General features: G+C 36.5%; 11 protein-coding genes, 1 non-coding gene and 1 pseudogene across 12 annotated transcripts; 6 read left to right on the top strand and 7 right to left on the bottom strand.

The window, feature by feature from the left end:
- The first annotated feature begins 7,371 nt into the window (after positions 1-7,371).
- On the top strand, positions 7,372-11,103 carry LOC130739529 (glycosyltransferase BC10-like). The gene is made up of 2 exons (XM_057591850.1): positions 7,372-8,750; positions 10,229-11,103. Exons 1-2 carry the CDS (start codon positions 8,187-8,189, stop codon positions 10,868-10,870), a joined length of 1,206 nt encoding a protein of 401 aa, XP_057447833.1. The 5' UTR covers positions 7,372-8,186; the 3' UTR covers positions 10,871-11,103.
- A 501-nt stretch (positions 11,104-11,604) lies between these two features.
- Positions 11,605-15,245, bottom strand: LOC130739528 (probable leucine-rich repeat receptor-like protein kinase At1g68400). The gene is made up of 2 exons (XM_057591849.1): positions 13,724-15,245; positions 11,605-12,359 (listed from the first exon to the last, which is right to left on the bottom strand). Exons 1-2 carry the CDS (start codon positions 15,045-15,047, stop codon positions 11,698-11,700), a joined length of 1,986 nt encoding a protein of 661 aa, XP_057447832.1. The 5' UTR covers positions 15,048-15,245; the 3' UTR covers positions 11,605-11,697.
- Positions 15,246-17,355: 2,110 nt separating this feature from the next.
- LOC130737031 (putative receptor-like protein kinase At5g39000) lies at positions 17,356-18,479 on the bottom strand. The gene has a single exon (XM_057588800.1). The coding sequence runs from the start codon at positions 18,253-18,255 to the stop codon at positions 17,356-17,358; it is 900 nt and encodes a 299-aa protein (XP_057444783.1). The 5' UTR covers positions 18,256-18,479.
- Positions 18,480-21,175: 2,696 nt separating this feature from the next.
- On the bottom strand, positions 21,176-24,787 carry LOC130737030 (PR5-like receptor kinase; annotated as a pseudogene).
- LOC130739527 (uncharacterized) lies at positions 24,600-26,165 on the top strand. The gene has a single exon (XM_057591848.1). The coding sequence runs from the start codon at positions 25,180-25,182 to the stop codon at positions 26,101-26,103; it is 924 nt and encodes a 307-aa protein (XP_057447831.1). The 5' UTR covers positions 24,600-25,179; the 3' UTR covers positions 26,104-26,165.
- On the top strand, positions 24,799-25,164 carry LOC130737029 (uncharacterized). Its single transcript, XM_057588799.1, has one exon. It carries the CDS (start codon positions 24,799-24,801, stop codon positions 25,162-25,164), a length of 366 nt encoding a protein of 121 aa, XP_057444782.1.
- Positions 26,166-30,281: 4,116 nt separating the features above from the next.
- TRNAI-UAU (transfer RNA isoleucine (anticodon UAU)) lies at positions 30,282-30,355 on the top strand. The gene has a single exon. It is a non-coding gene; the product is annotated as a tRNA-Ile (tRNA).
- Positions 30,356-31,310: 955 nt separating this feature from the next.
- LOC130739525 (nicotinamide adenine dinucleotide transporter 1, chloroplastic-like) lies at positions 31,311-35,958 on the top strand. The gene is made up of 9 exons (XM_057591847.1): positions 31,311-31,911; positions 32,083-32,166; positions 32,513-32,619; positions 33,573-33,621; positions 33,796-33,905; positions 34,342-34,436; positions 34,934-35,022; positions 35,132-35,226; positions 35,348-35,958. Exons 1-9 carry the CDS (start codon positions 31,830-31,832, stop codon positions 35,690-35,692), a joined length of 1,056 nt encoding a protein of 351 aa, XP_057447830.1. The 5' UTR covers positions 31,311-31,829; the 3' UTR covers positions 35,693-35,958.
- A 1,611-nt stretch (positions 35,959-37,569) lies between these two features.
- On the bottom strand, positions 37,570-37,986 carry LOC130737028 (uncharacterized). The gene has a single exon (XM_057588798.1). The coding sequence runs from the start codon at positions 37,984-37,986 to the stop codon at positions 37,570-37,572; it is 417 nt and encodes a 138-aa protein (XP_057444781.1).
- A 1,379-nt stretch (positions 37,987-39,365) lies between these two features.
- On the bottom strand, positions 39,366-41,737 carry LOC130737026 (LEAF RUST 10 DISEASE-RESISTANCE LOCUS RECEPTOR-LIKE PROTEIN KINASE-like 1.2). Its single transcript, XM_057588797.1, has 3 exons — positions 41,645-41,737; positions 40,840-41,086; positions 39,366-40,616 (listed from the first exon to the last, which is right to left on the bottom strand). Exons 1-3 carry the CDS (start codon positions 41,735-41,737, stop codon positions 39,715-39,717), a joined length of 1,242 nt encoding a protein of 413 aa, XP_057444780.1. The 3' UTR covers positions 39,366-39,714.
- Positions 41,738-45,117: 3,380 nt separating this feature from the next.
- LOC130739524 (LEAF RUST 10 DISEASE-RESISTANCE LOCUS RECEPTOR-LIKE PROTEIN KINASE-like 1.2) lies at positions 45,118-47,969 on the bottom strand. Its single transcript, XM_057591846.1, has 3 exons — positions 46,848-47,969; positions 46,436-46,702; positions 45,118-46,216 (listed from the first exon to the last, which is right to left on the bottom strand). The coding sequence occupies exons 1-3, from the start codon at positions 47,539-47,541 to the stop codon at positions 45,315-45,317; spliced, it is 1,863 nt and encodes a 620-aa protein (XP_057447829.1). The 5' UTR covers positions 47,542-47,969; the 3' UTR covers positions 45,118-45,314.
- Positions 47,970-50,279: 2,310 nt separating this feature from the next.
- Positions 50,280-55,635, bottom strand: LOC130739523 (LEAF RUST 10 DISEASE-RESISTANCE LOCUS RECEPTOR-LIKE PROTEIN KINASE-like 1.2). Its single transcript, XM_057591845.1, has 4 exons — positions 54,816-55,635; positions 52,352-52,390; positions 51,765-52,016; positions 50,280-51,679 (listed from the first exon to the last, which is right to left on the bottom strand). The coding sequence occupies exons 1-4, from the start codon at positions 55,591-55,593 to the stop codon at positions 50,694-50,696; spliced, it is 2,055 nt and encodes a 684-aa protein (XP_057447828.1). The 5' UTR covers positions 55,594-55,635; the 3' UTR covers positions 50,280-50,693.
- A 3,111-nt stretch (positions 55,636-58,746) lies between these two features.
- Positions 58,747-62,192, top strand: LOC130739522 (F-box protein At3g56470-like). Its single transcript, XM_057591844.1, has 2 exons — positions 58,747-58,852; positions 60,565-62,192. Exon 2 carries the CDS (start codon positions 60,566-60,568, stop codon positions 61,967-61,969), a length of 1,404 nt encoding a protein of 467 aa, XP_057447827.1. The 5' UTR covers positions 58,747-58,852; position 60,565; the 3' UTR covers positions 61,970-62,192.
- The last annotated feature ends 5,246 nt before the right edge of the window (positions 62,193-67,438 follow it).

The raw sequence follows: 67,438 nt of genomic DNA, 5'->3' as shown, positions 1-67,438 counted from the left end.
AAATACTTCTATTTTTTATGAGAAAGTATTAAATAAGAAATAATGTAGTTTTTTTTTTGACGAGCAGAAATAATGTAGTAAATACCCCATTGAATATCTTAAAAATATGAAAAACATTGAAAATGTTGGTTATTTAGTAAGTAGAAGATTATTAAGAGTTTTTTTTGAACAAATCAAAAAGAAAAGAAAAGAAAAAAAAAAAGAGAGAAAAAGTGTAAACAAACACAATACCTGCGGCATCTGCTTTCAGACTTGCTGCTAAATCAAAAGGAGGATCTTGATGCTCAACTCTTTATCATGCTGAGCATCAAATTTAGCCAAAATTTTAATTTCCCACAAACATAGTCTTCCTGCAAAATGAATGATTACAAGAGTTTAAAATGAAATTATAATTAAATTTGGATAATATAGAATGATATTGGGTTCGCACTGGGAAAATTTATTTTGGTCACGTATCTGATCCCAAAGTTCAAGCTAAGTGACAAAGTGTGTCAACCATGCACACAAAAGTGGGAGAACAAGGGTCAAACACTAGCTGGCACGTGATAATCTCATGCTTCATCATCCTTGTCAATTGTTAGCTAGCTAGAGAACTCAGATGATCCCATTTCTTTATATTCATTCATGGGTCCAATGATTTCTCTTTGTCAAGTGTAAATGTTTCACTCATCAGATACAGCAATCAAGTTAAATTGGATCACTTAAGTTTCAGTTCATCGATACAGCAATATTCAAATCTTGAGATCCAAACCAAATTTCATAACATTATTGTATGAAAATAGTGGGCAAGTGTGCTACAATACTGAATAGCAATAGTTTAAGTTGGAGTGCGCATTTCTTATGCCTGGCACACTCACACCCATTAAAATATAGGTGGCGGTTTATAAATAAATCCAACTTCCCAAAGCAGTCACCACTAACTTGTACTAAAGGTTCCCAGCCTCCTTTCCCTTTCACTATCCACCTTTCGTTTATAGATTTGCTTTGGAACAAATCCACTAGTTAATTAAGTTTGTTTAAACTTTAAACAAATCATTTTTGTAAAGTAGATATCACTTAGGTATACCTTATTGTTTTTTAGAAAGTAAAGTACAAACCAAATTTCTACTTTAAACAAAACATTTCTACAAAGTAAGGATTTACATTCAACATCCCTTTAATTGGTAAAACAAGGTTGATTTGTCAACAAGAGAAAAATGTTGAGATTAGGATTATATATATATATATATATATCAAGAACAGTGTCATCAGTCCCAAATCGCCCGACTTTTCGTGTTTGAGCGGGGTCACTCCCCATGAAACACAAATTACTTTGAAGTAGAATTTTCTTGATTATAATTTCATGTATTGGGGGGTGGGGGGTTAAGGCTGTTTGTTACTTTTCCGGTGTATTTTTAGTTCTTCTTCCAATTTTCGCTATGTACGTGTTTTTTGTGCTTGTATAGGATTCAAGCATCCCTTGTACTTGGTTTAATTTATTTTGCATGTAAAAAAAATAAAAATTATCGTCTTTCTCTAGCGCGCCTTGACTTTTCCTAACCACAAGGTTGACTCGACAAAAAATTGTCTTTTTCAATCTCAAAATTTTCTTTTTCTAAATGTCACTTTTGTTGAAAATTCAAGTGAGTTGGAGTCTCATATTAGTTAAATATAAGTGAGGTGAAAACTTTATAAAAGATATGATCCATAAACTCAACACCTTAAGATTTTGGGTTAAGATGTGATATCAGGTACCCTTGGTGTCTTGTTTCATTTGCCCATGCACTCCCAACAATTGTTTTTACAAAACTTCTAGAACGATCTGAAAGTTTTTTCTAACTGTATGAACTCACCCGCCAAAACTGTTGCTCGTTGAAATCGTGCCGAAACCGACATCTTCATCGTACAGGGATGTCCTAGTTGTGTGATGATTCAACCGTTCAAAACCAACACTCTTAGTGCAAACCCGTCCACATTCATCTGATGGGCAACTCTAATTGAGATACCCAACTCACACCACTTAATAGCGGATTGAAATACCATAAATAAATGTAAACAAAAAAAATTATAGGCTCACTCTGTATTAGATTTTGAATAGGTTCACTGTTGGCTCAATGAGTTAGTGGGGATTGGACTGGACAGGTTGGTGTGTTTGGTTAGCTAACTCGCCCTACCCTATTTGATGAGTAAAGTGTGTTGATTCATCGGGGTTGAACCTATTTTGTCATTCCTAAATGAAATCACTAATTTTTTCATAAAATTTAGCTTCTCTTAAAACTACCTCTCCCCTAAACATAAAACCTATCAGATTACCATACAAATGCAGAATATGGAATGGGAAAAGCAATGCGTCATTGGTTCCCATTCGTTTTGAAAAGGGTCCTATGATCAGTATTCTCCAAACCTTATATAGTTTAATTATATTGAGAATATTTTCTTTCATTGATGTCTATTTTGATAATCAACATTATATTGGTATAATGGCCACACATGACTAAATTGTTTTCAAGAGTGTTGCAAGGAAATGGTTAATTAAGCAAAGTAATTTTAGTCTCAACTTGCAAGATTCGAATGATTATAATACAAGCTCTTTTGTTGGTGTCCACGTACAAATAGAGCGTAGTATATACAGCGGTGCTTTGTCGAGCTGGTGTCCAGATTCCTTTTCACAACGCATTACACACTAGTGTGATAGTATAAATGATTTTTCTTTTCTATGTTTGGAAAAATTAAATTAGATGAACTTTAAGTTTATTATTGAATATGACTCGCTCAGGAGGTCTGACTTGCTCGAGGTTGTTCAGCTTCTAACGTCTCCCAACCTTGAAGCTCACCCGTATAAGAAAATTCTTCATTCGATGACCAGGTTGAGGGAAAGAGCACAGAGCCATGGTTTTTCAGCATACTTACAGGGAAGTAAATGTCTTCGCGAATTATTTGGCTCAGTTGGGTTTTACGTTTGGGACTCATTAGTTTGACTTTCCATTTGGACAGTGTCATAGCTTGATTTCTAGAGATTGTTCGGAGTTTGCATCCTCTTCTTTTATTCCCGCACCAGTGTAGCATGTTCGGGGCCTAGGCCCTCCCTGTAACAAAAAATGAAATTTAAGTTTATAAAATTAATTTTAATAAAATTGAATTTGAGAGAATGTATTTGAGAACAATAATACTTTAAAAGTAAAGTGCAATCACATATAAACATAAAATAAAAATAGACATTGTCCCTGCCGGCCCAAGTGGCTACAAAACTCAATAGTTTTAACCGGTTCAAAGGTCTTGCAATCAATCAAGTATCATGATGGCAGTCAAAATGACTTAACTAAGGAACATCATGCCCTAGAGTAGGCCATGTTCCAACTCATTAAATAAGACAGCAAGACAACTAAAAAATTACCATAATCTCATAAGACCTTCTTAAAGAATACGACGGTCACTGAGCTTATAAATACAGGTTTAGTCATTTATTTACTTAAGCATTACTCATTAATTATACAAACTTTGAGTTCTTCTTAAACCTCAAGACTCTCTCACTAACTCGAGCATTAGAGTGTATTTTGCAGGTACATACATCAATTCTCTGATGTGTCAATACAATTCTATCTAGAGAAGCCTTCCAAGCCACACGACCACCATCGGAGATGAGGAAGCACCACAAATCTCAATATAAAAGAGTATTAATTTGGTATTGCTTGTGAGAAATTCAAGAAATAATGAAAATAGCCACAATACAAAAAAGCTGAACCAACGAGTTTTAAGGCAATATTTTATTCTCCGTATTTGTGAAAGTTGGAAGAAGCCACTTACGCACCACGAAGAATTTATCGAGCTTTGAACCAGCCATTAAACTTACTTGACTAAATTGACATAGATTCATTTTTTGGAAAAGATAAGTCCAACATAACAATGAAGTACTGACAATATCAAAAAAAAAACAATGAAGTACTGAATTTCAAAAAAAATAAAAAAAGATAAGTCCAACATAACACGTGAATGCCTTCATCAGGCTCATGGAAGCTATGGGAATCATGGACATTGACGACACAAATGTGTTAGCATGTAGAGCATTTTTGCCTACTTTAAAGGGAAATTCAAGTTCTTATGTTGTTTCAATTCTTTCCCAACTTTTCCGTTGTTCCAAAAAAAAAAAAATTCTTTCCCAACTTCTTCTATCAAGGATTGGGAGGAGTTCTCGCAACTTATCATACGAGAATTTTCTAAGCGAAACTCGTTTGAGTTTCCCGTGCGAAAAAGATCATTTGGAGAAATGTATCTTGATGAAATCCTGAACCAACCAAAAGACAAGTCACTTCGATTAGTGACAACATCTCCTTAAAATTATGTCACTAATCCCATTTTTTACTCGATTTTTGAGACGAACTATGATATTTCGTCGCAAAAGTTGAAAGGAAGTGGGGTGAAGTGTAGTGTCATTTTAACAGTTTTTAGGAAATATTATGACAAAAATGAGATGAAATATCATTTTAATAAATCTTTAGAGAAACGTGTATTTTACTCAAACATAATACTCAACCAGTCCCCGAATGATGTATTAAGTGGTAAGAGCGGGAGCATTTGAGTTGGGCGGATGAGGTCCAAGAAGATCAATCTATGAAAGATGCAATTTATCTTTCAATTTACCAAAAAATTATAGAAATAAACCTAATTAAATAAGTGTCTATAATTTTTTGTGGTTAAAAGATTGAAAGGGTCAAAATTCGATAGCCTAAATAAGCGTGTAGTCCATCTTTAGAAAACTTTTCTCTCGTTCTTACTTCTTTTTCCTTCTAGAAATGACATGAAACAGAGTGAACTGGGCTATCGTGTTTCTGTGTTCAGCTAGGATCCTCCCACCTTCATCTGAGACATCTCTACAACTGTATCGCTGACGCTGCCCCACCGTGGCAGACTTCTAGGTGATTCTTCTCTTAATTCTCTCGTCTTTCATTCGTTTGATTTTAGATATTTCATCACAATGTATGTCGCGTTAAAAACAGTATGGTTCATAAAAATAACATTCAGGTGTTGTTTTGATAATATTAATAACTGACCTATAATCACATCTCATCAGATCCAAATCATAGAATCGTCGTATATATCCCAGCGGGTTTGGATCCTCTCCATCCATGTTCCCTCCATCCTCTCTCCATCCAAATCTGAGCCATTGATTTTGAAATTTAAAGGCTTGAATCAATTTAAGAAGAGAGAGAAAACATGAATTAATCCTCACCTTTAAAATTTAAAATCGATGGCTTAGATTTTGGATGGAGAAGGGATGGAGAGAAGTTGGATGGAGAGGATCCAAATCCATATCCGAGCATGGTGGTTCATCAGATGATTATGAGCACGTTCAATTTTAATCCGTGTTTGGAAGTAATATATATACATTCGTTTTTAGAATTTTAATATATATATATATATATATATAATACCATATGGTTTAATTTGTTAACGACATTTACGATATTTTAATTAATTAATTCTAGAAGCCTGCATGCAGACAGATTCTTGTGATGTGTGAATGGATGTGTGAGCAAAGCTGTCTTAAGAAGCTTTTGGAGGTGATGGTGAAGGGCATTGAGAGTAGTGGGACTCATAAATTGGACTCATTATATTGGTCTCTACGAACCACCAAGTGGAAAGTATGTGCTGTTGTTACAAACTGCCTGCAGGTTTGTTTCATGACCTTCAATTCTTCAAGTTCCATGGAGTATAGGGATGGCAATAATGGTAGGCTTTTTTTCTTTCTTTGTCCTGTCCCGGGCTATTTAGGTTGGGTCAGCCCATATCTTACAACTCACAAGTTCAATTGAGAACGGGTTCGACTCCATTTTCATGTTGCATTTTATACTTTTTAATTAAGATTTTGGGTTAAGTATGTTTTCTACCATTTAAATATATAGCGAGTTTTGATTTTGGTTCCTCGTCGAAACAAAATTGAACAAAATTATATCTTGATAAATGCCATTAGAGAAATGTTTGATTGTAATCCTTACCTAATACTGAGCTCATCGAGATGTCTTCAAGTTTTCTGAGTGCTTTATGAGTAACTTTGTACACGTCATTTAACAAATTTAAATGAGAAGTGTATAACTAATCATGAGGGTTAGGTTTTTGATTTTGAGTTTTGGTGAAAATGATGGAAGAAGGTGGGAAGGGAGATCAAGGTGATGGAAGAAGAGAATATTGTTAAGCAAATTAGGATTAGAATTCAACATATCAAAAAATGTATAGGATTTTAGTTTTTTGTATAAGTTTTAATTTTTAATTATGTATTGTGTCATTTAAATTTTAATTGAAAATACATGTGTGCCTGCCTGCCTCGTAAACTTATCAAGGCTATGTAACAAAAAAAAACTTAAAAACTTATCAAGGCTACATAAAGCACACATTGGGCATGAAAGCATCTCACAGAAGCTCAATTTCGATCATGAATTAAAATCAAACATTTCTCTTTTCGGAAAAACCATATTGCAACATTATTCTGATGATAGACTAAAATCAATTTCGCTATAGATATGTTTACCCTTACCAAATTATATTTTACCCTATTAAAAAATGTAAGTAAAAGAAGATGAGATATTTCATAGTTGGCTTTATTTTTTAATTAAAGATTAAAGTGGATGAGAATGAGTTTAAAATTTGTGTCTTCTTTTAACTTGTATGTTGGCCTGTTTTAAGTGCCTGTTTTTAGTGTAACCAAGTGGGTTGGTGTAGTGGTTCAGCACTTCATCCTTTAAGCGAGTGGTTGGGGGTTCGAATCCCAACTCTTGCGAATAGAAAAAACTCATTGACCAGCCCCCTACCACTTAGTGCGCTGACCGTGGGGCGAGGGATTAGTCTCATGACTGTCGGCTGTGGGAATACCTTGGTTAAGACAAAAAGATAAGTGCATGTTTTTACTTTTTACCATGGGATTGTAAAATGAGTTTCTTCTACAAATAATATATTTAGTAAATAGATCATTGTCCTATTTTTTTTTAACATTTTATTAAGGTCTCCGATCAAATAATGATATATAAATAATTTGTTGAAAATTCAACAACATTTCTTTACTAAATATCATTTATTATTAGAAAAAATATCAATTGGGGTTGAGTGGAGAACGACGTTTTATTTATCTTGCTCCAAATCATGTTAGCCTTATATTCGGAAAAAGACAATTCTGAATCAAATTATCAAGATGACTCCTTCTAATTCCATCAATTACAACATGACACAACATGCTTAAAATCGTTTTCAATTCGCTGGCTTTGATAACTAGAATCTCAACTCTCAGAAAAGTCCTCAACATGCTCCCAACTATAACTGACTCTAAATTTCTTCTATAAAAAATCCCACTATCAATCATTTTCCTCCATGGAAAAAAAGTGAGTTTCTCTGGCTTCTCAGAAATTCATAGTTTGAAAATTGCTTTAACCAATAAAGCTATACCACAAAGTAATGGTCAAGAAAATATCACAGTTATGGCGGCCACGTAACTTGGTCTTCATCGACATCGTGAATTCGTGATCCTAATTTTCCTATCACAGACTTACCAGATGCTAGTGACTGCATAATCTGTATTGTCTTCAATATTAACATTTTCTTTTTGGCTCTATTTAATGTAACATTCTTTTTAATGTAACATTTGCCACTTCCAATTAGGTGTTTCCCTATGTATATTATGCTATACAAAATATGATTTCTTTTTTAACATAAAGTTAATTAATCCTCACCTACTACAGGTTTCCAAAACAAACAAATAACAGTTAAGCGTTGGAAGCTGTTTTTATTAAGGTGGGCACTCACTGAAGACAGAAAAAGAGAAAGCTTAACCAGTCTTCAAAGGGTTCCTAAATTTATTTATCTCTATAACATTCAAGAACTTTCTTCATATTTCGGATTAATTACTCTTTTTCTGATCCTTTCCTTTATTTCTTTAAAATTGATTTGATTTTAATCGTTTTTATTGTGATTTATGATGATTTATACGTTTCCTATATTGTTTTCATGACTTAACTTTCAAGCATTAAACCGGTTCCATTAGCCATAGATCTATACCAAACGTATTCCTGTAATCATTCTTCTTTATGAATGAATATCCGTTACCCTTGGTTCACAAGAAAACTAAGCTTTTTTTTAGATTCTTATTCTACATACCCAGATAATTTTCTCATGAGTTAGGAGATTTTCTATCTTTTTTTCTTCCTTCTTCTTAGCCTTGAAAAATGAAGAGCTCAAGTAATCAATATCCATCAAATTATGCTTCCAAGCATTTGAGTTCTCATTTCCAGCTTCTTCGTTACCTCGGTTTTCTCCTCCTTTTGGCCTTTGGTGTCACCATTGGAATGATCATCAGCTTCTATTACAAAAGCTGCACAATTAGTCTTCAGTTCTCTCAATTCTCCCTCTCTGCATCACAGAAACCGCCACCGGTATCACCACCACCGCCACCAATACTGCAACCAATTAAAAGACCAAAAGTATCCCATGTCAGTCATATTGCAGGATTAAAAGAGTTCCTTCAGCCTTCTCATGTCATTCATGATATGAGTGATGAAGAACTGCTGTGGAGGGCTTCCATGACTCCTAAGATTCATGACTACCCGTTTCGCCGAGTTCCCAAGGTGGCCTTCTTGTTCTTGGTGAGGTCCAATGTGCCTTTGGCTCCTTTGTGGGAGGTGTTCTTCAGAGGACATGAAGGGTACTTCTCTATTTACGTGCATTCCCATCCATCTTACAATGGATCAGACAAGAGTCCTTTGTTTCGTGGCAGGAGAATTCCCAGTAAGGTCAGTTGTTCTATTCTTTAATCTTCAGTTACTTCAGCAACAATATGTAGCTAGTTTTTATTTTACATCAGCAACATAGAGTAATTCACTAATTCTCCAGTGGATACAATCAATGTCTATATGCGCAACCAAGATAATATTTAAATGATTGATTGTGCTTATACACAAGGCTCACACAAGAATCACTAGAATTTATGGAGGTTTGGTATTCAATGATGGAAAAACTATTCATGTAATATTATTTGATATGAGAACTAGATGACAATGGTATGAGAAATTCAAATCAAATTCTTTGCAAAAGTAAATTCAATCAGGAGGAAAAGGGGGAGAATGAAACAGAACAGAACACAGTGAAACATATAATTGCTTCATGTTACTTGCCAAAGGGTGTAAAACTTTTCTGTCTCATTATCCACAGTAATAGCTGCAAGTCTGTTAGCTCTTCTAAGGATTAGAGTTGTTCAAGCAAGAAAGCTCAGCTAGAGTGGCATTTTCAATTGAAACAAATCATCTGATTATTTTCTAAAATTAGTTACTTTAGGTTCAAATAGGTTGAAATCATCAGATTATTACAGCATTCACTTTCTATAAGCAGGTCCTGATATGAACACCCTAGGCCCCTATTAGCCATCTTCAATTGAACAATGGTTTCCATATTCTTGCCAAAATGACAAAAATAAAAAAGATTGATCACTAGTTACAAACTACCCCTGGTGAATTGCCATTTGCCAGCCTCATGTAGCATTTAAATAGTTAGGTTACAAGGTCCCAATTTAAGTCACCCCATTACTGGAAATAGATAGCTCTCAACCGTTTTGATGAAGACATTCCCATATTCAGTATCACCGCCAACAAGTCATCAATGCAAATTGTACCCCATCTCAATTCCTGTACACTTATTGATCAAGTTCCTCTATTGAGTGTCCATCATCATGTGCATTGCCGAATAGTAGGGACCAATGCCTAGACTTAAATGGTTGTTTGGAAAAAAATAAAAAGTTAAAAGAAGTAGCATGAAAACATTGTGTAAAAACTAGATCATTTTCTTTGATAAAATGTTTCACAAAAACAGGGCTGTAGTTTTGATTTGTTGTATTGTAATTTTGCATCTTGCTTCGAGTGAAAAATGAACAAAGTCACAAAGATAAGATAATGCAGGGGAAAGTCCGAGGAACTTAATGCTAGTTCTGTTCATTAGTAAATTGGTTTTCTTATGGTTGATTGTATTAGCGGTTTCAAATTTGGATTTTAAAAAATGGTTCATAGATGTCTATTCTTAATACATGTTTGAAAACCCTTCTATAATTGATTCTGAATCAATTCTGAGGAGAAGATACTTACGTGTCTATTCTTGGTTACATAATAGATTCTGATGATAGAGAAGTCGATACAAATATGTTATCCATCAATTTGTTTCAAATTTGGGAAGATATAGTGATCAAAATTTAATACCCTTCATCTGATTTCACATGATGCAGATAGTGGAATGGGGCAGAGTGAACATGATGGAAGCCGAGCGTCGCTTGCTGGCCAATGCGCTTCTTGATTTCTCAAACCAGCGATTTGTTCTCATATCAGAATCCTGCATACCTCTCTTCAACTTCTCAACAATCTACTCTTACTTAATGAACTCCACCCAAAACTATGTCATGGCAGTCGACGAGCCTAGCGCAGCGGGGCGCGGCCGGTACAAAATCCAAATGTCCCCTGAGATCACCCTCAGACAATGGAGGAAAGGTTCTCAGTGGTTTGAAATGGACAGAGAGCTTGCCCTGGAAGTGGTATCAGACAGAAAATACTTCCCAGTTTTTCAAAAGTACTGCAACAGTGGCTCATCATGCTGTGCAGATGAACACTACTTGCAAACATTTGTTAGCATCAAGTTCTGGAAGAGGAATGCAAATAGGAGCTTGACTTGGGTTGATTGGTCGAAGGGTGGGCCACACCCTGCTAAATTTGTGAGACCAGAGGTCACTGTTGAGTTCCTAGAGAGTTTGAGGAATCAGACATGTAAGTATAATGGAAATAGCAAAAATGTTTGTTATCTGTTTGCTAGGAAATTCTTGCATACTTCACTGACAAGGCTCATGAGGTTTGCTCCACAGGTCATGCACTTATAAAATAATAAATAAACAAAGAAGCATAGTTAGCAGTAGCACTAGACCAGTTGTTAAATTCATTCTACTCAACTTGTGTTTTCATTTTCTTGTATAGCTTCTTCCTCTGATCATCATATAGTCAACTTGTTGCATATATCTCTGTTAATAAGTTTTTGATTAAGTTCCATATCTCTTGTAACAATTTAAGATTCAAAGAATATCAGATGTATTAATAAACAGCTTCATTATTAGTATCAGGAAGCTAAAGTTACACAAATTAGACCAAAAGAAGTTGGCAGGCAAAAATAAAGCAAATTGCATCTGGAGCCCCTCCATGGTCAAAAAAGCATCTCATCATGCTTTTCTTTAGAACCCCATTTCACATCACAATAAAGACTTGGTAGCTTCTATAATAGCATGTTTTGAAATCATTCTATAATTAATTCCAAAGCAAAAATCAATTTTCATGAGAAACATATATGAGTAAGCTAATTCAAAATTTCAAACATGATATGATTCTTCATTCAACCATTTATAAACATTCTGGTCAGTGGTCAATAAAGCTTTGACAAAAGAGCACAGTAAGACTATATTTGAATAGTTAGCACTCACAATCCGTTATGTATGCTTAACTGATATCCAAACAAACACAAATTCTATGAACATGTAACATCACATTGTTTTAATTAGCATATTTCTTTAACACAATTTAATTAACTTTCAGGAAAAAAAGGTAAACGATTGGATCAAAGATGAGATAAAAATAAATGACAGATAATAATTTGATCAAGCTAGTAACAAATTGATTTACAAGCGGAGCACAAATCATTTCCCAGTTTACTCACTGACTAGTTAGTTCCACCTCCACATGCATCTTCAGACAGGGATGGTGACTCAGACACCGAGTCCACCGTGTCATGACACGGCGATACCTGGACCCCACGCAACTCCTCGATCATCTTCACCACGTGGCTCATCCTAGGCCGTTGATCAGGTACAGCTGCAGTACACGCCACGGCAATCTGCAGCAGCGCCACCATCTCCTCCTCAATATCTTTATACCTCATCAGCTCAAGATCAAACACCTCCGCCGTCCATTCCTCCCTCACCACCGACTGCACCCACCGGGGCAGGTCCACCGCCTCTCCGCCACCGTCCAGGGCGGAGGGGCACTTCCCAGTCAGCATCTCCATGAGCAAAACGCCGAAGGAGTACACGTCAGACTTCCAGGACTGTTTCCGGCCATCCGAGGCCTCCGGTGCGCGGTAACCGTTGAATCTCCCAGTAGATGACGGGGCCGCGAAGATGGAGAGTCCAAAATCCGCCACGCGTGGATTTCCCGCCCTGTCAACTAGGACGTTGGTGGATTTGATGTTACCGTGGGTGAGGCTATTGTTTTTACTGTTGAGGTGGTTATGGCTGTGAATGAAGGCTACGCCTCGAGCCGCTCCGGCTGCTATCTTCAGCCTTGTGGTCCAGTCCAATGGGGTTCGCCCGGGTCCTCGGTTACCTGTGCAATAAGAAGAATTCAATCAAAGTTTGTTCATAGAAGAAGGAAATACTCTATCGGTAAGACGGTAACTTATATGATTACATGGACTAACTTGCTCATATTTACCGACATTTTACATAATCAAGAACGGATGAGGATCTTCTTATCAAATTTACCGGGCTAATTTGATCCTTTACTCAATCATTCTTATTAACAACCCAAAACCTTAAGGCATTAGGTTTATGGGTCACATCTCTTATAAAGTCTTCTCCTCACCCACACTTAACCAATGTGGGACTCCAACTCCGCACTTGAATTCTCAAACATTATCATGGTCCCCTCCGCGGAAGCTTATCCACTCTTGCACCGCCGTTCGCTTCACCGCGTTAAAGGAACCCGCCGCCTAGCAACACCGCTAGGAAAACTTTCGACACAAGGAGCCGTAATCATGACTACACCAACCATCGGCTCTGATACCACTTGTTGGGGGAGACAGGGGAGCTCATGGGCCGAGGAGCAAGACACCAAGAGATCTCGACGCCACATCTTAACCCAAAACCTTAAGGCATTAGGTTTATGGGTCACATCTCTTATAAAGTCTTCTCCTCACCCACACTTAACCAATATGGGACTCCAACTCCGCACTTAAATTCTCAACAGTATCACTTACATTTCCATTTTTGTTCATATTCTTCGAGTTTCATGAGTACATATTAAAGCTAAAAAACAAAGGTTGTTCTGCAAAAGAACAAAGAGCAAAAGAGGACGCAATAAAGAAAAGACACTACAGTACTCTAATACTTGTACTCTTTATCTTTTGATTCTTTTCTTTGATCAAAGAAAATAACCAAACACATTTGGAGAGTCTGTGAAAATAGCACAGTAGTCTCTATTCCTTGTCATGGTCATGACTCTGCAGCTTCTCTGCCTAATTTAACAGTTTAAATTAAATCAGTAATTGGTTGAATTGAAGAACCAATTGATCATGTGCTGTGAACAAAACATGCATGATCAAATGGTCCAACTTCAAAGTATCCAAATAGACCCCTAAAAAAACAGCTGTTGGATCTAGTTACCCTACATGCATGGGGTGGTCCTGTTCTCTCCCCTCCACCATTATCAAAGAAGAATTAGGTGACTAACTCTCACTGAGTTGGTTGGAAATTTAGTAGTAATTTACTGTTTTGTTTACACTCGTTTGGCTGTTAGGAAAATGTTAGAGAAAATGTATTTTTTAAAGTAGATAAACCTGTCAACAATCATTGACTTAAACCCACCATCAAAATTCACCTCTGGAAGCAACAAAAAACAAAATTCTGGAGCAGCAGAAAGTTAATGGAAATCAATGAATTGAAAGTTGAAATTTGAAACCAATGACGTACCATGAAGAAGCCAGAACAAGCTACCATTGGCCATGTAATCAGAAACAAGCAATTTCTCATCTCTGGCAAAATAGTAAGCTCTTAAATAAACAACATTGGGGTGTCTCAACTTTCCCAGAACCTCCATTCTCTGCTCAAACTCTCTCTTCCCTCCAATCTGAACCTCCTTCAGCCTCTTCACTGCAAGAACACTTCCATCATCAAGAACAGCTTTATAGGCAGTACCGAACCCACCTTTCCCCAGCATCTCCGCCGAGGCACGAAGAAGATCCTCCAGCTCAAACCTCCTCACTCCTTCGAAGAACACCATTCTACCCTTCTCAAACACGTTCTGCCCCGCCGCGTAAACCACCTTCTCACCACGACCACCACCACCACCACCCTCCACGCGCTTCGGAGTACTACTCGATACTGTTGACTCTTTCCCTTCCCTGACCTCGCCGGAGTTGTGTCGCCGCCAGAAGTAGCAGTAGAGAAGGAGAGAAACCACGGCGAGGACCAGAGCGTCGCCGAGGATAATTACGATTAGAAGCATCGGTCCCATTCTCGTAGCTCCGGTTCTCCGGTTCTCGTTTTCCGGCGTGGAGCTCCGGGAAGATGGAACCAGCGGTGAAGCGAGGGCAGGGATGTCTTTGCATTTCTGCAGCGGCGCGCCGCAGAGGGACGGGTTTTGAGCGAAAGCGGAACCGGGGAGACCCGAGAGAGAAACGGGTATTCGACCTGAGAGATTGTTACCGGAGACGTTGAAGTCTTGGAGGTTGGGGAAGTTCATGTTCGGAATGCGGCCGTGGAGTTGGTTACCATCAAGGCGGAGTGTGAGGAGCCGCGTGAAGTTGTTTACGGCGGCCGGAATCTCGCCGGAGAGGCTGTTGTGGGAGAGGTCAAGGCGGTAGAGGCGGGTGAGGGAGGTGAGCGTGACGGGGAAGTCACCGGAGAAGTTGTTGTGGGAGAGGAAGAGGAGTCTCATGCCGGTGAGGTTGGAGAGGTTTGGTATGGGGCCGTGGAAGCGGTTGTTTTTGAGGCTGAGGACACGGAGCTGAGTGAGGGAGGTTAAGGGGTGGAGGGAGCCGTGGAGGTCGAGATTTTCGAGGACGAGGCGGGAGACGCGGTTTCGGAGGCAGGTGACGCCGTGCCAGGTGCAGAGGTGGGTGGTGGAGTTCCATGTGGTGAGTTTGTTGGAGGTGTCGGAAGTGGCTTTGAAGGAGATTAGTGGGTGGAAATCTGGGTTGGTGGGAGTGGAGGCTTGTGGAGTGAGGAGGAGGGAGAGGAAGGTGAGTGAGAAAATGAAGAGTGATGAGAGAAGAGGTGGTGGTGGTGGTGGCATTGTTGCAGAACAAAGGAGAAGAGTGTGAGTGAGGAAGAAGAAGAAAAAGAAGAAGAAGAGCGTTGAGTTTGTAATTCCGAGGTAGACAAGAGCCAGAGAAATTAATGCTCTCACGTGTTTATGTGTATCTCAGTGGATTTTTTATAAAAGAATTAATAAAACTAAATTTAAACTTTATTTCCAAAAAAATTGTCAGAATTATTTTGGTTTTTGTTAAAAAAAACTATGCTCAAGATTGGCTAAATAGTCTGCTAACGAGTTAGAGTCTTTGAGAAGATGTTGATGCTCTTCTAACAAATGGGTTGAAGCAAATTAGCAAACAAGTGGGAATCATTCGGAGAGGATAGAATAGTCTGAAACACCTCAAGAGAGTTGCTCTCAATGATTATCTGAGGGAGTTCGAGATGAAACAATCTCTTGTTCAATCAGGAGTTCAAGATGAAACAATATCTTGTTTAATCCTACAAGGAAGAAATTGTGCAAAAAGAAAAGATTTCCACTCCGAACCCGCCTCATAAAAGTGCTCAAGGGAAAAATTTACAAAATAGGGAGGAATATCTTGCACAACCACATCCTCCAAAACATGTCCAGACAAAAGGGTTCTAGATTCATTCCTGATATCACCCTTAGTATTAGGTCTCTCCATATTTCATCGTTTCCCCATTAATATAATCGTTTGATTCTCTTTGTGTCCTTAATTGTAATTAAAGGAGACCTCTAATATATAACGAGATCCATCTTCGCTAAGAATGGTCTAGGGATGTTGTTGACTAGCAAGGTCTATGATGTTGTCCCGGATTTTAGTTCTGTCCCGTTACTTTTTGACGCTTGTAACACCCTCTATGTTAGGGGTGAGGTTCCCTAGCTTTGGGCTTTAGCCCCGTAATGAATAAAAAAAATGTAATGATCACTTTTCACATTAAGCATGTGAAAGATTCATTGTGTTAGTTGAGATAGCAATGCTGATTAAATTTAATAATTATGCATAAATAAATAAAATTACTTGAAATTTAAAATTGAATGGAAGTGTGAAATTATTTACCGTGCATATTAATTAAATTTATATTACTCAACAGGGACCAGTTGCCGTCATAATTAAATATTTAAATTTCTAGGGTTGAGAGTTAAATTTTTAAGGGGCATTAGTTTTTATTTTTACAAATGGAAAATTAAAGGGGCATTTTTAAGAAGACATTTGACAATTAACACATTTGAGATGAAATTGCGAAAATGATATATCATTAAAAAAATATTGATTTAGTAAAATGATGACCTGTTGCAATTATAACTGCCGACACGTGATGCGTCCTCTCTGGCTCCCCTGAATCTGAATGAACTGTCCATTAATAAACTTCAGTCAGATTAAAAGACAAAAGATGCATAAAATGATTAAAAGACAAAATAAACTTCAGTCAATTATAATCACCGACATGTGATGAGTCCTCTATGGTTTTCGTCCCTAAACTAGAGTGAGAATTTAATTTCCGTGTCTAAACTAAAATTTCTTAGTTTTTCATCCATTAACTTCTTGGTGTGTGCTTTTCATCCTTTGACCGATTTGACTGTTGATAAATTTTTTAGTTTTTAGGATTAGATGGTTGAAGATGGAAGAAAATTGAGGGTGAAGATGATGAGAGAAGATTAAAGTTAATTTTTATTTTATTTTAGTCCGTATGATATTCCCCGCAAGCATTAAAAAAACAGTTCCAAATAAGTAAAAATCTACCCTTTGGCATTCAACATCATCCCTCAAATTGATCAAAGGACGAATACCAAACGGTTTATCAAGTTGAGAGAGGTAAAACTAAGAAATTTTAGTATAGGGAAAAAAACCAAAAACTCGTTATAGTAGGCTCGGAAAGAAAATAATTTGTGGGCTTTGGTTACCCGAAACCCGTGTTGAGTTGTCTCGTTTTCTTACCCGTGCTCGGAAGTTGTGCGTTGGGCTGAGCTTGAAGCGGGTCTGGATTGGGTCCAGCTAGGTTCTTGGAGGCTACGTTGCTGATCTTGAAAATTTCAAGCCCGCTCAAGTTAGGTTCCCCGTTTGATGTATAAGGATGCATCTGGAGCGAGAGATTTACCTTCATGTGATTATTACTACCATTCTTTGGAATAATCACAGCATAATTTCTATGAACAGCAACCCCTTTTTGATTGTTGGCCCATTTCATAACATCAGCATGATCATCGACAATCTTACCCGCCACGTAGATGACGAACACCCTGTCGCCCCAAACGTAGGACTCGAGCTCGTAGAAGTGGAGCCTTAGCATGTAGGTGAAGCCAGCATCAACTGGGAATTCCCAAGTCAGGTTTGCCATTTCACCGTCGAATCCGATGTAACGTCCTCCGGTGCCGCATAATCAGGGCTCACGGTGATGTTCATCGCACCCGTCGAGTCAGCTTCTTCAGAACCCAGTGCGCTCGGTGTTCTTAAATACAAGTCATCGTTGCCTTCCCAGTTTCTGAACAAACCCGTGTCTTTACTGGGTGAGATTGTTTGCCCCCCAACTTTGATTCTGTAACTTGTCTCCAGTGCTGTGTTGTTTGCAACGCTGTACAGGGTGTTATCTCTACCCACGAGCTTGAATCCTGGGTCGGTGGAAGGTGTGTAGTAGAGGTCACTAGGCATGGATACAACCTCAATTCCATTGATGAAAGCATAGGAAGAGCTTGTGGTTGGAGTGAAGTATAAGTCAAGGTTTTGACCGTGGTTGACGTTGATGATGTATTCTCTGAAGATGGTGTCAAGTCCTTCAGCATCGGCGGTGAGTGAAGCGTTGATGTCTTTGAGGAGGGTGAATCCGTTGGATTTCACGGTGAAGGAGGCGTCTCCGCGGTTGAAGCCGCCTGAGTATGAAGCAGGGTAGAAGAAGAGGCGGAGGAACTTGGGGCCTGCGGTGTTGACTGGGAAGGAGAAGTTGAATTGGGAGCGGGACAATCGAGCTGTGCCGTAGGGGATTTGGTTGATGAAAGGGGCTAGCGTGTTTGCTGAAGCATTGTCACTTTCACCTGTGAGGATGAGTTCACCAGTGTAATAACGGTCAACATGCCATGTCCTTCCGTCGTTGTCCTGCTCCTGGAGGTAGAAGCCGCTGGAGCCGCAATCGATGGTGAATAGATCAACTGGGTCATAAGCTTCGAGATAGGTGGAGTGTATAACAAGGGACAGTGAAAAGTAGAGGAGGGTTGGTGTTATTAACCTCATGTTTGAGTGATGCAGAAAAAGTGAGAGGTCAGGAATGAATGGAGTTGTGAAGAGTCCTGATGAGGATGAGGATAGTGATCACCTGCTTGTAGTTACTGAGAAGTCAGGGAGTGGAAAGAGGAAATTTCCTCAGTCTATTCCAAAAGATTTGAGGTCAATTTTCCAATTACCTGATGTTCACTTCAGGGCTATTTGACTTGTTCAAGTCCAACTTTGGTAGGAAGACAAAGGGGTTGCTACGGTACTTCTGTTATTAGGACTATTTTGGAACTATTCTAGTTTGACATCTTCTTCTTTTGCGGCACTTTCTCTCTTAAAAACTCCATGAAAAAAGAGACAGGGAGAAGCGTTGACGGGGTGCTACTGCCGGTATGCTGACAACGGAGAAGCTCCGCGATGGCAAGGCAGAGAACTGGGTGGTGAACGACAACGTGATGGAGGCGCGGCTGTACGATGCAAATAAGGCGGGGAACAATGTTTTGGGTGTGATATTGCTGTGAAGTTATCATTGCTTGTTCTTATAGGAAAGCCTCAACTCAATGCGTCATGACTTGTGGTCTAAGACTCTAAGGCATTGTTTTATGCTTACATTGCCGCCGGGTAATGGGATTGGGTGCTTGTTTTACTTACTCAAAGCTTATTTGAGAATGCATTCAAGGTGTTTGATAAAAAGTCTAATTTACATTTTCTCTTTGCTGGAATGTCTAACTAACGACTTTGTAATTTGATTCTATGAATCCAATGGTCATATGACGGAGAGTGATGCTCCTTTACTCAGTTACTATGTATTTAACATAAAATTTATATTGTGTGCTTTTGGTAATCAGTTAACTCCAAAATTTTGATCTGGGTACATGTTTCTCAAGTAGGATAACCAATCTGAGCATTATTAAATTTCAATGAAATTCTAAATTCCTTTCTAATTGCAATTAATTCTACATGCTTATAACATAGTAATGAGTTCCTGTTCTCGCTCATATTTCTTTGCCCAAAGGTAATTGAGACTCTTAATCTGTATTTGATTTCTCAAGCAATGGTTGAAACATGTGCATATCCCAAGTCCATGGTAGAGGTATATATTTTCATTCCTGATTTTGTTTTGTCTTTATTCGCTACTTTAGTGAGTTAAATGGCAGTTTGGTTTGCTTTGGACTCAGGGTATCTAATTTTGTGTCTTTCATCCAATTCCAGCAACAAAGCCAATGTGTTCTATTTGGTGCCCTGAGTTCATGGTCGATTATATATTTTAACTTTCTAAGTTTTCCCTTGTTCAGTGGAAATTCCTTCACAAATATATATATTTGGAGGGTGAGTTTGAAGACCTGCAGATTGAGGTTTTCTACTGTGCCTCTTTAATTCCTTGCTCTTCTTCCCTGGCTGAAGTATCTGAGCTTTTCTCCTTGACATTGCTGATAACATTAGGTCTCATAGGGTCAGACATAGTTGACTTGCTGGGCTGGTTTTTTGGGCTCTTTCGGCTTGTTTCACGGGCCCTTTATCTATGCAGATTTTGTTTGTTTAGTAGTCGACTTTGGTTTTTCTTCTTCACTTACATTATGTCTGGTAGGGTAGATAGAGATAGAGAAGAGAGAGTAAAGAAAGAAAAATTGAGTAGAGAGAAATAGGTGAGAAATAGAGTGGATTTAAGAGGTTGTTTGGTATGATAGAGATAAATGGGAGAGAGATGAGAAATAATGATGTGGATAATGAATATTAGTAAAAGAAAAAATAATTATTTTATCAATTGATAATTTTGTCCATTAAAGTAAATACTGGCAACTCAAATTGTAAGGATAAAATAGTTAAAACAGGGAAAAAGTGCAGCAGCTCTCCATTTCTTCGCTATTTGAGGAGAGGAAAAAAAGCATGTGGAGCCCACGTAAAAAAACTCTCTCCGCGCTACAGTAATATCTGCCAAACAGAGATAGTTGTTTTAACTCTTCACAATCTCTGTCTTCCATATATCTCTCTTGTCAAAGTCACCTACACCAAACAAAGTGTAAGGGTTCCTTTATTTGTTTGATGGCTAGCTTTTTGCGGCGCTGACCATCCTTTCCCCTTTGTATTCTTCTATGCTTTGCTCGCTAGGCCTATATATATCACTTAAAAAAAATAGTGATTTAAAATGTTTTTTAGGAGACGAGAAGGGATGACGCCTGATATCCATACCTAATATTATCTTTCTATCTATGTCTTACTGTTACTGTTGGTAAAATTGAGGTGTAAACCTAATTTTTCCCACTAATAAACTATAGGTAAAATCAAATCAACTTTTGATACATACATACTTATTTTTTCTTCTATCTGAATTTCATTTCTTGTTTTCCAATTTTCTTTTTTTTCTCATCACATATATCGTATCTCATATTTGATATTTCGCTTTCATTTCTCTTATTCGAACTCTTAGTGTGGGTGTATACAAAACGTGAATATAACATTATTGAAAATCAAATTGGATTAAATTTATTTTTAACCCAAGTAAAATAGTATCGAATGTGTTTTGGTTCCTAAAATTATTCATTATTTTTAACCCATATATTTTATTAACTCTGAGGACTAGGGATGGCAATGGGTAGGGTTTGGGTAGGGTACTATAGTACCCATCCCCATACCCGCGTTTTAAAAACTTACCCGTACCCGTCCCCATACCCGCGTGGGTAACAACTTCAGTGCCCATCCTCGTACCCTATGGGTACATATATGCCCGTACCCGTACCCATACCCAATACCCGCAATTTGCTTAAATAAAATATAATTTTCCGTATTTGCATTTTCAATGAAAAAAATATATGATTGCTATTATAAAATGGAAACACATTAATTAAAAATATATAACATCATCCAAATACATTAAGTATAAATTCAACACCTTAGACTCAAAATATAACTTAATAAAACACTAAAGAGTCTTCAAATAGATTTAACTTGTATGGACTGTGCTGCTGCTCTCCAAAACCTGTTAAAAATAATAAATTAAGTCAAATTAGTTTTATATTGCAAAGTCAATATACATGAACAAATTTAAAAAAAAAATTATAACAAAAATTATATCATATTTACCTCATCATCAGAATCAGATTCCCCAAAAAATTGCAGTCGCTTATCTTTAAAATCTAAATATTGCTTTGGTCCAGTAATACCAATAGAAACTGCAACATAAGAAAAAGATAAAAATTGTAGTTTTTTTAAGAATCATTTTGAGAATCAAAGAGGATATATTATTATATATTAAAGAGGTCCCAACATAAAACAGATACAGTACTAACGAGAAAAAGAACATAAGTTTATTAAGTTTTCTAGTTTTGCCAAGTAAAACAATATAAAGAAACAGGGTAGTCATACAAAAGAGTGTCCAAGCTCTATTTTAGAAAGTGAAGTGGTGATAAAGAGAGAAAAAATAGAAGAAAATAAATAAGAGAGGGAATATTTCTAGCAAGGCAGTATGCGTAAGAAGCATGATACAAAATTAACTATAAAAATATACTAATGCAATATTTCTTACCTTCATTATCATGTTTTAGCCAGCTTTGTACACACATAAGTGCCTCCAAAATATCTTCATGAAGTCTAGAACGATGAGGACTCAACAATCTTCCTCCTGTGCTAAAAGCAGATTCTGAAGCAACTGTGGAAATTGGAATGGCTAATATATCCTTTGCAATTTTTAACAAATTTTCAGTTTCAAATAATTTATCTCTTTATAATAAATTTTGAAATGTCAACACTCAACAAATTTTAAAAAAATTTAAAGGTATTGTTTTAATTTAAAGAGAAAATTTTACGGTATACATGTTTTTTTTTTTTTACAGTTACGGCATATAGGTTTTATATATATATATATATATTATATGTATATATATATATTATATGTATATAACGTGTGCGGGTATGGGGCGGGGTGGGTACCATAGTACCCATACCCGCACCCGTACCCACTCAATTTTGCGGGTAATTACCCATACCCAGCCCCATACCCATATAGCGGGTTTTTACCCTACCCATCGTGGGTATTTTTTGCGGGTACCCACTGGGTCTCGGACCCATTGCCATCCCTACTGAGGACTAAAAACTATATGAGTTTTTTAGAGGGTTTCAAATTCAGTTTACCTAAACTTTAAGTGGACTAAAAATATCAAAATCAAATCTAATCCTAGAAGGAGCAAAGAGAGTAACTTGAATTACCACATTGGAGAAGTTGAACTCTATCAGGACAGTAGCACCTGAAAGCGTATGTTTGTGGATCTACGTCGAATCCGCACCTTCCTCCACTGTTCCTACACTCGCTGCAGTTATTAGAAGCATTCCATTTCAACATAGACCCTTTTCTCAATGCCTCTTTTACTCCTCCTTTCTCATCTTCTTCCACACTTGCATTCACCACTCCACCGTTTTTTTTTTGGATAAGCAATGATTTATTCAAAGGGGTACCCCAAACCCATTACAACCAAGAAGAAATTAAATACACATCTGTCATGTGCGTGAACCAGAATTTCAGTTTTTTCAACATGAACTTAGACTAACAGATTTTTTAGTGCACAAGATTTGTTGTTTTTACTAACATATATAGTATGCTTTCCACACTTTTGTGGCACATTAAGCAACACAAGCACAATATTACTATAGAAAAGAATATGTCCAGCATGGATCTTGACAGTTACTCAAAGTTCAATTTCAATTTTAGGCCAATTCTTGGACATCAGATATACACCAGCAGCTACTTGATAGTAAGAGCGGCCCTACCTGAAGCAAGGTGAACCTGGTATATAGCACACATGAAAGTGCCACATATTGATTGCCCTTAGTTGTATTTTCAAAAGGAGAACCATGTAAACAAAGTTGACTTGCTAAGTCATATACAAAACAAAGCTTAGCATCCAAAATAGGAACTGAAAGAACGAATCAGATTTCAAAGGCAATAAGATATAATTTAGGTGATTCTGTAATAAAATCTTCTTTACCAGGGTGGAGAAAACTATATTAACTATAATGACCACAAAGTTTAGTTAAAACAAGCATCTTACGGTGAACAAGGATATTACCAGTAGCTAAAGTCGAAACAATAAAATTCACACTGAGATTGAGAGATTATTCTTTTTACAGAATTAGAAAGTAGGAACCTGTGTCCAAGTAATCACAGGTTGACACTAACAGAGGTAGACTCAAGATTTGAAGTTGAGTAATGGGTTGGTGATGTGCTTGGAGAAGATAAGAAAGGTTTTGGTGGTATTTGCAAAGATTCAAGGCTTCCTTCTAACATATCCACCACTTGACTCATTGCTGGACGAGCAGAAGGATTTGTTTGTATGCACCAAAAGCTTACCAAAATCATCTTCCTTGCCATCTCATTATCATTTACGCTTTTAATACATTGCAGAGCAAGCTCTTGATGTTTCTCCAGACGCTTGTATATCCAATATGGAAAATATATTTCACTATAACATTCAACTTCCACATTAATATTCTTTCTTCCTCCAACCATTTCTAATACCATCATCCCAAAACTATAAACATCTGACTTGTGAGACACCACTCCAATATTCCTTGAAAAGACCTCAGGAGCAATATACCCTGCAGTTCCTCTAGCTTCCAACATAGACACCAAACTCTGATTTTCATGACAAATTTTCGCGAGTCCAAAATCCTATATCTTTGGACAAAACTTCTCATCAAGTAGTATGTTGTGAGGCTTTATGTCAAAATGGAAAATTCGAGTGTTGCATCCTTTGTGTAAATACTCCAATCCCCGAGCCACACCTATTGTAATCTGGTATAAGGTTTCACAGTTCAATTGGTTTTCCACGGCTATTGGATCCTTCGCATATATGAATTTCTCCAAAGATCCATTAGACATGAACTCATATATTAATGCTCTCTTAGATCCTTCAAAGCAAAATCCTAATAGAGTAACTATGTTAACATGAGATGTTCTGCTAATGCTTGCTACCTCGTTTATGAATTCACCTCCATTTCCTTTTGAGCTATTCAACACCTTAACAGCAACCAGACATTCATCATGTATCCTCCCTCTAAAAACAGATCCATATCCTCAATGTTGTGATTTTAGCATTTTTACTTATGTGTACCGCATTAGTGTTGTAATTTTAGCATTTCTACTTATGTGTACTTCATCAGTGTTGTAATTTTAGCATTTCTAATTATGTGCACTGCATCAATGTTGTAATTTCAATATTCGAGTTTTTCTTACTGTGTACTTCATCAATGTTGTAATTTCAAGAAAATAGACGTTGGGGAATATAGTCGTTGGGGAATATAGCCGTTGGGGAATATATCCGTTGGAGAATATAGCCGTTGAGTAATATAGCCGTTGGAGAATATAGCCGTTGGGGAATATAGCCGTTGGAGAATATAGTCGTTGGGGAATATAGCCGTTGGAGAATATAGCCGTTGGAGAATATAGCCTTGTTGTTTCTCTTATTTATACATGTCATATTTCACTCATCTCAACATTCCAAAGTTCTTTTGTTCTCTCATCTCGTCTTCCTCCTATCAAATTACACCGATAGTTTCTCATTGTGTCATAGAATGGATCCAAACAATATGGCCGAATGGGACATTTACGACGTTGTCATTGACGAACTTATCAATGACACCACTATAGAAGATATGATGCAGGAGGAGATGGAGTTTTATCAACAACATGCGAACACTGTTAGGCCCAAGCGAACAAGAAAAGTGATAGAGAGAGATCGTGAAGCTGGGCACGAGCGGTTGTGGATGGACTACTTCTCTGAAAATCCTGTATACCCGGAGGAGCTTTTCCGGCGAAGGTTTCGAATGCGAAAGGATGTGTTCCTCAGAGTTGTAGACGCCCTTGGGTCTCATAACCCGTATTTTCTACAGTCTGTTGATGCAATTGGAAGACAAAGTTTGACACCATTACAAAAGTGAACTGCCGCTATTCGTATGTTGGCGTACGGATCACCTGCTGACAGTGTTGATGAGTACGTTCGAATTGGTGAAAGTACTGCAATTGAGTGCCTAAAGAATTTTGTAGAAGGTGTGTGTGCAGTATTCGGTGAAACATATTTGAGGCGCCCGAACCATGAAGACATTACCCGCCTACTTCAATGGGGGGAGTTTCGTGGATTTCCAGGTATGTTGGGTTCTATTGATTGTATGCATTGGGAATGGAAAAATTGTCCAGTTGCGTGGAAAGGTCAATACACTCGAGGTGATCATGGAAAGCCCACAATCATGCTTGAAGCAGTGACATCTCAAGACTTGTGGATTTGGCATGCATTTTTTGGCATTGCAGGTTCTAACAATGACATTAATGTGCTAAACCAATCTCCTGTGTTTAATGATGTTTTGAGTGGAAATGCTCCCATGGTGAACTTTAGCGTGAATGGAACAATGTATCACATGGGATACTATCTAGCAGACGGCATCTATCCCCCGTGGTCTACATTTGTGAAGACCATCTCAATGCCACAAGGAGAAAAAAGGCAAAAGTTTGCCAAAAGACAAGAAGCAGCAAGAAAGGACGTTGAACGTGCATTCGGCGTTCTCCAATCTCGGTTTGCAATAGTTCGTGGTCCATCACGCTTTTGGCATCCGAATGACATGAAGTCAATAATGTATGCTTGCATCATATTGCATAACATGATTGTTGAAGATGAGCGCAACACGTACCAAGGTAATTTTGTTTATGAACAGGTCAATAATGACATATTGGATGCTGAAGTATTAAGTGGTCCTATCCCCGCTTTTAGAAATATCTTGGAAAGAAGAGCACATCAAATTGAAAGGTCAATCCATCACCAACTTCAAGCAGACTTGGTGGAGCATATTTGGCAGCTTCCCGAAAACGAGAATAATGAAAATTAATCTTCAAGTGTTATTATGTATTTCATTTAAAATGTATTGTTGTTTATTTTTCATTGCCATGTATTTTCTTTCGTCTTCATTTCTATTATTCAATAAAATTGTTTTTGCTATAAAAAACACAATGTACTTTTTTATTTTATTTTAAGTTAATATGTCGATATTTAAATTTAGTTGTTTTAAATATTAAGTAAATTTAAATTAAATTCGTATAAATATTAATTAAATTATTTTTTAATTGATTTAGTATTAAATTTTAAATCTAAATTGTGTGAAAATAAATATTATTAATTTATGTTGTATGGTGGGACACGGGTGAGACCCTTCAAATAGTAATTTAAGAAACCATGGGTTGGAGCAAAATCTGGTTCAGTTCCTTAAGAGTTTCTTAAGTCTGATGTGGCAGTACGGGCCCACAGGAATAGTGCAGAATAGTGCTGAATAGTGTGTTAAGAAACCAGATAAGGAGCCAAGGGTTGGAGTTGCTCTTAGAGCATCTTCAATCCTCAATGGAGTCCTTATTTAGGGATCTTAAAATAAGATCTGGATCTTATTAGATCTCATCATTGGAGTTATCCCGTGGCATGTTGCTAAAATCCGTGTCTTAACTCAGGTACTCTCAAATGTGGGATCTTAGATAAAATAATATATTTTTCTCTCTCTCCTTCAATACAATAACCAAAGTGAAAAATATGGAGGAAAATAAATAATATAAATATATTGGGTATCGTGGGTCCAGTCAAAAGTAAAATAAGATCTCATCTATTAGAGTGAAATGTGCATATGAACTTTATGAGTGTCTTAAATCCTATGTGGCAGTCTGGGTCCACAAAAAGTGAGTTAAGTTCCAAAATAAGATCTTGGAGATGCTCTTAACCGCTAGTCATTGGAAATCAAATACTCCCTCCGGTCCTATTTATAAGCAAAAAAAAAAATTCACATAGTTTAAGAAATGTAGTTAAATTAGATAAAATGCATTAAATTTGTCTTAAATTAAAATAAACTTCCAAAATTACTCTTTATTATTAGTGTTGGAAAGTCTTAAAGAGAGAGAATAATTAATGAGACACATTTTATAAGTTAGAATTAATAAGGGTATCATTGGAAAAAAAATAATTAATATAGCTCTAACTTTCATTGGTTCTTATAAAAAAGACCAAGATTTTTCTTCTCTTTCATGCTTATAAATAGGACAGGAGGTACTATATACGAGATGGAAAGGTGAAAATACCGGGAATACAGAAAAAAGATGATGAGGAATTCCCAAGTACTCACTGACACTTGGTCTTAATTTGAAAGTAATCCTCCTCTTTTTTAGACTAAGCAACACTCCATACCAGTGTTATCAGACTCGGACCGGTGATCGACTCGGTCGAGGTACTGGGTCAATGAGTCAATGGTTCAACCACTGGGTCACTGGTTGAACCGTTTAACTTGGTCGATACTAAAAAAATTAAAAAAATTCATAATACAATAATAAAATGTCACAAAATACCATACACACAAAAGCAATAAGGAATTTTTTACCACAACAAAATGTCACAACTCACAAATAACTGAAATAAGTTTTAAACATCATCAAACAACATCGATTTTACGCTTTAATCACAACAAAAAGCGTATAAACAAGTTTAAAACAGAATAAACAACTAAGATCTTGTACATTATAAGCTAACAAATGATATATGCACATGAAACAACTTGTATATAATCCAGTTTCTGATTCAGGCTAGCTAAAAAGATTTTCAATTTTTCAATTTTTTACAACACCAAAGCTTGTTATTCATATTCTTTAATTTATCCTCAAAGAAACGACAAGAAGACTTTGCAAAGAAATTATATACAGAACAACTTGACTCATTCTATATTAAAAAATTAAAAGAATTAATAATATTAACTAACATTAATTAATAACTTCATAATAAAAACACACAAATAATTATTTTAACTTATTGTTAAATAACGTTTTTGAAACAATTGTTAAATAACGTTAAGAAATAGTTATTGTTAAATATATATATATATATATATATAAATAAGTAATTATTATAATGGTTGGGTTGTGTTTTAGTTATTTTGTGTAATAACACTAGTCTTTACTTTCGTTCAAAAAAAAAACTAATGTTTACTTGTCAAAGATTTGTATAGTATTATTTTTGTTTATATAAATACAATTAATTGTAACCATTATATCAAAACACTTGTCTAGCCTAGTGGTAAGATTCACAGCATTGAATCTTGAGGGAATGGGTTCGAATCCAAGCTAGACACTTTTCCAAATTTTTTTCGCAACTATTAAATGCTAAGAAAAAAAAAGTGCTCTGTTCAAACAAACAAGGCCGGTTCTAAGAAAAAAAAAGTGCTCTATTCAAAAAAAAAAATGCAGGGAAAAAAAAGGCCCGTTCTAAGAAAAAAAAAATCTCTGTTAAAAAAAAAAAGATTGGTTCAACCGAGACCGGCCGAGTCTCCGGTTTAATCATAAAAACCGGCCGAGTTGACTGGTTCACACCGGGCGGCTTGCATGGCCGATCCGATGCTCGGCTCGAACTGATCTAGGGTCCGGTTCCCGGCTCAACCGGTCGAACCGGCCGGTTCGAGCCGAGTTTTATAACACTGCTCCATACCTCACAATGGGCTTCTCCATCTTCCCATCCTTCATCTCTCTAGTAAGCAATGCAGCAAGAGGAACAAGAGCATGACGATGCCGCCTCCCTTCATGAGAGGCCATATCAAGCCTTAATCAACTCTTTTTACTCAGACTCAATTACAGAATCACTAAGCTATCTTGCTCACAAGGGTATCACTGTATCAGCACTCCAAATTCCAATGGTGAAATAATTGTAACAAGCACTCCCCAGATTAATATAGAAGCACATCTTTCTACACTGTAAACTCTAAACATAATAGGCTCAACAGAATCACACTTGGTCCAAATTTGATCTGCATTCACCACCAAGTAAGTTGTTAAGCCATGATATACAATGTAATTTAAATACTTGAGCATACCAAAGATTCTATTAATAGATTGAAGAAAAAAAGGAAGGTACAAATAGAATATGAAAATTCCAAGCAGGGAAAAGAAACAAAGTAGCTGAATTACGTGAGAGAGGTGTCTCTTTACCGATGAGGGAATTAACCAAACCCGTATCGCAAAGAGTGAAATGGTGACCAATTTTCGTAAAACCAAAGGTAATGAACTCGACTCGTTGATTGTTTGGTTTAATTACGACAGGTAGGACTGTTCATGGTTCGGTTCTTTGCTTGAACCGAACCAAACCTGAACTAAAATTTTAATTCGGAGAACCGAACCGATATAGTATGGTTCAAACCGAACCGGTTTTAAATTTCGGTTAACCAATTCGGTAAAACATGCATATTTATAGTATGGTTCGAACCGGACCGGAACTGATAGTTAATATTTTGGTTCGGTTACCGAACCGGATTTTCAATTTAGGTTCAAGTTCAGTTCGGTTTTTAAAGGTTAGGTTCTTAAACGGTTCAGTTTTTTGTTCGGCTTATGGCTAGCTTCGGTTCTCAAAGAACCATGAATAGTCCTAACGACAGGATAAGGAAATGATAATTGGGACGGTGATGCTTCGTTTCCTTTGTCTTTGACTTATTTTCATAAAAATATATAATTTATGTATACATTATTTTGTGTGTTTGTGTGTGTTTTTGAAGAAATTTTTTTCAGAGAAAAATTCAGAAAATTGATTTTTTAAAGTTATTTTGAGTAGCTTCTAAAATAATCAATTATGGTTCAAATATACAATGTTATCTTTAAGATATTCTCTTAAATTAATATAAAAAAATCTTTTTTATGTCCTTTAATATAATTTTATATGAAAATAAGCATTTTTATGGGTCATATAAAAACGGTTTAAAATCACTTTTAAAAGTGAAGTACACTTATTATATTTATGAGAAAAATTGTGCTTTTGAAAAAATTGTTAAAATAAAATCATTTTTTATTCAAAGGTAAAATTAGTTTTTTTAATCATAAGCAAACATGATTTTACACGTTTGAGAATAAATTCAAATAGTATATAAAAAAATGTTATATAAGCTACTCAAATATGACCATTTCACAAACTACTAAAGACTAAAGAGCATATAAACTAATTTGAGCTAGTCAAATAAGTGATATGATTTTATCATGATATTTTGTTCAATCATCAAATGGTCCCGTAGCTCAGTTGGTTAGAGCGTTGGTCTTATGAGCCGAAGGTCGCGGGTTCGAGCCCCGTCGAGACCATTTCTTTTAAAATGTTGCTTATGTTGACATAACCGGACATAAGTTTAGTTTGGCGACAAATGTAAATTAACCACTTCTTTCATATGCATATTATGCACACTTTACAACACATCTAATTAGAATACAATTTTATAAACTTTATTTTAAAACTATTTTGAATTTAGGGTTTACAAACTTCATTGTATTTGACCAAAAAATTAATCGACGGCTTGAATCGCATTTTTTCATTTTTATTAAAAATAAGCGAATTAACATGCACCGTAATTTGTGTCATATTATTTATTTATTTTTCGTTAAATAAAAGTATATTTTCAAACTTAAAAAATGTACTAATAAAAGTATGATTATAAATACTCTTTCATTATTTCAAATAAATAAATAAAATAAGATACTCTTTCATTGAGCAATTAAGAAAAATATGTTAAAAGTTATTTTATATGATTTTCCATTTTGAGACCTCACATTTATATTATATTTATCATGTCACTTCAATCTTTGTATCACTAAAAGTGATTTTATTTTATTCAATCAAAACAACCTTCATTTTTTTAGCATACTTTTACACATAATTTTCAACCATAAGTTCATTATTTTAAACCTATATTAAACTCAATCTAACCAAATGTATGTGTACCTTTGTTCTTGGTTTCTATCAAACCAAACAAATTGTAAAAGGACCCTTAACCGCCTTCAAGAGGGAAAATAGGACCATCTAATATTTAGTAAAGGTGTGAAAGTATAAGTTTATCTTAATCTAACCCTCAATCCCCTTCAAGAAGAACTAGACTAAGGATTACCCTCTAATATTTATGATACATCACAAAATTAAATTGCTGTCATTCAAAAATTTGTTAATAAATCTCCATCACCCAACCCATATTTCTTATATCTTTTATCACTCGAGATATTATGATTCCGAAACGGGTCTAATATAATAAAGGAGTGAAAATTTGATCAAAATGAAAAAGAATTAGAACTTTTTTCCCAAGGTGGGTCTGTCTGGCTAGCTACGCAATCGAAAGCTGGTCCCAAGAATTTACAGTCAGGGACGAACACCTGCTTGCTTAAGCACAGAGAAAGCCTTCAAGTACCACACCAACTCAACTCAACTCAACTCAACTCAACTCTAATCTCGCATCTTATTCTCCCTCCCGATCCCAGAACGAACCAACCACTCAAACCACAGAAGAAACAACTACACAATTTCCCATGGTCTTTCAAGGTTCAACTCCATGACCGCTCGTTGATTCCAACTTCCCAAACAACACGTTGCTAGACCCTTGTCAGACCATTTCGCCGCATAACAAACCCGTCTTCAAGTCTCCCTCTACACATGAAATGTTATATAAATAAACCAATTCATAAAGATCTGCCATGAAATTTCCCTTCCTTTACTTACAACTACTGGTCCATTCTTCAATTAGTTAACTAACTCGGTTGAATTTCCATTTTAAGTGTGTTTCTAGATTCTAATATGACTGGTAATGACCAAGCTTCTGGTTCTAGTCACAACATTAGGGGTTTAATCGCCAACGCCGGTGCCGGTGCCGCCGCGGGTAACTTTTCCAATTTTGGCTTCGACCCTTTTCCTATTTTCGGTTCAGTTTTCATGGGTTTCTGTCAAAATCTTGACTTTCGTTTTTCAGTTCATGTATCTGGTTATTTTTGCTGCTGATTTTCTAGTTTTTTCAAGTATGGTTGGTCTGATGGTGTGACATTTACTACAGGGGCAATAGCGGCTACATTTGTGTGTCCGTTGGATGTGATCAAGACTAGGCTACAAGTTCATGGCCTTCCTCCTTCGCAGAAAGGTATCCTTCAATCAATTGTTTAATGGGCCATGAACAATAGCGAGGTTGATGTTGAATTTCTATTAAGATTGAGGGTAAATTTTCTAACATAGATAATTGACATGATTTGGCAATTTGATGACTTTGAATAATTTTAAATAATTAGGTGCTTCTCCTTTGAGAATTAAGTGTTTGTGTCATCAACATGAGGCCGAAATTTTGTACATTGTTTACTTGAATCTGGGTCATGTTAGTTTCAATTCTATGTGTCAATAATATGTGTAGCAGTACTATTTCGATATGAATTAATCGGCCATACATTTGTTGAGTGATTGCTCCTTGAGTCTTACTTCTGCTGTTCTCCTAGGTAGTATCATTGTCTCGAGCTTGCAGAATATAGTGAGGGCTGAAGGCTTCAGGGGAATGTACCGTGGCCTTTCACCAACAATACTAGCATTACTTCCTAACTGGGCAGTGAGTTTCTTTTTCTCTTGCCTCTCTAGTCTCTACATTTTGTGTTGTGATCGGTGGCTGTTGCAGCAAAAGATGCAAGGTTTTTTGAAGCTGGGCTTTAGATGCGCATCTATTCTGATTCTGTTCTGTCTCGTTTGAGAATTCTTTTGCCTTCTATCTTCTTAACCATGCATGCAAACTTTTAACAAAGACAATACGACCCAAAATCTGGAGTTACATTAGTCTTATGGAATATGGATAACTGTTAAAATCTCCATATCAATTTATACTTGTCAAGTTGTCATACTGGAGGTTGCATTTTTTCTTTTATCAAACTGCTTGCTAACATATTGCATATTAGTTATTACCACTAGTTTGTAAATTCTTGGATCCTTAAAACTCTTGTTTTGGCTATCTTTATTTTCTCAATTTTATTATGGAATCTAGTGGATATTCTGTCTTCACGACTGTTTAGGTTTGGAGTGATAAACAAGCTTTTGCATCACTTTCAAAAGAAATTCATTAAGGGAAATTTCTTTTATCATAGTCTGCTTGTTTAACATAAGTCCTTATCTTTATGTGTTTAATTATTGTTGATCCTAAGTGGATTCATATTTTCGCTCTTGGAGTACTTTTTTGATACTTTTTTAGTAAGTGGATTTCTTGAAGTTGGAAGAGGTAACTCTCTAGCTAATAAAAGTCATGTCAGATGACTGCCTCTTTTTCCCTCTTGCTGGAGGAATTTTTAATCCCATCACCTCTATCTATGTAAAGCAACATATACTTTTCTGTTCATATAAGAAACCAATTAAAAGTTTATCCTAGTTGCATCTACTTTGTCCGTGAAGATCCTTTTCAAATGATTGTTTAATTATATGTTTGTAACAGTTTAGTTCACAGCTTACGTTCAATTATATGTTTGTAATATCTTTTTCAATTAGTTCACAGCTTAAAAGTGTCTATTTCAATTATAGGTTTACTTCACAGTTTATGATCAACTAAAGGGCCGGCTTCGTTCACGTGGTAAATATTATATAAATACTGAGTACTTTTCACATAAACTGGTCTTTACTTGAGTCATCAAAATTATAATGCTAGATCCTCAAATTGTTTTGTCGTTTCTTCAAATCATGAATTGAAATTTGCTGGATTGACTATTTTCTTTTATGACAATCTTTATTGGTAATACTGTTGCAGATGGTTGTAACGAACTCACAACTATTGGAAATATTATAGCTGCTGCTGGTGCTGGGGTGGCAACAGCAATTTCTACAAATCCATTGTGGGTTGTTAAGACAAGACTCCAAGTAAGTTGGTGCTTCTCTCCTCTGTAATTTTATTAAAATGTATTTAAAATTAGGAGTGTAGTATCTTCTCTTTTATTTTTCTTTTTCTCTATCCTTTTTACTATAGATCTTTCTCAATATTTAATTCGTACTTATGAATCTGTCACCTTATTTGTTTCAATGTAATTTTAAATTTCGTAGCTATCACTGATGTATTTGCTATCCGAGTGATTAGTTAGATTGAAAAGTTTCTTACGTAATACGTTTTAACTTAGAGCTCCTTTCTCCAATGAACTTAAGTTTAATGCATTTGTATATGTCATTTGGTTGTACCTCTTTCTATTTCTCTTATTAACAAATAAATTTTTTATTTCATTTATTTCTTGATACCGAATTACCGATGCTCTTGTTTTTGTTATATTGGACACTTATTTATCTTTCCCCTGATACACATTAGACACAAGGAATGAGGTCTGATGTTGTTCCTTACAAGAGCGTTCTTTCTGCTTTGACAAGGATTGCACATGAGGAAGGCGTGCGAGGACTATATAGGTCAGTTCCTTAGTTCTAATTATAAGTTTGGTGATGTGCTAATAATATGTTATGAAAATGCCAAGGGTTGTTACAAGCTAATATGAGGAAGGCTAACAACTTTTAGTTAAACATTAATTTTCAGCTAGCGTATCTGTTATTTTTTCCAACCAGAACCTTGTTCATATTTGTTTTCTTGTTTTAATTTTCTAATTTTTCGCATGCAAAATCTATGTAATAAATGTTACAATTGGAATAATGAGATTCATTTTCTATTTCAAGTTATCGATTGGATTTGGTGGATCAAATCATACATCATATTCGATTGGTCCTCACCCATGTTGATTCCCTGATGGCAAGTTAAATACAGACAGAAACAAACAGCCTTCACACAATAACTACTTCACAATTCATACCAGTTATTCAAGGAAAAATATAATAAAGTGAACTCAAAGCATGATAATAACCTGTCTTTCTTGTGTATTTAGTTGTGATGGTATTCTGTTCTTGTTAAGCAGTGGCATTTTACCTTCATTGGCTGGCGTAAGTCATGTTGCAATTCAATTCCCAGCATATGAAAAGATCAAATTATACATGGCAGAAAAAGGTACACATGCTAGCAGTAAATTATTTATATATCCATTAGTCCTTGAAATAAGTGAATTTTTATGCCTTTTCATGTCTTGCTCATCAAATGAAATTTTCAAATATTTCAGATAACACAACTGTTGACAAGCTAAGTCCTGGAAATGTTGCAATCGCGTCATCAATTTCAAAAATAACTGCCTCTTTATTGACTTATCCACATGAGGTATAAATGACCATCTTGCTCAATTGTATGGCTGGAATAAAATTGCAGGGTCCCTTTGGGTAGAAACTTTGTATCGTCCCACATGTTCATCTCGTTGACGATTAGAATGTCACATTTTCAGGTAATACGTTCCAGGCTCCAAGAGCAAGGCATAGCCAAAAATAACGGGGTCCACTACGCAGGGGTTATTGATTGTACTAAGAAGGTGTTTCAAAAGGAAGGCATTCGAGGCTTCTATCGCGGTTGCGCAACCAATCTATTGAGAACAACTCCATCTGCAGTTATTACATTCACCAGTTATGAGATGATACACAGGTTTTTGGATAGGGCTATACCTAAGGACAAGGGGTCTCCACAAGGAAGTTCTAAATCGAGTGAACTTAACAAGCCCCGGCAAGAAGCCGGTGACACTAACATAAAAAATGGCACTGATAGGGGACATTCACCTTCTCTCAGACTAACATGAAATCTTGAGCAATTCCTCTTGGAAACAAGGAGCAGCTAACAGGACATTGATTCGCTATAATCTTTTTTTTATTGTCTTCTCTTTCATTTAATTTATAAGTAGGTATCTCTGAATTTTGTTCTTCTGTGAGGCATGTATTTGCTCGGCTTTACCGGAATTGTGAATTGTATTAGCGTAATAATAAAATAGACAGAAGTTACTAAGGCCATGTTCTTAGGTAGAATAGAATGGAGTTAAAAAGGGAGCATTTCCATTTGGCTTTGAAACTGGTCTTGCGTTTTTGCTTATGGTTTTTTTGTTATTCACAATATGTTGTTTAGTTTAGCTTTTACTAATTTAGTTTCCAAAATCAATTCCAGCAGTAAACTACAAAGTGTAGCATTTGAGTTTGTATATTGGCTTTTTTTTTACCTAAGGTAAAATGTCTCAGAATTACTTTTTCCTTACAGAAGTTGATTGTAGTAGATTTTCCCACAATTACTTGTCCTCTGGTTTTTCACTGAGCTGAGCACACAATTTACAAGTAAGAGCATCTTTAGTTTCATGCTGGCAATTGTTGTAATTGATTAAGTTTTGGATGTTGGATATTTCAATTGGTTATGTCAATTAAACAGCTTGTGTAGTGGCTGCTGATTAAAGTTGTAGCCCATTTATGTCATCACACAGTGCGTTCTCTTTCATAACTGTTGGGACCATGCTTATCTATTTACACAGATTCCAACTCAGATAAGTTGATATAAACGGGATAGTCTCGAACATGGTGGGGATGCCCATCATAGAACTAGAAGCATACTTAGATATGACACTGTAATGTTTTTTGATAAGCAATTCCTACTTTACTTCCTCGCTATGCAACCATGGCATTGTTACATCATGTATATATCTCCTTAAGCATCATGCTTGTCTTTATCTTTTTTTTCCACCCTTTTGCGACGTTGATAATTCATGCTTTGGCAAAATATATTCTCCTCTTCTGCCTCTCACCATGTGCTACACGTCTCTCTCACTTTAACTTTTCATTCTTCTTCCTTAAAATAATATAAAAAAGTAAAGAATAATATCCTATGGCCGTAAAACAATTTAGCACATATTTGCCAAAATGAAAAATTCCAATCCCAATCGTCTTACTTTCATTTGTCTCACTCAATATTCGATACAAACAGGTTATCAACAATCAAACTTTATTCAATAAAATATACATATAATCACCAATTTAACTCTTCCATTCATTTTGTAATCACTTAAAGGATGAGTTATAAAACCCTTGACAATATTACAATATGCCTCACATAGAATCACTTTAACTCTTCTTTCTTAAAGCCAAATCAATTACACTTTAACTCTTTTAGGACGAGTGATTAACTATTTCTAATTTTTAATTAGATAATTGTGATAGTTGTTTAATTAGGTCAATACAAGGAAACGTGTCTAAATAATGTGTAAGAATGCTCTAATATATGTAATAAATATTTTTTTTTTAAATCAACCCCATAATGTTCAAACTATAAAAATATTATTATTGAGATAACATCATTAAGAAAAAACATACTATCCGTCAAAAAACAATTAAGAAAAGTATACTTGCATCGTTTTCACTTGAGGGAGGCTTTTTTATGTGGTAACTGCTCTTGTAATTCTGACCCAGGTGTGGTGAGAGAAACTTCAAAACTTGCTCAACATCTAATCACGTTCTATCCCGGGGGTGCAAAATTATCGATGATGACAACAAAACACGCTTAAAATTACATATAATTTCTAAAAAAATTAAATGTAAAACAAAATAATAGTGCTAAATCTTAGAAAAATAATTATTTTTTTAAAACACAATTTTTTTTTATTTTTTTGTTGAGTGTTGAGCACAGAATATACAATTTCGATTACTCAGCAATGGTAACAAGAACAGGGCGCCAAGCTCTCTTTGACAGCAATGACCGGCAACGAAAACCCGACCCAACGGGTCTAGGCGACCCGGGAGCATAACCCGGCCCAGCAAGGCCCATATTATCAACGCTGCTATTACCAATCTCGTCGTTAGTTACATCATCTTCGCCACCTGGCGAAGACACAAACAGGTCCTTCAGTGAGCGTCTCCGCACCAGATCCCTGCCCTTCATCTCCAACAGACTTTCCCGCTGAATCGCCGATTCTCGCCGCCGTCGTGATCCTCCACCCCGGCCGAGAAGCATCCTTAGCGTGGTTCTCCGGCGCCGGATATGCACGAGCGGACTCGTCCGAGGACTCAGCGTCGGACTCCGCGACGCGCCGCACTGCATCGCGTGAAGCAGCGTCGCCATTCCTAGGTAACTTCTTCTTCTTCCTCTTCTTCTTGTGTGAATTTCAGTGAATTTGAATTTGAAATTTGAGTGGCGATGATGATTGTGAGGGTGAATGCTTCTTGTAAGAGTGAGAGAGGAGCGATGAGATCTGTTTTGTGAACAGTTGCATCTTTTGGTGTCAATTACAAAGTGTTTTGTCTGGTTTATTCCTTTATATATATATATATATATATATATATATCAACAAAGTGGAAATTCTCATGGATAAGCACAATGCCACAATGCATTAAATTAAACATAGAAACACTTTATACTAACATTATTTTAAAGCTTTTGACAGTGAGCTTATGCAATTTGAGGTTCAAATTCAAAGGCATGAATAGGCAAAGTAGAAAAAGGATGCAGGACCACTGGAATTGGACTGGTTCAACTTTCAAGGTATTTAGATGTTTTTTTTGAATAAAATAGATGATTCTCCTTTCACAAATGAAATTGACAGAACACTAAATAATGCTATGCAAGATGGCTTTAAAAAAAATTAAAATCAATGTGAAGTTTGGTTTTATTCAAAAATATTAAATATGCAACTAAAATATTTATAGTTCATGTTTTTTAAAATAAATAAATCAGTGAGGGAATAAGATAAATTTGTTATTTTCAAACTATTATACTATTTAGAACTTAGAAGTAGTACTCGTGGTTGATCAAAATGCTTGCACATGTCAGAATCTACAAATCTGTAACTCTAGAAGAGCTAAAAAAAGTCATGTAGGCCATAGTTGTCACTTATTATAAAATAAAGTAAGTTAGTTGGGAAATATTTTTAGCTCATAATTTTAAACAGAGAAATAAGATGATAGCTAAATTCAAAATTCTGGTATTTCTTAAACAAAATACAGTAGTGAAAGTAAAGTTTATGATAGATTATACTTACCCAGAAAAAAAAAGGGGTTTGTGCTTTCTGTCTTGGTACCTTGGCTTATTATAGTTAAAAGCATAAGTTACCATATGTACTAGCATTGATGGCAGAGGAATTAAAACTCACCTAGGCACCAAAAAAGAAAGTAAGAAATTCCTTCATTTATATGTATGAAAAGGACCAAAGGTATGCCTAATATTATAGTTCGTCATCTTATTAACAACTGTACAAGTGAATGACATAATGATTCATGTTCTTATTTGCAACTGCTTGAGTGCTGACATAATGACATAATTAATTTGCAACTGCTTGAGTGCTGACAAATGTCATCATGTTCTTAACTTTGGGTGGACTATTAGAAGAGAATAAAAATATCAAGTATTGGAATTAGGCTTAGCAGCTAACTACTGACATTTGAAATAGTGGATTAACTAATCCACTTGTTTCCTCTATATGTGTAGACTTCCTCCCCACCTTCAATTCTGTTCAGCACCTTCCAGTAAAGTTGAGATGCTAAACTAATAGGAAATATTAATTAATATGTACTGCTTGCAGAATACTTAACAAGATAAAATGCTCATATTTTCCTACTCTGAACTCTCCCTCAGCCAATGGACAAGCAAGGATGTGCTTTATAATATAATCATATTCAATAAATAAGGATACTCTGTGATTAGGAGTAGCATTACGTGCAATTTACAAAATATTCTCATGCCTTATATTCATCGTAGAACGATGACAAAGAAGTAACAAGTACCTACCATCTGAAATGAAAGACTAACTGGCTAGTCACTGATATTTGACGCTTATTCTCATTGTCCCTTTTATCATAGTGTTTGATGATGGCGCTGCAGCTTCATGTTTGGAAGTGGTGGACGTGTATAACTTTGTGGAACCCTAGCACCATGAATTTCAATTCCTTCAAAACTCGCTGGCTCATCATTTTCACTTTCAATTCTCTGCAGCACCTCCAACACTTCACTCATGGAGGGTCTCAATTCATTGTCCCCTTGCAAACACTGAAAAGCCAATTCTGCCACTGAAACTATCATCCTTTTTAACTTGTCATCCGACTGGAAACCAAGGGAAGGATCAATCAACTCACAAAATGCTCTTCTTTGAATCCTCCTTACGGCTAGATTTGCCAACTTAATCTCATCCCTGTCCCTGCTCATGTCAACTGCTGGCATAGATGATATTAGCTCAACAAGAACAACTCCAAAGCTATAGACATCACTCTTTGTTGTAAGCTGGTAGCACATGCGATAATCAGGGTCAACATAACCTGGTGTTCCCTTTGGAGCTGTGGAGACGTGTGTGACATCATTGGGGAATAGTCTCGAAAGACCAAAGTCAGCAACTTTAACACAAAAGTTATTGTCAATGAGGATGTTGCTGGACTTTACGTCTCGGTGAATGATGTCAGAAGCATGGAGATAAGTCAATGCACTAGCAGTGTCTATGGCAATTCTCATCCTCACATGCCATGGCAATATTCTATGCTTTGCCTTATCACCGTGGAGATGGCAACTGAGAGTGCCATTTGGGACATATTCATACACTAGTAGTAACTCACGACTGTGACGTGAAGTGCAGCCATAAAGGGACACAAAATATTTATTTCGCATACATGTGAGTATCTGAATTTCATTGTTGAATGATTCCACTGGCCAGTAGTTGCGCTCGTATAGGCGTTTCACTGCAACTTCACGTCCATCTTGAAGATTGGCTGGTTGTTAAGGAATCAAAACGTAGGCTATTCAACAAGACAGCTTCATTATGATGAAGAAAACAATATGATAGGCTCTTTTTTTTTTTAACTAGCACAATGATTTGTACTGATTATCATATTAAACATGGTAAAAATATGATCTCTACAGCTTCATTTATCGAAGAAAAACTATTGGAATCAACTTCAGTGCAAAAGGGTGAAAGAATCATGAGTCCCTTACCGTAGTAAACAGTCCCAAAGCTTCCTTCTCCAAGCTCTCTAGCTTGATCAAAATTATTTGTTGCCTGTTGGAGCTCCTCATAGGAGAACACAGGGATCCCAAAGTAGACAGCTCTACTTTCTGGGTTTGATATACCTCTGTAGGGACCAGAATAAGTGCTTCTTGGTTGGTTTTGTAAGCCTGAATATTTGTTTGTACGTTTGTATAGAAAAACAATAGCAAATGAGGCAAGTGTAATCACGGTTGCCTATCCTAAAGATAAACCTGTAAGGGGGAAAACTTTAGACTACTGACCAATCCATACACTGTAACATCCTAGGACGAAAGGCTTTTTATTTAGGGTGATTGAATTGTTAAGCAACTGATGAATATAGATATTCAACATGTGAGCGCAGATTATTATAGTTATGCAAGACAGTACCTATTACAGCAGCCTTCAAGTGCCCTTTGTCGTTTGTTCGAGAGAGGTGCAAGTGCCCTTCTTCGATTGTTTGAGAGGGTTGCGGTGCTGTTTGAGAAGGGTGGGGCTCTATGTCCTCAGTTGTTCGAGAGGGGTGCGGCGCTATGTCATTGAGGATGACAATTGAAATATTTGCATTTTGTTGACATTTAGGATTAACATCGACACATAATGACCTCGAATTTAATTCAATTATGAGAAATTAGATTGAGGGCACACATGGTTCAGGGGGATCGGGTGCTGGCAGTAAGCATGCAAATGAAAGAAGAGCGGGGAACCAGGGATTCTGATATGTAGAACTATAGTAGATGTCGTATGAAGGACAGGGTTTTTTGATCATGTTACCAGTTTCAGGGGTAGACCTATGACGGCATATTGTGAAGTTAATACTGTTAGTTTTCTGGGGTGACTCTGAATCAATTTCAGCGTCAGCGGCATTGTGGATGAAAATTGAAGTGTACTTGTCCTCCTGATAGATACTATCAATCTCATAGATATGGTTTTTCAGTTCGAGTTTTTTTACTGCAAGGCTGGTCTCACAACCTCTTATGTATAACCCCACATTCTGGTTTTGGACTGGTGAAGGGAACATGGATTTCCCCTAGATATCCACAGGGAAGAGGCGGTGAACATTCATTAGAGTGATAATAAAGTGGTGACTCAAAGAAGTCTCACATTGCCAAGATTAGCAAGTGCACAAGTGCATATATAATAAAGAACACACACACCCATTGTCTTAAGTCTAAGGTTTTGTGGTGTTGTGTGGTTCTAACTTAGGATTTCTAACATGGTATCAGAGCTGACATGATCCAAGTCATGACTTCCGCTTCCAAAAAAAATGAAGGAGCACAAGTCCAAGGAACTCCGATGTTCCCGCTAGAGTACTAGCCCAGACAAAGAAAGTCGAAAGGCAGACTCGGACGAAGGAGCACAAGTCCGACGACCACTGAGGTTCCCGCTGGAGTGCAAGGCACAGGCAAAAAATAAAATTAAATGGAGTCCCAATTGAGGGGGAGTAATAGAGATAATAAAGTAATGACTCAAAGAAGTCCCATATTGCCAAGATTAGCAAGTGCACAAGTGCATATATAATAAAGAACACACACACCCATTGCCTTAAGCCTAAGGTTTTGTGGTGTTGTGTGGTTCTAACTTAGGAATTCTAACAAACTGCAGTCAAGAGAGGAAGCAGAAAAAGGAAACCAAACACTGACACTGTGTTTGGTAGCGCCAACTTTGGCGAGAGAGAGAAGGAAGGGAGAGAGTTAGGAAGGATTGCATCTCTCCTCCCTCATTTGGTTACTCGGTACTGAATGTGAAGAGAGAAGATTATGGTGGGCCACTCCAGCTTTTTAGAGTCTTCTTAAAATGAGAAGAAGTTGAGAAGAAATTGGCCACATCTGCACCTTTTTTGGACTTTCCAATACTGCACATTTGATCAACTTTAAAATAATTAAATATTTATAGATTTGAGGGTAAAAATGTCATTTAGCATTAAAAATAATTTTTTCCCTTCCATCCACCTCATTCTTTCTCTTATCTTCTTCTTCTATCTCTATCATACCAAAAACCTCAAATTCTACTCTATTTCTCACATATTTCTCTCTACTCAACTTCTCTCTTCTCTACTCTCTCTACTCTATCTCTCTCTACTCTACCAAACAGAGTTTGAATGCGCAGCCATCCAAAAATATAACACAATTAAGGGGCCAAAAGCCTTATTCAATAAGAAGAATAATAATATAAGGCCATTCATTGGTGATTTTTGTGTAACTCATTCTCTCTCATAATATAGCAGTGCTAATTATCTACTGTATTATGTGTGTCTACTACGCTAGTTGACTTGGACAATTGACTAAGGAAGACTTGAGAAATTGACTGGAAAGAGGGCTGTTGGAAATTCTGTTAATTCATCTTCCAAAGGCTGAAAATATGCATCTTTTCATACTTAGCCTTCCCCAGTTGGCTCACTTTTTTGGTTTTTGAAGGTATCCACCGCTAGGCATGAGACTAATCATCCGAAACTCTAAGATCACGTTAAGTAAGTAGACCTCTCACAATAAATATTTCTTCATACACACCACCCAGGAATTGAATTTTAGATTAGATGTTTAAGGAGTTCAATTATCTATACTAGTTAGCTCCCTTGCTCACTATGAAGGCTTGACTTTTGAAGTTGTCCGTTTCATGGAGCTTGAAGTTTACGTAATGAAAAATTGACACTAGGTAGATTTTTGTGCCAAGAGGGATGTGAATCATGTGATTGGTCCTTTACAAACACCAAAATTGTCCCTAACATTTACCATCGACTTCAAGCTAATCTCTTATAGTTATTTACCTCAAATATTAGTCATCTTAATCCCTAGAGAAAGAAAGTGACTAAAAATAATATAAAACATAAAACCGTGTCCGAGGGAGGAATCCTCTTTGGCTAGATGCGTCATGTCTATACAGCCATTTTATTTTATTTTAAATTCAAACAATTTCCACACTTTTACTTTTACTATTCCGAAACGTAACCTTAAATTTGATGTCACTACCATTTTGAGAGCACAAGAGCTATCAAAGCTCATGCTTTGTTATGATAGTTTCTTTTTCCGAACTTGACTTGCTGAACGATATTTATCTTCATGGTAATAACCAATTATGGGTCAGCCACAATGATAACTAGTCATTGCGTTGATGAAGGGAAAACAATGGGACTAGGGTACATGACAACCAATTAGATAGCTCGTAGCATATATCTTCAATTACTATTTACTTGTCACAACCTCTCAATTTAATTGGCCAGAATAAGCTCTATTATGGTTGTCTTTCCACAAATTATGACTGTCTTGTATCCGTGTTTATTTAGGCAAGCTGACTTGACTAGAGAAACTACTTGGAAATATTTATTTATTTTTCGAAAATTGGCTTGGGAAGATATATAGGTGGGACATTGTTAGGATTTGGAAAAACTTAACTGCCAACAAGGCAACAGGGAGAGCAATAAATATTTTTGGTATTTTTTTAATATATATAGCTGGAAATAAATAAGAGAAAAGATGAAGAAAGATGATACACGAAAACAATCGTAATGAATTTAAACAAAAAGGTTGAAAGCTAATAAAATTTTACAAGCTTCATAGTAGTCGGAATCATCTCCAGGATCCCTCTCCAGGATCCCACAGTAGATAGAAAATCGGGTAAATATCCAAATTAGAAAGTGTATAAGTGTCCATGTCCGACGACATTGGAGGAGGCAACTAGGTCAACATGGCGAGGACCCATAGCTCTACGAGTATTAAGGGCTCACCCCTCCTTGTTGAGTGGCCATGTTCATTCACAAAGTTAGGGATAATTCAGTAACTAGTTGTTCGGAAGTATTTGCCAAAATTTTCATTCTTAACATCATTCACATTCATTGACATCAAATCATCTACCATAAAGATTGTGCTTTTAAAAAGCTTAATACTAGAGTTGTATGGCATTTTGACAACATCTTCTTTGAGACCTTCAGTCAAAAGGGAAGTGTCTTGCTTGGACTCATTATAAATTTCATAAGTAATCACGACATTTTGTTAGGATTTGAAAAAACCAACTGAAAACAAGGCAAAAGGGAGATCAATAGGAATATTTTTGGTATTTTTTGAATATATAAGGCTGGAAATTAAACAAGAGAAAAGATGAAGAGAGAGGATAGACGAAAACAATCCTATAGGATTTAAACAAGAAGGAAAACATTAATTAATATGTACTGCTTGCAGAATACTGAACAACATAAATGCTCATATTTTCCTACTCTGAACTCTCCCTCAGCCAATGGACAAGCAAGGATGTGCTTTATAATATAATCATATTCAATAAATAAGGATACTCTGCAATTAGTAGTAGTATTACATGAAATTTACAAAATATTATCATTCCTTATATTCATCGTAGGACGATGATAAAGTATCAAGTATAAACCATCTGAAATGAAAGACTAACTAGCTAGTAACTGATATTTGATACAATATTCTCATTATCCCTTTCATCAGTGTGTTTGATGATGGCGTTGCGGTGTCATGTTTGGAAGTGGTGGACGTGTATAACTTTGTGGAACCCTAGCACCATGAATTTCAATTCCCTCAAAACTCCCTGGCTCATCCTTCTCACTTTCAATTCTCTGAAGCACCTCCAACACTTCACTCATAGAGGGTCTCAAATCCTTGTCCCCTTGCAAACACTGAAAAGCCAATTCAGCCACTGAAATTATCGCCCTTTTCAACTTGTCATTTGACTGGAAACCAAGGGAAGGATCAATCAGCTCACAAAATGCCCTTGTTTGAATCCTCCTTATGGCTAGATTTGCCAACTTTATCTCATCCCTCTCCCTGCTCATGTCAACTGCTGGCAAAGACGATACTAGCTCAACAAGAACAACTCCAAAGCTATACACATCACTCTTTGTTGTAAGCTGGTAGCACAGGCGATAATCAGGGTCAACATAACCTGGGGTTCCCTTTGGAGCTGTGGAGACGTGTGTGACATCATTGGGGAATAATCTCGAAAGACCAAAGTCAGCAACTTTAACACAAAAATAATTGTCAATGAGGATGTTGCTGGACTTCACGTCTCGGTGAATGATGTCAGAAGCATGGAGATAAGTCAATGCACTAGCAGTGTCTATGGCAATTCTCATTCTCACATGCCATGGCAATATGTTATGCTTTGCCTTATCACCGTGGAGATGGCAACTAAGAGTGCCATTTGGGACGTATTCATACACTAGCAGTAACTCACGACTGTGACGTGAAGTGCAGCCATAGAGGGACACAAGATATTTATGTCGCATGCGTGTGAGTATCTGAATTTCATTGATGAATGATTCCACTGGCCTGTAGTTGCGCTCAAATAGGCGTTTCACTGCAACTTCACGTCCATCTTGAAGATTGCCTGGTTGTTAAGGAATCAAAATGTAGGCTATTCAACAAGACAGCTTCATTATAATGAAGAAAACAATATGGTAGGCTCTTTTTTTAACTAACAATATTATTGCTACTGATCATCATATTAAGAATGGTAAAATTATGATTTCTACAGCTTCATTTATCGAAGAAAAACTATGGGAATCAACTTCAGTGCAAAAGGTTGAAAGAATCATGAGTCCCTTACCATAGTAAACAGTCCCAAAGCCTCCTTCTCCAAGCTCTCTAGCTTGATCAAAATTGTTTGTTGCCTGTTGGAGCTCCTCATAGGAGAACACATGGATCCCAAAGTAGACAGCTCTACTTTCTGGGTTTGATATACCTCTGTAGGGACCAGAATTAGTGCTTCTTGGTTGGTTTTGGAAGCCTGAAGATTTGTTAGTACGTTTGTACAGAAAAACAATAGCAAACGAGGCAATTGTGATCATGGTTGCCAACAATCCAATAGATAAACCTGTAAGAGGGAAAGCTTTAGCCTACTGACCAATCCATACACTGTAACATCCATGTTTGTTTAGGGTGATTGAATAGTTAAGTAACAGCTGGAAATAGATATTCAACATGTGAGCGCAGATTATTACGGTAATGAAGGACAGTACCTATTACAGCAGCCTTTAGACGCCATTCTTTGCTATTTGTTCCAGCATCAGGGGGAGTTGAGACAGGAGCTACGCTATTGGGTTTTTTTCCACATTGAGGATTACCAGCAGCACATGGCTTCAATTCTACTTCAATCATGAGAAGTGAGATTGAGGGCTCACATGATTTAGCAGAATAGGGTACTTGTGGTGAGCACACAAATGGAAAAAAGGTTAGGGACTTGTGATCCTGATATGCTGAATTATAGTAGATGTCGTATGAAGGACAGGGCCATTTTGACATGTGCTCAGTTTCTGGACCAGGAGTAGAGCTATGACTGCATATGGTGAAGTTAATTCTATTAGTATTCAGGATATGAAAAGGTGTATCCTGAGCAAACCATGGAGCAATTTCAGCTGCAGCAACGTTGTGGATCAAAATTGAATAGTCCTTGTCATGCGGATAGATGCCATCAATCTCATAGCGATGGCTTTTCAGATGAAGTTTTTTTACTGCAGTGCTGTTCTCACAACCACTTATGTGTACGCTACATTCTCGTTTCGAAGTGGTGGTGAAGGGGAAGGAGATTTCCCCCAGATACCCACAGAGACTAGGTTGACATTCCTCATAGTCATACCCTTGAACTGCAGCCGAGAGAAGAAGCAGAAAATAACAGAGTTGAAACAGGAAACTGAACACACAGTGCGCAGCCATCCAAAAATATTTCACAATTAAGGAGCCAAATCCCTTATTCAATAAGAAGAAGAAGAATATAATACCATTAAATTTCTCTGGTGAATTTTGTCTACTTCATCCCCTCTGCTGTTCATAATATAGGAGTGTTAGTTACTACTGTATTATGTGTGTCTACTACGCTAGTTGACTTGGACAATTGACTAAGGAAGACTTGAGAAATTGGCTGGAAAGAGGGCTGTTGGAAATTCTGTTAATTCATCTTCCAAAGGCCGAAAATATGCATCTTTACATACTTAGCCTTCCCGAGTTGGCTCTCTTGCCTGACAATGAAGGCTTGACTTTTGAAATTGTCCGTTTCATGGAGCTTGAAGTTTACGTAATGGAAAATTCACACTGGGTAGAATTTTGTGCCAAGAGGGATGTGAATCATGTGATTGGTCCTTTACTAAACACCAAAATTGTCTCTAACATTTACCATCGACTTCAAGCTAATTTCTTAAAGTTTTTAAACTCAAATATTATTTTTTTTCGTGTATTTCTTGTTTCCGAACTGGACTTGCTGAACGATATTTATCCTCATGGTAATAACCAATTATGGGTCAACCACAATGATAACTAGTCATTGCGTTGATGAATGGAAAACAATAGGGACTAGGGTGCAGGGAAACCAATTAGATACCACGTTGCATATATCTTCAATTGTTTGTCACAACCTCTCAATTAATTTGCCAGAATAAGCTCTATTATCTCCTTCCTCAAATTACGACTGTCTTTACTCTTTAGTGTATAGAGAAACTACTTGGAAAGATTTATTTATTTCTTGAAAATTGGCTTGGAAAGAAAGGTCTGGTGGGACATTGTTAGGATTTGGAAAAACCTAATAGCATCTCCAATGGAAGTATATAATGTTAAATACATATTCCCACCAATATCTATTGTCATTAGAGCATATTTTTAATTCCAACATGGCTAGTGAAGGTATGTGAGAGTAGATGCTCAACTTAGTCATGAAAAGTGTGTTTGCATTTATTATTGTTTAATGTAAAATGTTTAAATAAAACTTGCAATTAATAAAATAATTTTTTTATATAAACTTTTAAGAGTTGTTGGGTTGAAGTAAACATTAATAAAATGATGTAGATGATGTGGCATTATTGAGAGTTGTAAAATGTAAAATGTAAATACTTTAGTGAATATCATGGTTAAAGATGCTATAACTACCAACAAGGCAATAGGGAGAGCAATAAGAATATTTTTTATATTATTTTTTTGAATATATAAAGCTGGAAAATAAATAAGGGAAAAGATGAAGAGAGATTATACATGAAAACTCCTAATGGATTTAAACAAGAAGGTTGGAAGCTAATAAAATTTTGCAAGTTACATAGTAGACAGAATCATCTCCTCTAGGATCCCACTGTAGGCAGCAAATCGGGTGAATGAACAAATTAACTAGCAAGTGCCCAAGTGTCCATGCGGTTGCATTGGAGGAGGCAACTAGGTCAACATGGTGAGGACCCATAGATCCACCTGTATTGAGGGCTCACCTCTCCTCGTGCAGTGGCCATCTTCGTTCACAAAGTTGAGTGATAATTTAGTGCCTAGTTGTTCGGAAGCCTTTGCCAAAATTTGCATTCTTAACATCATTCACATTCATTTACATCAAAGCATCTAGCATAGAGACTATGCTTTCAAAAAGCTTAATACTAGAGGTGTATAACATATTGACAACATCTTCTTTGCGACCTTCATTCGAAAGTGAAGTGAACTTGGACTCATTATAAATTTCATAAGTAATTGCATCATTTTGTTAGGATTTGGAAAAACCAATTGAAAACAAAAGGCAAAAGGGGGAGCAATAGGAATATTTTTGGTATTTTTTTAAATATATAAAGCTAGAAAACAAACACGAGAAAAGATGAAGAGAGAGGATAGACGAAAACAATCCTAAACAAGAAAGAAAACCTTCTTTTTAGCGGTGAAACCCTTTCAAGGGAAAAATCGTTTACAAACTCTAATATTTAAATCATACTCTAACCTAACGATAGTAATCCAATTTATAATAAACCAACCCTACTATGTAAATGACTTAGGCCCAATCAAATAACAAAAGCAACTCAATACCAAAGCAAATAACAAAAGCAAACAGATAAAATCAAACTTAGACCCAAACACAACAGCCCGACTGACTATAATTTTTTTTTGTTACAAAAATGGTAGAACGGAGAGAAAGCACCTCCAGACTACCGGGTAGGGCGTCAGTGGCATGCTGGGGAGGCCAGTAGAGACCCACTCCTAGAAGGAGCGCCGAGGGATCTCCCCGAGGAGGGTTGCCCACCAATTGAGATTTTACTGACCCCAGAGGGATTCGAACCCTCGACCTTTGGGAGGTGAGAGCTAAACCCGGAACCTGAAGCCAGTTGTGCCAACCCACGACTGACTATAATTTAGAACCCCTTATAGACATTTCCAACCACCTTGCAAGTTGAGAGTAATGTCAGCAAAAGAAAGAACTAAGATTCAGATGCCTTTTTAAATTTAATTGTTCCAAACTCATTGATATGTTGTGGACTGATCCTCATGGTGTTGAAACAGATAATGAAGTGATATGATGCTTACACTTCCTGTTTTAAAACAATGAGGAAATCGGTATGCCCCATGCTTAAATGAATTGAGGTATTGGGAAACCTTTTGAACTCCGCGGATTATTAAATTTGTAAGTTTAATTTTTACAAGTCCCTTTGTTGAATGCTCTCTTAAATCAGACTTCAACTTTAAATTTCCCCACTCAACTGAGTCCCTTAAACAAGGAATGTTTAGCTTACAAACAGAATCCTTTTTCATGATCAAGAATAGTATGACCTAGATGTTTTCAAGTCTCCAAGCCTTCTCTCCATTCTGGTTACTTGTCTTCATCTTTGTATTAACTTATGCTCCACAATAAAGACTAGATTTAGCTCCCTAATCCCAAGAACTTTTTTCTTTTCCTTGTCTTCTGAATATTCAAAGTTTTATTCTCTCAACTCTTGACATGATTATTATATGCCCGCATAATATAAGCTTCCTATGCCTATAAAAAAAGCATCCTATAAATTACTATAAAAGTGGATGAGCCTAAAGCTGATAAGGCAAGAATGCTTATCAACAACAAATGACAATAGGCCAAGTCATTAACTACTGACATTAGGTGTAGTAGATTTACTGTCCCAGCTATCAGTAACTGATATTGGTGAATAAGGTGGCTTCATGTTCTTCACTAATCCAACTTCATCACATTCGGGCAAGGTTGGCGATGGTGGATGTACATTACTGCATGAAGCCCCAGAACTATGAACATCTTCTTCTAGATGCTCTGGTTCTGGCTTATCCTTCCCACTTTCAATTGTCCTCAGCACCTCAAAGGCTTCCTCCATTGAAGGTCTCAATTCCTTGTCCTTCTGCAAACATTGAAAAGCCAATTCTGCCACCGAAACTATCATCCTAGTAACCTCATTGTCTGAACCAAAGCCAAGAGAAGGATCAACCAGCTCACTCAGTGCATTTTCTTGAATCTTCTTTATGGCTAGACTTGACAGGTTGATTTCATCCTTATCCCTGTTCATATCAACTGCTGGCTTAGATGATATTAGCTCAATGAGTACAACTCCAAAACTAAATACATCACTCTTACTAGTAAGCTGGTAGCACTGGTAATACTCCGGGTCAACATAACCCGGGGTCCCTTGTGGAGCTGTGGAGACATGGGTTACATCAGTGGGGAATAGTCTTGAAAGGCCAAAGTCTCCAACTTTAACACAAAAATTGTTGTCAAGGAGGATGTTGTTAGTTTTCACATCACGGTGAATAATGTCAGAAGAATGAAGATACGCCAGTGCACTAGCAGTCTCAATGGCAATTTTAAGTCGTATGGGCCATGGTAGTGAGCCAGGCTTTGCCAATTCACCATGGAGGTGACAAGCAATAGTGCCATTTGGAATATATTCATACACAAGCAACAGTTCACGGCTCTGGCGTGAAGTGCAGCCATAGAGTGACACGAGATTTTTATGGCGCAAACGGGTGAGGATCTTAACTTCATTCAAGAACTGTTCTTCTCGTCTGTAGTTATGCTCGTACAAACGCTTGACAGCAACATCCCGTCCATCTTGAAGTTTCCCTTTGTTATAAAGATCTAAGCATAAGTACAACAAGATAGAACACTAATTGAGAGTTTCAATTTATAGGGTAGTATTGGTGTTTACCATAGTAGACAGTCCCGAAGCCTCCATCTCCAACTTGACTATAAGGATCGAAATGCTTTGTTGCTTCTTCAAGCTCCTTGTAGGAGAAGACGGGAACTCCAAAGTAGACCATGACATTTTCTGCCTCCGGATTGGGGGAGTTAGAGGAAGTATTTTGTCTTTGAAATTGACCTCCTGAGGAACCATGTTTTCGCTTGTAAAATAGAAGGAGCAAGCCAATTATCAAGATGCATATGAGTCCAACACCTAAACCTGTGTAAAGGGGTCATATAAAAATATTATCAGAAGATTATATTAGCTCAATGATTTGGATGATGTTATACTTTCTTTTGTACTTTTCCTATTGAAGTACATGATTCTGATCACTGTCCATATAGACATATGGCATTGGTATTTGGTAGAATTATATGCATAAATCAAAACCTTTTCAATTTTCATCATTCCAAAAGAAAGAATTGGAAATGAGGGTTTTTATATTGAAGTTCATAAGATGCTTTAGATTGTTCAAGATGATGAAGTAACTTGTTGAAGATAAAGGTGAAGTGGCATACGCTGAAAATAAATATTATGCATAAGGTGTATATTACCTATGCCTAGCTTCTCTGTCTTGTTCAACCTGTTTGCCCCTGCAGCAGGAGTTTGAACAAAAAACCAATTCAGATTGAAGTTTAAAAACTAAAAATGTCATTATAATTATAAAAATATACAGGGAAAAATATGATGTTCTAGTGCTAAGCATCTAACAGCCTATAAGTAAAAACATAGATGTTGTCGTTCAAGATCCATAAGAAAATCAGCCAAGAAGCAATTACTTAAGATACTAAAAACAAAAGAAGAGTAACTTAGAATTGGCACATTAGTTAAAAAACAAGAATTATTCTTCACAGCTTTACTTCAGTTAAGCTCTCAAAGAGTGCTTGTACGGCCTTCATTGCTGCTACGTCGTCCAATACCTTGCTGACTCCCACATCACCGCTGCCATTCTCCCCCCATCATCTCAGAAGTAAGAAAAATCCATAAACTGGAGTCATTGTGACTAGCCCCACTTCATGAGAAAAGCTAATGAAATCAAATAGCATTTTCATTTTCTAAATCAATTTGTCTTAGTTGTTATGTTCATCTCCTTCACAATATGAAATCAACTTGAATTTCTTGATACACAATTTGACTTTGAAAGTGAGTGGAAGACTTGTTGAAATGAATTTTATGGAAGACTAGAGGTGCCAGGTGGGGTTGGAAACCATGCAAGGACAAATCTGGGTTCAAGTGAGTCCAATTTAAATCTGAGTTTTGCCTATTGCCTTAGCAGCCTAAAGAGTATGACTTTTTGACACTATTCTCTTAAATGTATCAACGCTGCAGTTGACGATCTCAATCTTTTGTTGGAGATTTCAGGTTTGTTAAATCGTACACAGAACCCCCTACAGCCATAACTCTAGAATGTATCCTTTAAAATGTATCATCGTCTTAGAATAATCAAATAAGGAATAAAAAGATGTTAAGGGGAAGGTCAAGGTCGTTGTTTTAGGCTGTTAGAATTCAAGCACTGACTCCATACTAATCAAGGGGCTTAGGAGAAAACGCGTCTATGATATGATGTTATTTAAGAAATAAGAAACACTTATGTACAACTTGTTCTACATGTTCTCCAAAGTCAAATTCAATTGGCACTGTATAGTGTATAGTCAGAAATTTAGAAAATGCTCCTCCCTTCAATTTTTAGCATCTTAGACTAACACCATGATGGAAAATAGTCTTACCTTGGATGGAGTTCATTGAAATTTTATCTTCAACTTCTAGTCAGGAATACTTTTCTCTGTTTTTTAATGTAAAGGACGTTAACACTTTTTAAATCTATTGTTAGGACGAAAAACTTTAGTACTTTCCAGATTTTAATATACTCCAATCAATATATGAAGGTGAAAATATAATGAAGCATATGATATGTACACAATTGTCAAGATTTACGCCCTAACTACTCTAACATCTTTTTCCTTATATAGATAGCAAATCTGTTTTCTGATAGGTGAGGATACCTGCATTTTAAGAGCCTAACAGAGAATAATTTAACAACTTAATTGCAGAAGTAGCAAACTTCTCTAATAAAATATATTTACACAACACACTTACACATCTCAAATAAAAGAAAATAGATAGAAATGGAACACAAAGAACTGATAACTATTATAAATGAAGAAAAAGTGGAAATGCTAAAAAATGTTTTTATGGCGGATTTTTTTTTAAAAGCTGAAATATCCTTGAGCTTTGGTCTTTATATATTATAATAGATTATGTGGAAAAATAAAACACAGTAACAGCCAAAAAAGTTCCATTCATAGAATTTTTCTTTTAAACTACATATATTCTCTCCACTGAGACAATTATGTTCGAGCCGAGTAGGACTACCATGAACGACAAACCTCGAGAGAACTTTGGCCACACGTAGATGTGGCCTAAACCGACATAAGATGAGATGTAAATATCCGGTTAACGTTTTGTTTAAACATATTTTTTAGCGCTCTTTGACTATTATAATTATAAATTACCAACTGTTCTGTACTAGGGCAAGCTTATGTAAGAGAAAGACAAAAGGTAAACCCTAGCAGAGCACTAAAATAGCAAAACTACCATAAAAGGAATATTCTCATTAATGCTGAAAAAGTTGGTCCCGTACAAGTGGATGACCTCCCCTTTTATAGAGGGGGTGGTCATGATATGGATCTTTCCTATATTTGGGCCTGACAATCAGGGCCCAAATCCCCGTACACATAAGACAAATCCAAAGGAATCTTCCAGCTGGCTTGTGGGTCCATCACCTAAGGGAGGGCAATGAAGCTCGTCATGTTGCCTTTCCCGCCTTGGCTATCGTCAATGGTTTATTGTTCATTTTGGGCGGGACATAATCTTCTTTATGTCCCGCCCAGTCCACCAACTATTTTCAATAGCATGCTGTATCAAATCAACCTACTAATATACTATTTATCTAGTCACCGTATATGACGAAAACTTTGAAAAACTGAGAAAATGAAAGATGAGTCTAACTTGAATTACCACATTTTACAGCGTGAACTCTATCAGGACAGTAGCACCTGAAAGCGTATGTTTGAGGATCCAAATCGAACCCGCACCTTCCTCCACTGTTCTTGCACTCGCTGCAGTTAGATGCATTCCATTTCAACACAAACCCTTTTCTCAGTGCCTCTTTTACCCCTCCTTTCTCAACATCTTCCACCGTTGCATTCACCACTCCACCCCTGCACTTCTCCCACCCTAAGCTCAAGTTCTGACCCTTCTCATAGAAGGCAACTACGGAACTCGTTCTGTTTTCTGCAGAACACACAATCTCTTGCTTTTTCATCCACCCAGGTAACGATGTTGAGTTGCAGCCGTAGAACAACAACATATCCCTTTGGTTGGGAACAATTTGAAACCTGTATTTCCCAACTGTGAGGTTCTGGGTTGGAGCAACACATGCTGAGGCGTTTGACTCTGAAAATGCAGGGTTGGACAGTCGGAGTGTTTGGTTGTTGTAGAAGATTTCTTGGACGGTATATTGGATGTTGATAAGGTTGAAATTTGGGAAACCATTCTTGCCACAAGTGAGCTCAAAACCTGGATTCCCACAAAAGGGTTGTTGCTTCTCTGTGATGTAGAAGGGGTAGCTTATGTTTTGGCCATTACCACAGGACTTTGGTTCACAAGCTTGGAACTTCGGATCCACATAAGAGAAAGTGGTTGGGGACAGGATAGAGAAGCAAATTATGTATGAATAAAAAGGGTAAGAACAGGGTGGGTTGAGGAGCGTGGAGAAGAGAGTTTTTGGTTTCATTTAGGATGTTTTTCACTTTTCAAGATGAGGAGGGTGTGGGAAGAGAGATTGAAGGAGTGGATCAAAAGATGAATAATAATATTAAAATGTGAGGTAGGACATGGGACGTTAACGTTGACGAGCAATTAAGGTCTAATAGGGCGGCATTTTGCATGATTTTGAGTGCTTACAGGGGATGTGCGCAACATCTCACTCTCACGTTTAAATTCTCTCATGTTGAAATTATGTGTATATTTTTCATTGTATAATAAACTAAATGGATTAGATTCATTTAAATATTTATGAAAAGACAGATAGACACGATATTTTACTTAACATGATTACGTGACACGAGCCGAGACTATATTATAAAGGAGCCTACTTGTCTTTCCCTGTCCCATATCTTAGACTTTTGAATGAATCTCCATTTGAGGGCTATATGGTGGTATTATGGTGAATGGGGCATCCTAGCCAAGTTGAACAATTTGACCCACTTTAGTGATGTCTTCAAGTTGCAATGCTTACAACGTTAGGAATACTTGAGCAATGAGCCATCCTGTCCACTGCTTAATAAAGTTGATTTTTTTTGTTGTTATTGAGAAAGGACAGGAAGATTTATGAGTTTTACTGTAGAAATTCCGAACTGCCCTTGTTGTGCTACTCATGACAAGCTGAAGCACTAATGTCTATTTCAAATACCTAACAAAAGCTTTTGTTTTATTGACACGTTCTATGGTTCCAAATTGTTTTCTTTTCCTTTTATAGTATCTCCTAAATTTGGAACCTTCAAACCCCGAATTGACTGAAGGGTTAGACTTCAAGTCCTTTAACCAAAATTCTTAAGATTTGGAGGGTTATATATCTCCTAAGTTTAGAACCTCCGAACTCGGTATAAAGGAGGGTTGAACACTTGAACTTCACTCACCACCCTTTATAAAAGGCCACGGCCAAGTAAGGCATGCAAAAGGTTATGGGCCAAATTGTAATCCCCAATTAGTCATTCATAAACCCCTCATTAAATCAAATGAAGGTAATTCCAAATTAATTAGTTAGCATGATACCTTTAATCAATTAATCCTGTAATAAAATATTTCTTTAATTTCAAAGTGGTTGTTGTTTTAATAATTAACATATTTTCAAAATGGTTGTTGTTTTAGAAATTCCAGACAATTTATCACATTTCTTTTCATCTTATATCATCATTTAATGTTATATTTCTTACTTACCACCTTCTATTTTCACTTGTCACTATTTTCACAAATTACTTAATCAAAAACTATCATTCTTTCTCCTTCATATAACTCGGCTTAAATAAAAGCGTTTTAGTCAAGTTCTACATCAATTTAATGAGGTTATAAATTGTGTTCATAATCTTAAACAACAACCATTTTACTATTTTAGAATGGAGGAAGTGTCAATATCCTTAGTAACCCAAGAGACAAAATGAGTCTTCTTTATAAGAAGGTTTGGCCCAACATGATGGAGAATCTTCACTTGTATGAATTTTGAGACCTGAACTTGAACATTTTTCCTATATTTAGCCTAATTCCATAATTTAGAGATAGACAACATTTTTATGCCCCATTGAAAAAAATTAAACTTTGTCAAGAATACTAGAAGATGTTTTACAAAATATTTTTTATGCATTTACATTTACTTTCTCTTTCATCTTGCCTTCACTAACTCTTTCATCTTGCATTCGATCACTAACTTTATATGAATTTTCTTTGCCATTCTTTTCATCCGTTTCTCCCACGACTTCTTCCTTTGATTCAGTATAGTTGAGCTGCTTGTTGTCTGATTGTATTTTCGCAATAGTATTGGCAAAGCCACACAGACCCGAAATTAAGGACCATGAAGAAAAGCCGACTAGATTATTTAAGAAATATTTAGGCGGAGGTTTTGTTTTAATAATTTGTTTAAATTTATTTTATAATTGAGTTTAGAAAGTCATTTCACTTAAAACACATATTTGTTAAATTTGTTAAATACATTGAAAAAAAATCACCATTACTCCAAATGACTCCTAAATCAATAAATAAATTAAATTATAACATTTGTCAAGAGTCAAAACTCTGATCCATTGTAAAAGCTAAACCAATATGCTTTATGAGTCTTTTTTTGTTGTCAACTTGCACCGAGTCTAAATGGAATTTTCTAAAGTTATTCACGACTGGACCACTTAATACAGACTTATATTTCAATTCGCGTGACTCCCAATTGCAAAACCAAACATCAAAATGAAATGTTAATTCAATTTGAACCAGAGTCAAAGTTCAAAACTTCAAACTGATCACTAATTAATCGTTTCTGTTACTTCACAATTTCTTTTACAGAGTCCAAATGTAGGTCTGAAATTGATTTTGTAACAAGGTTGAAAAATATCATGTCGGTGAATGGCACTAAAATGTCATAATATGAAAAATAAAATAATTTGACCATAATTAAATAATAATTTCAATTATTTGTATTTCTTTATGATATAATAAATATAAGAGGACTAGATCTTTTGTAATGGTTTAAACGGTGTCAAAAATATTTGTACCAATGCTATAGATAAAATAACTTTCTAATAGCTTTTATAATTAATAAAAAAAATTCTTTTTGGTACTAGAAGGGAAATAAACAAAAAATTGCAGCACCAACAATAACGGAGAAAGACCCTCAAGTGGATCGTACCAAACCCTCAACGAAACGAAGTAGAGGCATCAAACTTAGCTAAATATTATGTGTTTGAATTACCTTTACGAAACAAATGACGAAGATAAACAACATAATGATGCTGAAGAGGGCTCTTGATCCTATTAATAATAGAAGAATAGTGATGAAATGTGGAATGAGCAACACTTACAAGTATCACTTAAAAAATCAAAAAAAAAAATGCATCACTTAAAAATTAAAAGATCCAAAACAAACTAATAATGACAGTATATTTTGTCACTAAACTAATAAAGACATGAATTGGGCTTGAACTAGGCCCAGCTTCTATTCTGAGACCAACATATTATTCTAATATTAAATTGGTCATTACCAAATAATAATAAACAACTATAATACACAACTTTCAGACCAAAAAATAATAATAATAATAATAATAATAATAATAAGAAATAATAAATAAATTGCCCAAAAAAAAAAACAAATAACAAAAAAAAGGTTCTTTGTATTCAGAACGTTTCTGCTTCCGCTTACTTGTGAGCTTTTCTTTTGCATGTGCCAGGTTTGCGATTATTCATCTCTCGCTTGGTTTTTCCATTTCCTTGAAGATTTTCCCCAAAAGGTTTAATTTTGTTGATGGGTTTTTCAGTTTATGCATTTTTCTCTACTTGTTCTTACCCACAAGTGTTTTCTGTAAAAAAATTGGAACTTGTTTGCTTTCCGAGTTTGCGAGTGAACATTTGCAGTTCTTTATTGTATTAGCATTCTTAGGTTGAGTTGTGGAAAGTGGAAAACTGAAATTTCAACATGATCAATACCTGAATCAGATTGTCTCAGACAAGTTGTATACATTTGATTCATGTTATTTGTGTTTTTGGCATTTGGCATTACTATTTTATTAGATTTAGACTAGTTTTTTAACCATATGAGTACTACTGGTTTATAAATAGCATGTTTGATGACCAATATTGGCATCAGTTTATTGTTATTATGAGTACAATGGCCCTGTATTGTGGTAAACAAAACAACCATTGACAGAATAATTGATTACTTAGAATGTATTAAGTTAATGCACTAGGTGGTAGCCCTTGTATAAGTTTTACCCCCCTTTTTGATGAATTGGATGATAATTGATAACTTTATGATACTTTCTGCATCATTTTGTTCAAGGATTCTAGAAAATGCAAATAGGTTACCAAATTTACAAATGTTTTGAGCCGGGTTATTATCTATCAATTGCAGCTGAATGTCACTACCAAACTCAAGTCGTGGAGCACTTTTACGTTGAGCTGCAATTAGCAGCCAAAGTTGCTTCGTTTCATGGATATTTGCACTAACCCCATTTCCTGACTTTTCCTATCCTAAATTTTTGTTTTCCTCATTTGTTAGACATATTTGGCATAAGAACCAATTCCCCTCATTCATTTCTGACCATCATTCACATTTGTACTATGCATGTATGTATTCATCTTGTCCACCCTCAGGAGCTCATGCCTACTGATTGTGGGCAGTTTATTCAGCCATTGAAACCATTACTTGTCACTGGTGGCCCTGGGCACCTTCAATCTCCCCCATACTCTTTCTTTCCTGTCTGGTGCTTACTCTCTGTTCAAACAACCTCTGTGTGCATTTATCAGCTCTGTTATATATTTTTTTTCTTTATTTTATTTGTGGTTTGGCACTCAAGCTTTCACTGTTCTAGATGATGACTTACTAACTTGGAACATGTCTTTTAAGGCCGGCCAGCTGGCTGTCTGCTTCACACTGCTGTGTGGAATTGCTAATTAATGTCTTGAATCTTGAGTGATGTATCAAATAGCTTTTAGGAAAATAGCATGTGACATTGTGATGATGGACTAAAAAGAATAGAATATCCAAGATGTTGTAAATTGAAGTTTGCCAGGAGTTAGTCTTGGTTCAGATAACCATGGTTGCTAAAAGTTAATGACATTATATATCATTCTTCTAATCTAAATAGTTTATTGGTTTCCCTAACACTCATGTACTCATGAGTATTTGTTTTATAAATTGATTTTCTTATGGTTAGTTAGTATACTTCCTACATATTTAGATATGTCACTCTTGCTAAATTCATTGAGATATCTTATATGAAATCGGATCCTTTCTGATTGTTTTATAAGGACTGGTATAGTGATTATATGTATTAGCACAATCGTTAATTTTATGGAAAAATAATGATATTTAACCGAAGCTCAGTGTATTTCCAAATCCATTAAGCTTGGTAAAAGCTTCCATCCTAAGAAAACTGTTAAGCCTGACTAGCTGATCTTAATCTTTGCATTGTATATTTGATGCATCATCCATATCATGCAGGATGCGTCCATTTCTGCTGGAAGCTATCGTCAGAAGAAGTGTTGCCAAAAGGATGAAAATAAGAAATAGAAAAAGAAAATTGAAAAGGGGATATGCAGGTGGTTCAAGTACCCCTTATTTTCTGTTGGAAGCTATCAAGAGAAGGTTTATTGCCAAACGCAGAAAAACAAGATATGGCAGAAAAAGAGAATTGGAAAATAAGTACTATGTAGATTGGTCCAGTCTCCCTCAGGGTGTACTTGAGATGGTTGCTGAAAAGCTGAGTTTTATTGATTGTTTATCCTTCAGCAAGGTTTGTAGGAGTTGGAATTCTGTTCTTGGTGAAGAACTTCCTAATTGGCAGAGCCAGAGGCATGGGTTTCCTTGGCTTCTGGTATCAGGTCAGCAGAACCAAGAGGTTAGAACTTGTATCAGTATAATGGAGAATCGTATTTGGGAGTTGGAGTTACCAGAGGTGAAAGGAAAATATTGTTGGGGATCATTTCGTGATTGGTTGATATTGGTGAAAAATCTGGATACTTTCCAACTTGAAGTTAACTTGTTGAATCCATTTTCAAGAAGTGAAGTTAGTCTTCCTACAATGTGGAACTTTTACCATAAAATGGTGCTCTCAGGGCTTCCCTCTGAGAATAACTTCATTTGTATGGTTCTACACAGCCAGCACCGGGAGCTGGCGTTTTGGATTCCAGGGGCTCAATCATGGCGTAAACATAAACTAAAAGGTGAACCTTTTGAGGACGCTGTATTATGTAATGGAAGTTTTTATCTCCTGGGTGATGGATTCAACATATGGCAAATTGATGTTAAAAGCATCTACTCTAGCATTAGTCAAGGGGATTCTGAGATAGAAATGCAGTTTCATGAAGTAAAAGGGCCTGAGATACAGTTCCAAGAAGGGATGCTAGTACAGGGTGATGATAACAGTCGATTTTTAAAATATCTTGTGGAGTTCTCTGGGAAGCTTTTGCTTGTGCATAGGTATTTTAGCAACAAACCAGGTGTGGTACTCGAGACTCGAAAGTTCGAGGTTTATTCATTGGATTATTGTCAGCCATCTTGGAAGAAGGTTGAGGATTTGGGGGATCAAATGATATTTCTGGGAAAATGCAGTTCAGCATCCTTCTCTGCAAAGGAACTTGGAGTTGGAATTAGCAACAGCATATATTTCTGCAATGATCAAACTGCTCCTTGGTGGAATGAGTGGGATTCTGATCATTTCAAAGGGATATCACTTCGTCTTGGCTTAAATAAGACTGATGGAGGTCATTGGGGAAATTTCAGACTTTACAATATGGATGGTGAGCCGTTTTTCTACCACGGTGATATACACAGTTGGGCATATACCTGGCTTACTGCACCTTCATGGTGGTGTTACAGAAATGTTCCTGTGATATCAACTAGATAATCTCATTCCCCTATGTTAGAAATAGATGCAATGTGGACTTATAGTTTTTGTCCTTATTAGGATGTTTGTATTTTGAAAAGCTTATAATCAATGTTCAAGAGAGCATTTGATTGAAAAGTTGTTGTGTAAAAATTTCAGAAAAATCAGAAGACACATGAGCAGTCAGTGGACTTGGCTTCTTTTGGTATTGCACATCCTCTTATGATATGTCTATTTTGGTAAATTCCTCTTATGATATGTTTGTCATCGAGTTTATTCTGTTTATATATTTAATTACTTATCTGTCACTCTCGCTAGATTTTTTTGTTGCATTTTTCTTTTCTAATGAACAACTTTTGATCCTTCCAACCAAAAGGCTATCACACTTTTAGCCTGTTTAAGTTTAAAAAAGTGATTTTAGATATATATTGAAAAGTGATTTCAAGAAACATTTGCAACCAAATTTGAGTAATTTTTATCGAAATCCGTGTAATTTTTTTTTTTACAAAATATGATTATTCAAAAACAAAGAATAACCATATGTTTCTCAGATAGTCAGTGTATTTTCAGACAGTAAAGCACTTGGACATAAGAGAATTCAGACATGTAGCAAACCTCCACCCTTATTTGGCAAGTAAAGCATCACTAAAAATCCTTAAAACTCTTGAAACCCATTCCTACTTAGGCGCACATAACAATTCCAATTCATCCAATGAGTTTTCCTCTCCCCGTACTTAATCCCCCACCACAACCTGCTTATCAGGCACTCAATATGATTGCAAAAACCAACCGATAAAGAGAACACCCCCATAATGTAAGTAGGGATCGCTAGAGCCACTGATTAAAACCTCTCCATAAGCTAAAGACAAGAATCTCTCATTCAGGAAAGGGTCTTTCCTGAATGATTCTAAACACATGTTGCTTGGATCTTTCCACAAAAGTCTATAAGCCTAGGTACTTGGAATGACAATCAACTACCTTAATCTGCAATTAAACCTTTAGTGCGTGTTTTTTATCTTCTGGTACATTTCGCCAAAAAAAGAGTTTTGATTTGTCAGTTGGCTTGACGCTTGTTGGTACTTTGTTAGAATATGAAGAGTGGCTTTCATTTCTTGATCATTACTGTCATCAGTGAAAAATATGTGGGAGATCTATGGAGCTTATATAGCAATTTTTACTCCATGAATAGCCTTTCAGTCTTGACTCTTGAGCGTGCAAAGTTAAGCCATAACACAAGATGAAAAGATAGGGGGATAAAGGGGTCACCCTGTCACAAGCCCCTAGAAGACTGAAAAAATCTCTTAGGACGACCATTAAGCAAGACTGGAAATCTAGCATAGGACACACAACTCATGATCAAATCAATAAGCTTCACAGGAAAACCCATATAACAAGCTGCAAGATCAAGTACATTTCTACAGGCAACGATGCAAGAACAAGCAAAGCCTCGGGACATCATAAGCGAAGGAACGCTATATCTACCTGATCGTCTATCAAGGCTACATAATGAGAAAGAAGAAAAGATCAAGAAACATGAAAAGTCAAATCATCTAAATCATCTTCAGAAGGAAAAGCTCAAGCGTCAAGCTCACCCACACAATCAGAGTCAAAGCTTCATAACTTCATGCAAGATCAAGAAAAGCTTCAAAGCTCAACTACATAAGAAGATTCAGAGCTTCAAGGACAAACTATACAAGAATAGTCCAAGATATCGGATCGTCTAAGAAAAAAGCATACAACGTCTACAGTTCAATGTCTATCTCAAGGCTGACAAAAGGAAGCAATGTCTAGAGAAAAGAGCGTCATATTCAAATAGAAATATCTTTGACATTTTTTAGGAAAAATTCAAGTTTTATGCATCATGTGATACTCTACAAGGCTCATTGACCAAGGAAACTAGTGCAACATGTCAACATTAAAAGTTTCCTTTTTTTTTTCTCTCTAATGCAAGGAACGAAGAAATGGAGAAAAGCTTATTGTCTACACCTAAAAGCATCAATCCAGTACAGGAAAATTAGACAGTTCATTTGTGAAGAAGAATGAAGATTTGGTCAAAGCTGAAAGCCTCAACTATTGAATGACCAACAAACAAATGGAATGAAGCATGCGCCAAACTGATAAATCTTTCTAAGGAAGAATGGCTACAGAAAGAGCATCGTCTGAGATGAACATATTAAGTAAAGCTGAGGAAACCAACGTCTATCATCAGATGAAGACTGCTGTATCAGAAAGAAGAAAAGAAGACATAAGTTAAAGAGTCAGAACATCTGAGCGGAAGTAGACTCACACCCATCGTCTAAAGAATTGAAGCATAATCGTTTGAAGCACGATCGTGTGAAGAACAATGAAGACGGCAAAAGAAGAAGAAGATCATCTAAGGAATCAAGGTCTCACTCAAGCAAGCTACAAAGTCAAATCAAGTAAAACTTCTCGTTGAAGATAAAGCCGAGAAAGCTTTGTGCAGAAGTCTCAAGAGGAAATCTCAATCTCTGACACAATGTTATGATGAAGAGAAAAGCACTGTGGTGTCACTATCATATTTTCATATCTCTACACCAACTAATAGAAACTCATACCTTTTCTACCAGCTACATGACAGATTACATCTTTACGACATAAGGTCTCCATCACACAGCAGCAAGCTTTGACGCAAGTACATTTCGTGTTGTTTGATCCAACAGCTAGAAGTTCTGTGAACTACACGCTCCAACGGGCCGCAACAGCTACCTCTTACTCACAGAAGATTCATAAGTATAAAGGGAAGAAGTGAAGACTTGAAGAGGTAGCGCTTATGCTCACACAGATTGAGCTTTTATGCTCAAATCACTTAAGCGTGAAAAGAAGTCTTAGAGCTGAAAACTCAGATGTAGATGATACACCTCAATGAACTATCATACATCATCGTCTGCTTCAACATGTAGAGTAGATATTCCTTAGAGTCAAATTCCTTCTATCTTTATCATGTAATTGAACACAAAGTATGCGCCTAGAGTTAAAATCTCCTAATACTTTATTGAACTTGAACTTAATTGATATACTATCCCTCTTTCAAGAAGAGATTTTAGAGTAGAACAAAGCAATCTTGAGAAAGATTGTTTTGGGAGAAGTCGTGTCTAATACTTGTAAAGGAGGAGTCCTTCTAATACTTAGTAGGAGGAGTCCTTATAATACTTGTAGGGAGGAGTCCCGTCTAATACTTGTTGGGAGGAGTCATGTTGAATACTGTAAGATCAAGTTTTGATCTAGTAGTACAACTCTATGTTTTGATGATTACAAGTTAACCTTTTGATATGAACAATTGTGGTACTCTAACGTGTTTTTCTGAGTGTGCTATTTACAGGCTCTGACCTCAACTCAATCTCACACAAATCAGAAGCACTGTGTATAAAGAGCGACCCAAGCAACGCTTTCGCATTCACCATGTTCAGTATGAACAGTGGAAAAGCTTCAGAAGTTCTGAAGTTATACAAACTCTGATGTGGACTCAGTCACTAGAAGTTCTGAAGATCCAGAAAGTCTGATAACCAAGAAACACTGAAGGCTCAGATATTCTGATGGTGTAGAAGACTCTGAAGATCCAGAAGCTGATTGGTGAAATTCTGATGTCCAGAAGCAAGATACTCTGAAGACCATGTACTTCCCTCTGAGTTCAGAATCAGAAGAAACAATGGTCAGAGGATCTGGGCTTTCCCTCTGACTCTGATCAACCGGCTTCACAAGTTCCAACATGAAGCTTTCTCCTGATCAGAAGTCTCCTAGGTTTAAAGGTCAAGTCGCTATCCAAGTACAAAAGCAACTGTACCTTCCTGACGACCTACCTAACAGTCTCAAACACAGCAGGAGCTGGATTTTCCAGAACTGCCCTCCAACGGTAGCATTTCCCATGCAACGCTCAACCCTAATCCTTGGAGTATATAAAGAGGCTGAAGACTGAAAGAAGCGGCTAGAAGCATTCACATACGCGCAAGACAAATTCAAATTCTTCTAAGCTTTCTTTCATCTGAAATTCATTGAGTTTACTATTAGCTTTTTAGAAGCAAATCTCTTGTAAACAATTCTTTGATAAACAGATTTTTTAGTTCCTTTAGGAGATCAAGGTTGATCGGATCCTAGAGAAGACTAAGAGAGTGAATCTTAGTGTGAGCTAAGTCAGTGTAATTGTTAGTCACTTGTAGGTTTCAAGTGCAGTTGTAACTCTTACCTGATTAGTGGATTGCCTTCATTCTAAGAAGGAAGAAATCACCTTAACGGGTGGACTGGAGTAGCTTGAGTGATTTATCAAGTGAACCAGGATAAAATCCTTGTGTGCTTTTCTATCTCTTATCTTTATCACTTAAGTTCTCGAAAGATTTGTCAAAATCTTTAAGGTGGAAGCTTTATCCTGAAAACGTTATTCAAACCCCCCCTTTCTACCGTTTTTCATACCTTCAATTGGTATCAGAGCGCAAGTTCTGATTACCACACCTAACAGTGTTCAGTGATCCGGGCCGGTGTGAAAAACAATGGCTGCCACCACCAGTGAAACTCAAAGAGATGGTTACAATGCAAAGCCTCCTATGTTCGACGGTCAAAGGTTCGAATATTGGAAAGATAGACTAGAAAGTTTCTTTCTGGGTTTCGATGCAGATCTCTGGGATATTATTGTGGATGGCTACGAGCGTCCAGTTGATGCAGATGGCAAGAAGATCCCAAGGTCAGAGATGACTGCAGATCAAAAGAAGCTGTACTCACAACATCACAAAGCAATAGCAATTCTTCTAAGTGCTATTTCCTATGAAGAGTACCAGAAGATTACAGATCGTGAGTTTGCGAAAGGCATTTTCGAATCTCTGAAGATGTCTCATGAAGGAAACAAGAAAGTCAAAGAATCAAAGGCATTGTCTTTGATCCAAAAGTATGAATCCTTCATCATGGAGCCAAATGAGTCCATTGAAGAAATGTTCTCCAGATTTCAGTTGCTTGTAGCTGGCATACGACCTCTCAACAAGAGCTACACAACAAAAGATCATGTCATAAGGGTCATCAGGTGTCTTCCTGAAAGTTGGATGCCTTTAGTGACTTCAATAGAGCTCACGAGAGATGTTGAGAATATGAGTTTAGAAGAACTCATCAGCATTTTGAAATGCCATGAGCTGAAGCGCTCAGAGATGCAAGATCTGAGGAAAAAGTCCATAGCCTTGAAATCTAAATCTGAAAAGGCTAAGGCTGAGAAGTCAAAAGCTCTTCAAGCTGAAGAAGAGGAATCTGAAGAAGCATCAGAAGATTCTGATGAAGATGAGCTGACTCTGATCTCCAAGAGACTCAATCGCATCTGGAAGCACAGGCAGAGCAAATACAAAGGCTCTGGAAAGGCAAAAGGAAAGTCTGAATCCTCAGGTCAGAAGAAGTCCTCACTTAAGGAAGTCACATGCTTTGAGTGCAAAGAATCAGGGCACTACAAAAGTGACTGTCCAAAGTTGAAGAAGGACAAGAAGCCAAAGAAGCACTTCA

This window comes from Lotus japonicus, chromosome 2 (genome assembly GCF_012489685.1).
Source record: "Lotus japonicus ecotype B-129 chromosome 2, LjGifu_v1.2".
NCBI lineage: Eukaryota > Viridiplantae > Streptophyta > Magnoliopsida > Fabales > Fabaceae > Lotus > Lotus japonicus.
The sequence above is the reverse complement of the archived record's forward strand: the minus strand, read 5'-3'. Positions and strand labels throughout refer to the sequence as shown.

Bases quoted from the DNA above. Each gene is read 5' to 3' on its own strand.
- LOC130739525 (XM_057591847.1), top strand. From the start codon at position 31,830: ATGACTGGTAATGACCAAGCTTCTGGTTCTAGTCACAACATTAGGGGT. The intron at 31,912-32,082 runs GTAACTTTTCCA...CATTTACTACAG, and splicing joins CGGTGCCGGTGCCGCCGCGG to GGGCAATAGCGGCTACATTT. The intron at 35,227-35,347 runs GTATAAATGACC...TCACATTTTCAG, and splicing joins TATTGACTTATCCACATGAG to GTAATACGTTCCAGGCTCCA.
- LOC130737026 (XM_057588797.1), bottom strand. From the start codon at position 41,737: ATGCCGCTGACGCTGAAATTGATTCAGAGTCACCCCAGAAAACTAACA. The intron at 41,087-41,644 runs GTAACATGATCA...TCTTTAGGATAG, and splicing joins TAGGTCTACCCCTGAAACTG to GCAACCGTGATTACACTTGC. The intron at 40,617-40,839 runs GTAAGGGACTCA...CTTAACAACCAG, and splicing joins CTTTGGGACTGTTTACTACG to CCAATCTTCAAGATGGACGT.
- LOC130737031 (XM_057588800.1), bottom strand. From the start codon at position 18,255: ATGAGGTTAATAACACCAACCCTCCTCTACTTTTCACTGTCCCTTGTT.
- LOC130739529 (XM_057591850.1), top strand. From the start codon at position 8,187: ATGAAGAGCTCAAGTAATCAATATCCATCAAATTATGCTTCCAAGCAT. The intron at 8,751-10,228 runs GTCAGTTGTTCT...CACATGATGCAG, and splicing joins GCAGGAGAATTCCCAGTAAG to ATAGTGGAATGGGGCAGAGT.
- LOC130737028 (XM_057588798.1), bottom strand. From the start codon at position 37,986: ATGGCGACGCTGCTTCACGCGATGCAGTGCGGCGCGTCGCGGAGTCCG.
- LOC130739524 (XM_057591846.1), bottom strand. From the start codon at position 47,541: ATGGCTGCGCACTGTGTGTTCAGTTTCCTGTTTCAACTCTGTTATTTT. The intron at 46,703-46,847 runs GTACTGTCCTTC...TCCCTCTTACAG, and splicing joins TCTAAAGGCTGCTGTAATAG to GTTTATCTATTGGATTGTTG. The intron at 46,217-46,435 runs GTAAGGGACTCA...CTTAACAACCAG, and splicing joins CTTTGGGACTGTTTACTATG to GCAATCTTCAAGATGGACGT.
- LOC130739522 (XM_057591844.1), top strand. From the start codon at position 60,566: ATGCGTCCATTTCTGCTGGAAGCTATCGTCAGAAGAAGTGTTGCCAAA.
- LOC130739527 (XM_057591848.1), top strand. From the start codon at position 25,180: ATGTTGGCGTACGGATCACCTGCTGACAGTGTTGATGAGTACGTTCGA.
- LOC130739528 (XM_057591849.1), bottom strand. From the start codon at position 15,047: ATGCCACCACCACCACCACCTCTTCTCTCATCACTCTTCATTTTCTCA. The intron at 12,360-13,723 runs GTACGTCATTGG...CTTATTGCACAG, and splicing joins CTTGTTCTGGCTTCTTCATG to GTAACCGAGGACCCGGGCGA.
- LOC130737029 (XM_057588799.1), top strand. From the start codon at position 24,799: ATGGATCCAAACAATATGGCCGAATGGGACATTTACGACGTTGTCATT.
- LOC130739523 (XM_057591845.1), bottom strand. From the start codon at position 55,593: ATGAAACCAAAAACTCTCTTCTCCACGCTCCTCAACCCACCCTGTTCT. The intron at 52,391-54,815 runs GTAATTCAAGTT...CTCCTGCTGCAG, and splicing joins AGTTCACGCTGTAAAATGTG to GGGCAAACAGGTTGAACAAG. The intron at 52,017-52,351 runs GTAATATACACC...CCCTTTACACAG, and splicing joins GACAGAGAAGCTAGGCATAG to GTTTAGGTGTTGGACTCATA.